Below are 69578 nucleotides of genomic sequence, written 5' to 3'. Positions count from 1 at the left end.
CACCACGTGATACACATGCAGTTTTTTTTAAATACAAAAAGGTTATATTCCACTTTTCTAGGAGAAAAAATAAATATAATACAGGTCAAATTCTACCTTTTTAGAGGTAAAAGTGAATATGGATCAAGTTATTTGTTAACTACAAATGAGATCTAACCATTTTACTCCATAAAAAAAAGACTATGTGTGAGTCACGTGATGGATTTAAAATAAAAAAGGGTAAAAATTTAGGTTGAGACCAAATTTTATCAAATTCATTTTATAAGGGACATAAATTTACTATTTTAAAAGTGAAGGATGACAAATATATTTTAAAAAATGTGAGAGATTTTTTTAACTATTTTTTTATATAGTAACTTGTATAGTGCAATAATAATAATAATAATAATAATAATAACCAGGGTGTCATTTGTAGATTGGAAGTACACTGCCGTATGGATGTCACTCATTGACTTTTGTAAAGGGGCTTTCTTTATCTTTTGTTTTGCTACTGCTCTGCCTCTAACGTGATTCATGTTCCATCTCATCATGTTTTTGAGTCATTTCAGAGAAACGTACTGTTTATTTAGCTAGCTTTCTATTTATTAATGTATTTACTATTTAAACTTCTAAATTAACACGTCTTATTAATTAATGAGGGTATCAATTCAACTTTTTTAGCCGTTCTAGAGAAAAAAAAATATATATCAAGAAAGTCATTTGTGTCGGCAGTGTTCTGCCTAGATTCTGTCCAGGACGTCCAAAAATTTCTTCACTACTCATGACGATTTTGAATCTATCCTGCTTTGGAGGCAGCAAATTTTCTTTCAAGGAGACAAACAAGAATTTTTGGTATCATTTAGTATTTGTTTACTAACCATTTGCGCTAAAGAATTCCAGAAACATGTGGTTTCTGCAGTACAAAAGCTAATAAGAAATTATTGATGATACTGACAATATAAATCTACGAGGTCGGCAGCACATCGAGATACCCTGCATCTGCATGGTTTGCCTGTTTGATTAAAAGAGATCAAGTACGCTGTTTGATGGGTTGACCACAAATTTTTTATCATGAACAGGAAATGGATACACTCCATCAGGGCTCAATTTTAGTGCCCTTTTTCTTTCTTTCACCTTTTTGGTTGATCTTACACCAGGATGCAGACAAGGACTCACCATTAACCAACTCTTTCAGTTCTTTCTGAAAAAGATTGCATAATATTGAATTATTGTATGGTTGAATCAAGTAGCATACACTGTTCCAAGTTCCAACTCCGAAGTTGCAACACTTGCTCCACCTTTGACTTTAAGTGATGTACAACCTCATGCAGAGTTTAGCTTGCATGTGTTCTTTTTTTTTTTTTTTTTTTAATGGATGAGTTGCATTTTGCACCTCCGACTTTACGTCATTCTCATTTTGCATTCTAAATTCAATATTAGACGCTTTACGCTCTAACATTTCGTAATTATTTCACTCAAAATCCTATCCACACAAAATTAGGAAAACTAATGGAATAAAGGACTATGCACAGCTACTTTACTAGATGGTAGTGGATTACCTTCATTTTGGAATCATTATCGGCCATGCAAAAAAAAAAAAAAAAAAAAAAAATTGCATGGGGTGCACTATCATCTCTTTTTTTCAATTTTGCCAACACTGTCATGAATTGGAGTTTAGTGGGATAAATGTGAGAGATTATGGCGTACAGTGTCCAAAGTTTGACGCATAAAATGAGAATTGGGTACAAGTTCAGGGGTGCAAAGTAAGATTATTCTAAATTTTTATTGGTAGAGTTTTTCAGTCGGCAGTTATTCTTGAGTGATGGGCCAATTATACGTCAGTCATGAGTTCATGTTTTTCTGTACATAGTTATCTCAGTTCTGGGATTTTGATCATATGCAAAAGAAAAATCATACGAAGCAGTTCATGCTAAAAGCAGTACCTTAAAGTCTGTGTTTGGTTCTTTGTAGCAGTTGGAATTACAAATGTATTCTAGTAAGGTTGCATTACGTTTTCATGGAGTTGCTTCAAACCAATTTCACTTCTAATCTATAAACCAAAAACAGCCAAACTCTTAAAATATGAGCCAAGCGGTCTCCTTGTTTATTCAGCATCAAGAAGAAGATGAACCTATCAGAAATGATAGTATCAAGCACGTAAAATCAAATCCCAAAGAAAAAAAAAATGGTCCTTGATGCTTGATTGATTACCAAACTATGATTAAATAATCCATAGCCCATTTGCATCGGTTATCATCAACTTGATTTTTATGAATTTACGATTGCTACAAGGTATAATCAGACAGGCAAGTACGTGTTCCTTCTATGATATAGGACGTGTTTTTCCATAGCCATCTGCGATTCTCAATGCAAAATCAGGAGAAACATTGGTCAAACAAACTCATTGGTCAAATAAACCTCTTTTCCAAATATTCTTCATGTTTGGGTTGGTAATGAATACAGATGGTTGATTCACACAATTTGATAATGTGCATAACCGACCGTCAGATTACTGCCCAGGACAAAAAGCAACACATATATTAGTCAACCATTCTTTCTTCCTAAATGTCAACTATACCTTTATGGGTCAAATAAACCTTTTATAAATACTATGTCAGAGGTTGCACAATCCCATTGAAGTTGTACAACATTAATAGCAAGTTGCCCTTCAATACAGTTGCAGACATGAGATCTTACTCAGCCTTCTTGGTTCTCTTCCTCCTTGTTTCGGTAATTCTTCTGATTTCTACTCTGCCTGATTGTTCCCTAGTTGTATTCAGCTGGAAATTTGGCACTTCTTTCCCCACCCCACAAACATAGAGTACATATACAATATCTTGTTAATTCGTATGAATTAACTTTTGTAACTTAGATTATGTTATTTTGCTGCAATTTGTATTACTAATATCTCTTGTTTTGAAATCAGTTCACTTTCGGGATTGATGCAAGAAGATGTCCAGGAGATTATTGGAAGAGTGTCATGAATGAAGAACCGATCCCTGAAGTAATTTCAGATATTTTGCACCAAGACACTGCCTCAGAACCATGTGAGAAGGAAACTGTGGACACAGACCGTTTGGCCAGAGATTTTGACATGAGGCCTAGTGTGATAATTTATCACAGGGATGCTGATTCCAAAAGAGTGAAGACATTTGATGCTGATGGTGTGAAAATGAGGGATAATATTGATAGTGCACAATCTGAGTCAAGACAAAAAGTTCAAGAGCAGAATAATGCATAAAGACAGAATCAAGAAGATTTTCTGCACTAGCCGTAGTTACTGTATTTTATATTTAGAACATAGATAGTTTAGACCTATGTTTAAGATCAGTGTTGATCTTGCTATCTTTGGTGGTATACACAGACAAATCTATCTACAGTTGTATTTGCTCATATTTTTTCTTGTACTCGATTAAGTGCTGAGAATGTTCCTTGGGGATGATATTGATGTTCTCAAAGTGTCCTATGGATCAACACTTATCAATGTCAAGTCATCAGCCCACAGTAGGCTGTCTGGATGTGAGTTTCTGGAATTAATATGGATTAAAGAGATTCGTATAAAATATAACTTTTAAAAGTGTTTTCACAGCATCAATCAATAACAGTTGTTTTGCTTCAACAAAAACATGGCCGATCAAATTCTTGGATATTTAACAAATAGAACTGCACCTCAAACACCCTCTTAGTATGATCTAAAGGGTAATAAACTGTCAGTGGTACTTTGACACTGGAGATGCTGTTTTTGGCATTTGTTTCCTACACTAATATTTATGATTGGTATTTAAACCAATATTTGTTCCAAAATTAACTGGAATACACAGGATATCAACCTGCCAAGAAGTGTTTTTAGATTTAGCAACATTCCTATAAGTTCAATTAACCAAATTGAAATCCAAATAAACAGGGTATTAGAATAAAAGTAAGGGGCCATTGCTGGCATTCGCCCTTTCACTGCCATTTTGCAGCATGCTTGACAGGCCCCAAACTTGAGCCAGCCACGAAATTTGCCTACAATAAGTGCGCAAAAAAGCCCAATGATGAAGCTCAAAATGTGGTTGGAAATATAAGGTATCTTGAGAAGAAAGAAGTTTTTAATGGAGACTGTCTTACTTTTCTGATGCACATTAGACAGTTCAATCAGAAATCGTTAAGCGACCGATGTTGTGCACAAGCAATGACTTTTAGGCCTTATGAGTTGGTTGGTGACAAATTTGCCAAAGTATTCCTTTTCAACAATACTTGTAGGCCTTATCTTTTGATGGTGGGATCGTCCACCTTAGTCAACTTAATGAAATTCATTACTCGTAAGTGATTGCTATGATAATTGTTAGGAACGTAGAGAAATGGGGGGTTGGACTTCTGGATTGATGTTACCTGATTCTTTCCTTAAAGTTTTGAGTATATCCACTGTACCTGATTCTACTGGTTAGTGTTGTCTTGGTGACTAAGTGCTTCCCTTGGTGGTGGTCTTTTCATCCCTATGTCAAGATATTGCTTATTTGTGCTTCTTTTTCTTCATCAGACAAGTCTTTTTGACCTCCTCTTAGTCTCCGTTTTGGACCTGCAACAATTGTGGCTTTTTACCAAGATTCATTCCTTTTGCCTGATATCTATGGCAAATCAATGTCATACACGGAATTCCCTTGTTCAATTCAATGCATGAATAACTTATAATGGGCATAACTGCCGATTATGTGACCTTCATTGCATCTCCACAAATGTTTCTGTGATTGGAAATTCTGCTGAAACCAGATCACGTACTAATGTTAGGTCTACAACCAAAATGCTCCTTTTCTGTTTCTCTGCTTCAGGAATTTTTAATCTTAAATAGACTAACACATAAAACGTATACAAGGTTCATCTCTTTCATCCCCTGGCTAAATGATAATTTTGACTTATTTAAGGTTCAGATTCAAAGGTGTGAAACGAAAACAAAAATGTATCAGTTAAATTATGTCTGTACATGTGAATAATGATATTGTCATCAGAACCAAACTACAAAACAAACACCAGCCCTGTACACTAAGGTACCCCTTTGTAAGTAAAAGAAAAGAAGTTTAACAGTTTCTTATGTAGTATATGCTTTTGTACTCCAAAACCATTTCCCAGAACTAAAAGAAGCAAATTCCAGGGAATGGGATCTCCGCAAAGTCTTCACAATTGCATGACCTCTGAAGTCTTCTTAAATGTTAAGTAGCCACAAGATCACACAGACAGACAAGATCTTTGATGCTTCATCAGTGGCATGATCTTTTCCCCTTATGGTAAGAATTGAATGGTCGCTTTCCCAAGGCTTACAAACAGCATTCTTCAGCCAGCTCATGAAAAATCAGTGGATGAGCTTTGTAAATAAGCTTTTCAGCTCTCCGGAAATTGGAATGACAAAAAAAATCAATGGATATACGACAGAAATCAAAAAGAATTCTGAAAGCACTGCTGGTAGGACCTAAATTTTCTATTGTAGTTACGAATCAGTAGGCTTGTGATAAAAACCGTTAATGACATACGTGCCTAAAATCTGTTATACTCCACAAACAGCATGCATTCACACAAAAGCACCATACAAAACCCTAATTACGATTTTTTCGCCCTTCCCATGTCTGTTTAGTCCGTGTCTTTATTACATATATATATAGCATAGCATAATCTCTTTTGATCATCTGAAACCACAAACGGATGAACCAATCTGAAGGTGCGACAGATGATGGCATCGCAGAAACGGGAAGGGCCTAAGAAGAAGTGGTATAGTTTCGCCTGATATGCACATTATCTCAAGTTAATATAGGCTCCCATAGAACCAGATACTCTAACAAACTTACAAATTAACTAAAAATTTCCATCACAAAAACTTTAACATACTTGCCCCAGAATCTGGTTGAAGATAACGTTTGGAGTAACAACTCATATTAGGCCAACTGGGAAAACAAATACATGCAAACTAAATCTTTAGAATTGATGGTTTGATATGGTGGTGCATGCTGTGGAAGAAACCTAAAGACCTGAAATCCGCTCAGTATAAGCATCTTTTGATTATATTTCTAAATGCCTCCAAATGCAAAAAGTGATAATAGAAAGCAACAAGAAATGGATGATTTAAAAGAGTTAAGAAAAAAAAATAAAGTGCCGACTTACTGATTTTAGTGTCAGTAAAAGTGCAAAGCTTTCCACCAGCCCAATCCAATCAATCCCCACGTTATAAGGTTGATGAGAGCCATGACTATACCCAGCTTAAAAACATCATTGAGTCTGACATAACCAGCTGTCAAACAAAAGAAAACAAATTTAAGATCCTAAGGTTGTCATGTTGAATGAGGAAAATCAGAAGAGAGAGAGAGAGAGAGTGAGAGAGAGGAAAGAGGAAAGAGATTACTAGGTCCTGAATCTCAAAAACAATACGAATCTAGGAATAGTAATTGGTTAACCAGAAGAATAATTCAAGAAGCCAACGCATAATCATGAAGTGATAATTTTATAACATAGAAAACCAACTGAAAAAAAAAGGGAGGAAAATTTGTAATCCCATTTTGATTCTGGAATTCTGATACAAGCAGGAGAAAAGTTGCTTGAAATATTACTAACTTCACACAAGACTAGGCTCAAAATGTATGTTTGCTTACATGTACTTCGACCACTAACCTTTTCATATTCGCAAGGCTTGCATAATCCTTACGTCTAACCAAGATTGTACTACTTCTTACATAATTCTATTCAGTCCATCTTCCACTGTAGAATAGATATTCAGGAGAACAGGGTGATTTTTGTGCATGTTGTAAAGATAATAGAAAGATTACCTCCATAATAGACAGCAGACTGACCACTGCTATAGTGTGTCAATGCACCAAAAAGGTTTGTGTTGTATGCCAGGGCCATAGCAGCTAACTGACCTGGAACTTTAGATGCCAAATGCATTTCAAGAAATGCAGAGTATAAAGCTGCAACATGGGCAGTTTGACTTGCAAATAGATAGTGGACAAAGAAATATGCCAATTGGAGGATAAAAAATGATCCAAACCAGCCTATTGACTGGGATTTAAGAAAATGCGCTACACGACCGGACAACCATTGTATAACACCAAGAGCAGTTAATTGGCTTGCCATGCCCACCAGAACCCCAAACCAAGCCAAGGTATCCCATGCTGACTTTTCACTCAGGCAGTCATTCCAATCAAGCACCCCCAACAGCAGAAGTAATGACAAACCTAGCAATGCTGCTATGACACTTGATATGTTAAGAGCCGTTCTGCACAATCAATAAGAAGATGGATTAGCCAGTCAAAAAGGTACAGTGTAAAGAGATGACAAGATAGCTACAAGTGTTGTTGTGCTGCTATTCAGAACTGTTAAAAACCAAAGAGAGAGATAACCAAGAAAGCGCTGATTGTAAATTTGGAATATATAATTGGATTAAACTGAGTAGAGGTGAATATGTAACAGAGAAAATACTAAGAGGATAACCAAAAGTACAGATAGTTCAATGCTTCTTTGTGAATAGATATAAAATGATACAACTAGATTCAGAAAAATTGAAGCAGAAATAGTCTTGCAGATTTGGCAGATTAAGGAAACCAGCTTTAGAACAGTAGCTTTGTGATTACAAGTTGTGATACCATGGAGTTCCCAAGGGCTCTTACAAATTGAACCTCTTCCACCAACTCATAGTAACACCAAACCAAAATTTGTTCTTTGACAAAAAGGGACCATGACTTTTTTTGGGCCACTATTTTTCAAGATGATAATTTGTCACAGAAACGTTGAAAACTGTAATCAATGTTACCCAACAGGAATACATGTAGCTGTTGTGTTGTAGCACTAATCACGGAGGCATCCTGTTGCAACATTTATTTGATATAATCCGAGATTTGAGCAATCTAATCAATTCAAGCATGATGTTCTATTTAATCAGAAGGGAAAAATATGAAAGCGATTAACTTAAGTTGGCAATCAAATAGACAAACCTAACTGTAGTGGGAAAAATCTGCACATTAAAAGTAAAAGAACAAGTAAATTTTTCAGGTAGGCAATAGTGTATTCCTACGTACCCAGAGATCCAAAGTGCAACAGTTATAAGCATGGTTGCGATCATAAACCATTCTTCCCTCTTCAAAGGACCCATCTGAGCCAATTTCTGCTTAGCTATGACAGCAGCATCAGGTGTACATTTTATTTTAGGAGGAAACATCTTGTATACTAGGAATGGAGTAACTAATAGATTGACAATCGCAGGTACGCAGGACCCCTTAAGCCAGGTAACCCATCCATTTGAAATTTCAACCACAAGAGCTTCAGCTAATTTGAAACACAACATGTTTTGAGCTGCAGCAGTCAGGAAAAGGGCACTTGAGCTGCTTGAAGACTGTCATTCATCAAGAAGAATAAATTATTAAATCCCAAAAAAAAAAATATATTGGCAATGCAATGGCAACATTGTTTAGTCAAGGTCATGGATGCATATGGGACCATCTAGTGGTCAACTAGATTTCAAAAACCAGGTCAACTGACGTCATCTTCAAAACCAATAATGCAATACAAACAAAAGAGCAAGAATCTTCCCTCATTGCAGATATGACAAATTTTCATGTGTTGCTCTGATTTCATGGTTTAATAATCTAAACACTTGGCTCTTTTTCATTGAAATTGAGACTATTTTCCATAGAAGTTTAGCTACTTCCCATTCAATTTCAAATTTTACTGGGAACCAAATGCAACCTTGCATCCTTGCTTTAAATCCTGTAAAGGGCTTTGCTGCTTTTGTATCACTTGTATCCTTATTGTTTATTTGCAATTTCAGAATGTCCCTTGTGACATCAATGACCGCAATAATGATAAGTTTCATGGAAGATTTATAGATGGGGAAAAAGAAAGAGTAGAATCTTAATAGTTGTTGTCAATTTTGTAAGCAGAACAAGACTCAGACTTGGTAAAAAGTCTTCATACACAGAAATTACTTGGGAAGTTATGCGTCTACAGTGATATAAATGTCTTTCGAGCATTGATCTTAAGATACTGCAAAACAATGCAATAAGACCAATACTATCAATAGTAACATAAATGAGAGTAGGACCATGTTCAAGAAAATGACCCCCCTTAATTAAATAAGATCGAAGCTACAGATGAATAACTTCATAACTATAGATATAACTATAGCTATCACAATTACTTACACTCAAGATTCCATAACATATATTTTATAATTATAAGACATATGCTAGGTAAATCACTCAGTTCAAACAATACTAACATCTTCTGTCTTTGGAATTATCCACAAAAATCAAAAGGGGTACAACACATTGATGCATTGTCCAAACAGAAAGCAACAAAAAACAAAAGCAGTTTACCTGTAATTGAGACTGTATCAGATAAGCCCCCAGCTTCCTAGCAGACTCATCTTTGGGAAAACTGTCACTTGCCTCTGCCAATGACTTAATAATGGGCAAAAATATCCCCCCAGCTCTAGCAGTAGTACTCGGCATGGCCGGAGAAATCGCGGCCTCGCTCAAAACCAACCCATAAGACAACCCCAGAGTATTCTTCCCCAGCCACTTCACGAACATCATCGCCACCCTCTCCCCAAGACCCGTCTTCACAAAACCTTTGGAGAAGAAAAAAGAGATAACAATGAGCCAAATGACCTCGTTCGTGAAGGCGGAAAACGCCTGCATGAAAGTTAGTGTTTTAGTTATGACCGTCAGAGTTAGGCAGAACATTGCCCAGGCGCCAACAGGCAGAGGACTCAAGATCAGGCCAGATATTGCTGTGAGGAAGATGGAAAGAAGTTGCCATGATTTTCTTGATAACTGGTGAGGCTTTGGGACTGCAAAGTTGAAGATGATGCCTATGGAGACGGAGATGATGAAGGGAATGAATTTGACGCCTTTCCAGTTGGAAAAAGTGGTCGACAATTTACAACGTTTGGTTTTGAGGGAAGACGGTGGTGATGGCGGAGGAGGTGTGGTGGTGGGGAGGTGGTGGTTGTCATGATGGCCTTCATGGGAGGGTGAATGTGGGGATGACATGGTGGTGGGGTGGCAGCGGAGAGCTGGGGGGAGAGGCGGAGGAAAGGGAAGTTGGGGTGGTGGAGGTGGAAGTTAGTTTTGAGAGGGAATTTGACGGTTGAAATGACAGGAAGGGGTATTTATGGAAGAGAATTGTTTACGGGATTTCGCACAAATTGTTGGGGGGCCATTTACCCATAAACCTATATGCCGAGGAGGACCCATTTTGTGGTCCATCGTTGCCATTTTCCTTTTTCTTTTTTGTCAAAGTCCATTGTTGTCACCAATTCATCATCTACGTGTGACTTCTCAATTGAATAAGCATTACGGGTGAGTTTGACAAAATTTAAGTTTGAAAATTGAAAATTGAAATTGAAATCTAAAATCTAAAATTTGAATCTATTAAATTATTGAATTGTTAAGTACTAATTTTGATACATTTGAGTGTATATCGTATTAAATGATAAGTGAATAGCTTATTATTTATTCGTGGAAGCAAGTTTTGTTTAAAAAATTCAATGTTACTTAATTAATTCAGGTGTTCAATTACACCACTTCTCATGGGGATCTTTTTTTTTTTTTTTTTTTGGGTTAAGAAAAAAGTTCAGGATTGATTAGGACTTAATGATTACTACAATCTAAAAAGATAAAAACTTAATACTACATTTATACTGTCTTAATCGATACAAATATCGTGTTTGAAAATTTTACACGTTATTTATTTTTCAATTGGTGATACATATGCTGATGAAAATAAAATGTATGGTATTTCTTGATTTATTGACAATATAATTTGGGATATGCTTTTTTTTTTTAAAACAGTGTATACATATAATGCAAATTTATAGTTGTAATTACTTGATATTGACAAATATTCTCCTTTTTTCAGGAGCGCACCAGTTGGAAGCTACAGACTTCGTTTGAATGGATGAAAGATTTAAAATTCATTCAAATCACTTTAGTTGTTTGAATGATTTAATAGAACATTTGGATTTGTAATACACTAAGTATTAAATATATTTTAAATGCAAAAACAGTTTATAATTTACAAATCTAAACACTTCCTAAAAAATGTAAACATCACGAGGATTTCAAATCCTTAGACCGATCCTCCAATCCAAACACAGGCAACTTCATGAATTTCGGCTAAAATTTACCATCTTAAACTTTCAGGATGATTCTCTAAGAAACCAACACTTTTCGGATTAAATTCACTTTCGCCTAAATAAATTGGCAATAAAGCATTCGACTTCAATGAGCTAAAGCCCTCTTGAACGTAATAATCAACAGATTCGTCCTTATCACTGTTGACTTGCAAGTGGCTACACGAATTCTTGTATGCTTTTCTGAGTAAGAAATAATTATCTATCAATTCAAAGGTTCTTCACTTCATCTTTTCTGAACTTTTGTAATTTACATGCTGAAGAATAATTTAAGCTCATCTGTTTGTCTTTATCTTTACTAGAATGCTCGCACCGCCGTAATTTTGCTGGCAACGAAATCAATTTTTGATCAATTTTCCTGTTTCTACAAAAGCAAACATGTTCTTGCATTTCTATAAAAAGCAAACAAGGGTTTCAGAGTTTGAAGATCGTACCAACTATCATCAGCTGAACTAGAAAATTCTTCATATACTAAATGAAAGGCAAACTCAAGGGACATCCTGAGAGATAGTTTAGGAAGTGTTTGCCTTGAGGATATATATATATATATATATATATAAAGCACTAGACGCCTATAGGGATAATTTGAGAAACCTCCCTTCAGGTTTCCTTGAGGATTTTTGACAACTTCACTTGGTACCTTCACATTTTAAAAAAATTCTCACTTTTCTCTCATACTTTAAACTTTTATAGCATTTGAAACCCATTTCAAAACATAATATTAAAAAACTCATTTTGGAAGAGAGAATATAATTTTCATTCCTTATTTGCCATTCTCTTGTGATTTCTTAGTTCTCAAAACACACCAAATTTATCTTTTAGTTTTGTAAATTGATCGATGTAGTTCTTTAATAAAAATTTAAAAGTTGATAACAAGATCGAAAAACTCTAATAGTTTTTGTGTCATTGCTTCAGATAAGAAATATTAAATTACTTAAAATTATGAATGATTATAATACTCTTAAAAATAACTTGCAATAGTTTACAACCATGATAAAATTTTTTGCACTAGATTAAAAATAATAAAAACAAGTTTATATATAATATTTAGTGTATTATATCTTTTTAGTTTTCAAGCCATCGATTTGGACAAAAAAAATTAGAAATTTCAAAAAAATGTAAACAATTTATAAGATTTCTTAAATTAACTCAAAACACTTTATTGTGAAGAAAAAATACACTATATTCGTTCCAAACAAAAAAAAAGAATTCATACTTTTTGTTTTTGTTCATCATTTGTTATTAATATACTTAAATTTTTTGTAGTAAAAAGTAAGACAACAGACGGATAAATTTAGAATGAGATTATATTAGGCGGAATGAGATTATATTTACTTCTCAAAATGAATTTTTTAATATCATAGTTACGAACATGCCTAAAGTTTAAAGTAACGGAGGCAAGTGAAATTTTTGAAAATTCAAGAGTGTAAATGAAATTTATAAAGAGTGCTATATGAAGGTTTCGACTGCCTCAGTTCGATGCCACGTACGATTTCCCAAATGCAACCAATAGAATCAAACTCACTCTACCCTTTCTGCACTTGAATTATCCTGAAGGACTAAAATCCATCTTCACCAAGGCTTGCTTCTTTCGCGGGATTTAATTCTTGGTTCCAAAGACCAAATTAGCATTAATGTCAAGCTGAATTAACATTTTTCCAGGACAGGTTTCATTTAACTCAAGTCGGATTTTCAAGAAATGGCTTCATTCCAGCTTTATTGCTCTTCCATGGCTATTTCACGTTTGCAGTTGAGAACTTGAGATCCTTCTAGCAAAAGCTCCTTTTTTTTTTGTCCTAGCTCTGTTATAATCGCAGTGATGATTTTTGTCCTGTTTTCTTTGGTTGCATTTGTTGGGCTTGTAAATTGGGATTTGTTCTTTGATTATTGTTTGATCCAGGACATTCAGTATTTTGCCTGTTAGAAGACAATTTTTGCATTTTTTCTGCCTCTGGTTTGCCAATTCCTAGTTTCGCCATGCATAAACATAACATCAAGTATTTCTGCTGCTAAAGATCAGATTTTTCTGGGCTTAGTCTTTCCCTGATTTATCATTTCTTATGTAAATGTCGATAATTGCTGTTTGGCTTTGCAAACTTCATGTTAACCTAAATGATTTCTATTCTGAGTTGATGAGTGGCCTCAGGATCAAGTTGTAGGTTGTTTTTGTCGTAAACTGGATTTGATGAAAAAGTAAAAGAACTAACTTCAAGCTTATCACAGAGTTCTTTTTATGTTATTCCAGAATCCGAAGCCTTTCATTGTTGTACTTGCAAAGAAAGTTAAACTTTTTGGATTAAATCTGGTGGATTGAAAGAAAGAAAGAAAGATAGATAGATGGAAAGGGAGAATTAAAAAAAAAAAAGATGAGATTGTTTGGACTTTGGAGTAGAAATATTGGATACTTAAGGTGAAAGGTTACGGTAAACAGTATATCCTGGTTTATTGAGGGTGTTACGAGGTGAACATTTGGAGCAAAATGTTACCTTGTTGTAGGCTTACACTACGTTAGTCCTTAAGTTTTGAACCTTGATCATCTAGGTTCCAAATTTTTTTTGATTTAGCATTCTGGGTTTCTGTCTAACTAGGATCTCATTGGTCGCCTGAGGCAGCATTGCATACCATCCCTGCACGATACTTTTGTTTGATGCGCAAAGCATATTTTTAGTTGACCTTTGTCTGTTCTATGAGATGCTTATCTGGCCATCAATACTAAATGGAAATGATGTCCATTGCTTAAATGAACTTGGAAATTAGTTCCTGGATTTGTTAATGCTCAGTCAATGTATGATACGGATTTCTTTTTCCTTGCCACTGATTCTAAATGGATCTAGATGATCAACTGCTTAAATTAGAATTGTACTAGCAACAAGTTTTCACATGGAAATATTGCAGTACTAGCAACAATTTTCCAATAACTCCGGTATATATCCACATTAATCATGGAATTATTTCTTATTAGATCTCTCTCTTTCTCCATGTCTCAGACACCAGGATGGCCTGTATTGCCTAAAACCAGTCACAGGAAGCAAATATACAACTGATTTCATCTCGTTCAGTGTAGCTCAAAGTTTGCACTGGAATTGCAAGACCAATGGCACTAGATCTGCATTATTGTCAGAAGGAAGTGATTTCACATTGCATAATGGAAGCATTACTGATGCAAGTCAAGGTGACCTTGTCAATGAGTGCACACAACCTGATACTGTAGCCTTTGGAACCCTGGCAGAAGAAATAACTCCTAATACAATTGGGTATTTTACTACTGATGATGAATTTGACTTGGATCGTCCAACTGAAGGATTTTCATCCATACCAGAAGCAATTGAAGACATTCGTCAAGGCAGGGTGTGTCCTCTTTTAGCTTCTTTAATGTGTTGCAATGAGTTCACTGTCTAATGAATTGCTAATGTCGGATTAGTTTACAGATGGTAATTGTTGTGGATGATGGAGACAGGGAAAATGAGGGGGATTTGATTATGGCGGCATCAATGGTCACACCTCAAGCTATGGCATTTATTGTAAAGCATGGGACTGGAATAGTTTGTGTGAGCATGAAAGGAGAAGATTTAAAGAGGTTGGAACTTCCACTTATGGTGTCACAGAATGAGAATGATGAGAAACTCAGTACAGCTTTTACTGTCTCAGTGGTATGATTATGATATGCTTAGAACTTTTGGTATGACATGGTAGACATTCCATCCTACTTGTGTGGAAGCTTACTTGCAATAACAAATTTTCTGAATCCCAGCTAAGTAGTGTGATAGTTGTTGCTTCAAATGTATGCTAATTTATAGGTGGCATTCAAGTTAGATACTTAGGCACCTTAAGCCCTTCTGCACGCAGGCTGAAATATAATTCCTCTGTGTAAATGTTTTTGTGTAAGTATGCCAGTGTATATTTCTACTTACCAGGAAAGTTACTATTGTTTGTTGTCATTTGAAAATTTCCCTCACTAATTAACATTCATCAGTTGGATCTGGTAGGATGCAAAACATGGTACGACAACAGGTGTCTCAGCTCAGGATAGAGCAACAACGGTACTAGCTCTGGCATCCATAGTTTCGAAACCTAAGGATTTCAATCGCCCAGGACATATCTTTCCGCTCAAGTACAGGGAAGGAGGGGTGCTCAAAAGAGCTGGTCATACAGAAGCTTCCGTGGATCTTGCTGTATTAGCTGGCTTAGACCCTTGTGCTGTTCTCTGTGAGATAGTGGATGACGATGGTTCCATGGCCAGGTTACCAAAGCTTCGCCAGTTTGCACAAGAAGAAAATTTGAAGATTATCTCTATTGCTGATCTGATAAGGTCAGTCAGTTAAAGCAAAGGCATACTATTATTGGCTAGACTGAATTGCTAAGCCACATGAATCACAAAAGAAGTTGGAAAAAATGGATATTGTCTCTTTTCTTTGGTTCATCCTGGCATGCAGGGAGTAAGCAAAGCAGAAGAGAAAATGGTAATATGTAATATGAAGAGAAAGGAACAAAAAATGTACAATATATTACCCTGTAGGTTTTTGTCTTGATCAAACTTGGATGGTCTCTAGGAAGTTCATTTGGATAATTCTAGAAACTTATTTTGATGGTATTGATGGTGGTTGCAACTTGATGTTGTGCCATTGGTGTTAAAGTGGGTAAACACTTTTTTTCTTATCTTGGGAATCTTCTTGTGATTGAACTTCAGTCTGCTAGACTGCCATATATTAACAATATAGTTGGGGTAGGGAATTTTCTAACATGAAAGGATAAGTATACACACGAAAAAACTATGATCTTGATGGATGTTGGTTCAAATCCTCTACAAATTGTTTTGGTCATTGTTGAAAACCAAGTAACACAACATGTTATCCGATTGTGAGGAGCCAATTCATCATATATAAAATAAACCAGAAAGTTGCTCGATTTTGGTGCTGAAGCTCTTATAATATGCTTTTACAGCGTGTCTTATTAGGCAATACTTCCTCTTGTTCTCATGCCACTTAATTTGGGTATCTTCTCTCTTAAGACCGTGACAAAACCAATAGTAAGACAAAACAGATATCACTTTATCATTTTTAAGTCAGCAAATGCATGGGCTTAAAGCTTACTCTTCAACATCTGATTTGAAACTCCAGCATTACGTTTATTCATGATCTCTCAATCTTTTGCGATGCTTGAAAATAATTCTACAAATAAAATATACGTTCAATTTGGTACCCCTTGGTAAATTGGTCAAAATACTTGAGGTCTGCAGCACTAAGAATTTCCTTGTATGTACCATGTCATATTTCTTCATCAAACAGATTAATTACTCCCAGATAATTTGTATTTGAAATTATGTGCTTCTTCATTTTTGTTTTTCTTTTCTTTTGTCCCTTTCTTTCTTACAGCCCCTTTATTGTAGTAGTTGTTGTTCTTCTTTATCTGGGTGAGAAAGGGATGCGAAAAAGTTTTGCAAGTAAAAACCTTTTCATCCTGAATCATCAATATTCAATGCTTTGACAGGTTTCGCAGGAAACGGGACAAACTGGTCGAGAGGGCTGCTGTAGCATCAATACCAACAATATGGGGACCTTTTAATGCATATTGCTTTAAGTCTCTCTTGGATGGGATTGAGCATATTGCCATGGTCAAAGTAAGAAAGCATAACAAAAGACTTAAGAAAGACACTCATTTTATCTTCAGGATATGCTTTGCAAGACCTATTTTTGTTGCATGTGTCGTATCTTTATTATATTTTTGGCTTCCATCATTAGTTGGTCAAGAGTTTCAACCTTCAAGGCCAATGTTTTGGTGTTTGACTGAGGATTTTTTTAATTTATCTCTTTGGGAAAAAATTTTACTCGAAAGATAATGTTTGTATTTGGACCATTTAATCTGTAGTGCTGTTATGATTTAGGAAAGTTAATGACATTCAGCAGATTTCATGGTCATGTAGATCTGTAGGAAGAAACATATCATTTCCAATTTGTATTACACATGAAAATAGTATAAATCAGCTTTTGATTTTGACGAACTCAGGAATGACAGTAATTTGAACAGGGTGAAATCAGAGATGGGCAAAATATTCTTGTGAGAGTACATTCGGAGTGCCTTACTGGTGACATATTTGGCTCTGCCAGATGTGACTGTGGTAACCAGCTTGCTCGTGCAATGGAGCAAATTGAAGCAGCCGGTAGGGGTGTGTTAGTGTATCTCCGTGGCCATGAAGGAAGGGGAATCGGTTTGGGGCACAAGCTTCGTGCTTACAACCTGCAAGATGATGGGCGTGATACAGTAGAAGCAAATGAGGAGCTCGGTTTACCTGTTGATTCCAGGGAGTATGGTATTGGTGCTCAGGTATAAACTTGATGCACGCTTTTTAATTTGATGGTGAATTGATTGTTTAATCAGTTTTTATTCAGGTATCAGATTTGAATCATGTGTTTGGGAAGCTAATGGTTAATCCTCTTTGCAAGAGGCATGCTCTCATGGTTCCCAAGTGAAAGAATAGCATTTTTATGTCTCTATAAGTATTCTTAGAACTTGATATAGCTTGATTTAGCCAGGACTTTTCTCTATCAATTGATAGTATTTGCCTCGAATAAGCATTTGGAAAGGTTTTCAGCTTTAACAAAGATCCTCTGCTTCTTATGCAGTTACCTTAGTTCATTCATTTCACATTAAATTTGATGGTGATACATCTTCTTGTTCTTTGGATACATGGAACATCTTAACACTTTCTTGGTTACAGGGGATTTTTGTTTCTGTCATTTTGTTCCCATTTCTTTCTCAACATAATCCAACTTTTCAGTGCATATTGTATGACAAAATTTGCAGATATTGCGAGATCTTGGTGTTCGAACAATGAAGCTGATGACAAACAACCCTGCAAAATATGGTGGTCTCAAAGGCTATGGTCTTTCAATTGCTGGAAGAGTCCCACTATTAACTCCAATAACTAGAGAAAATAGTAGATATCTGGAGACCAAGCGTGCAAAGCTGGGGCATGTTTTTGGAACGGATTCAAATAGTCATGGCAATGGTAGTACCAGCGAGACAGCTTAAGGTAGCGTTTATTGTATTTGTATGGTATGGTTTGGACTCGAAGAAAACGTTACAAGTAATGCATCTTTGTTTGAGCATTTTAGTGGTTAGATATCATATCAGGAGAGCGTTTGTACCGTGGAATTGGGTTGAAATTTTGATCATTTTTAGGCTTCGAGATTTTCAATTAGTATTATTCATGGAACCCACGTAAACAGTAATAATTGAATGTCCCACCTCTATTGTTGAATTGTACAAGCAATTAAAAATGAATTATAAATTGCACCTCCATGCATCCAGTTTTTGACTTGAATATCAAACTGAGAGTGGTTTTCACTTTTCGGAAAGTTGAGAATGTAGTCAATTTTCTTGACCTAATAGCCATTTATAACAAGAGGAACGAGTGGTTCCAATACTTGCCATATTGTAGTTGTAGCGATTTTTTCCAATACATGATATGATTGCGGCTGAGATAATGGGGGGAGGATTACAAGCACACACTACAATATGGACAATTGAAACACCTAAAAGAGTAAAAGCAACTAAGGTCCGAAATGACATATGAAGCTTCCTTGAAGACATACAAATTTGGATGGATATACCTACCCTACTACCCTAGAGCAGATGTCAAAGTATCTAATATAAATTAAAATAAATAATGAAACTTTTGTCCCTAAGGAGCCTCCCATGTTTATGTCACTAGAGCAGATGTTCGAGTATCTAATAGAAATTAAAATAAATAATGGGATCTACTTCTAATGAATCCAACAATGATAATATATATACTGTCGGTGTATATATAAAATTTACTCCTTTTGTTTCTCAATAGTGTATATACTGTCGATGTATATATAAAATTTACTCCTTTTGTTTTTCAAGCAACTTCTGATGTCTAAGTCAGTGTTTCTTAAACTTGGAGAGAATAATTCAAATACTAAATTAGTAAATAGTACTAGGAGAGTGTGGAATGAATTAACTAACCTTGCACTTTAACTACACATACTGGCGAGTGAACGAGCTTTTTATAGATACGACATAATAGCTCAATGGATTTGTAATAATTACGTTTCGATTGTGATTTTTTATAGGAAAATTTTTATGTTTTCTATAAATACATTTTATAATCATATTTTTAACTCACATATATTAAATCACTTCAGTATATTCTTCTACAAAAGCTCCTGAAAATAACAATCCAGACGGGAAAGCCTAGTTAAAGGAGCAAATTGCATTTTAGCCCCTTCGATTGATGGTACCTATATTCTTCTAGTATTCATCTCAAATGAGCGATCCATCTTGTTTTAATCTTTTCTTATAGCTCTTGGTATTCAACTACAGAACAAGTATAAAACCATTTCATGGTAAATGAGCTGTAAGCACCTAATATTTTCTTCTTCTGCAAGGCTCAAATTAGGGGTGTGAATCGAAATCGAAATCGGTAATTCGGAACTTTAAAATTGGAATTTTTTTGAAATTTTGGTATCAGAATTTTCGACCGATTTCGATTTCAAATTTACCAATTCCGAATTCGAATTCGTTCCGAATTCAATTCGGAATTCGGTAAATTCCGATTTCACCGAATTCATGAATATAAAAACTATTATTATAATATAAATGTTATATAATATATTATATATATATACGAAAAACAGGTTTAAAATCGAAATAGGAATTCAGAATTCCGATTTCGAAATCGGAATTTCCGATTTGAAAAATCTCATTACCGAATTCGACCCGAATTCGACCAAGGATATTCTGATTTCCATTCCGAATTACCGAATTCGAATTCGGTCGGTAAATCGAAATTTTTCGATTTTGCACACCCCTAGCTCAAATAATCAAGGGAATATTTTGCTTGTTTGAATTGCATATTGTTTATACCTTATTTATAGTTTATAACATTGACTTACTTGTATCATTAACATATTTTTTAATTACACTTTTATTTCATATATATCACTAAAAAAAGTATTACAATAGTTTTTTCAAAAAATTATCTCAAATATCGAAACACACTTATTGGTTTCCTGTCTAAAACAAAAAAGGACTAGTTAAATTCCTGTCCTAATTAATTTATCATTCCAAAAAAAAAGGAAAAAAAAGAATGAAATGTGGGAGCCACTGATTCATGAGCTGCTGGAATACGCCAGAGTTGATCATAGAGGTTGCAGAAATAGCATGCTTGACAGCTACCTAAGCTAACCACTGGGCCAATGGCGCAGTGGCCGCGAGGGAGGGGCTTAAGTCCCTCCTTGGACTGTAGTTTGAGAGTTCAAACCTCACCTGCAACGAAAAAAATCTATGGGTTGTGCCATAACATTCCTTTGATCTAGTCAGGTCTGTATACCCACTAGCTCCCTACCACAGCCTCCTTAGGCTCCCCCTTCTCCTTAGATTATGATAGAGTAGGTTATACAAATGTATCGTTGCTGACAACAAAAAGACAGCTTTTTTTTTTTTGTCAATTGTCATCCCTATTCCTACTCCTACTCTATCTACGGGGGGAGGCTCAACTGAGCCTATGGGGACCGATGGGGACAGAATCACCACCGGACCAGACGGATGCACTACGCACCCGTCTGAATTTGAAGCAGAGCCACAAGAGTGGCATTTTGGTGGGAGGCAAACCTTGCCTCCCAGCCCACCAAAGTCTTAAGGGCTTGGTGGTGGCCACCAGCCCAAGAACTGGTGGTTTCAAAAAAAAAAAAAAGACAGCTACCTAAGCTGATTTTATCATTTTACAGCAAGGCTAATGCCTGAAGTGAAGGCCCTGAACTTTACTGGCCGGTCACCTGCATCTGGCTTGTCGAGTCTTCGTCTTTCCAGGACATCTTTTTCCACGAGGGGTAATAATTTGCCTGTTGATATTAATACTTGCTATTTAGTGTTTACAATTGTCCTCCATCATCCATTGTACGGTGTAATTATCATGAGTAAACCTGAAGTACTTATTCATGGCTGGCTGCTCTGCAAGATCTCATTTTCTGAAATATATAGAGAATTCTTCTCCTTTTTCTATCTGCCCTTTTGTTTGCTTAGGTTATATTACATAACAGTAGTTTTTTTCCTTTTTTAGCAGAAGATAGGCATTCGAATTTTGTAGAGGAAATCTGATGTTATTATATTAACTTTTCATGAGGTCTTAACTCCTAAGAACGTTTCTAGTGAGTAGGGATGCAATTGAATCGAATCGAATTTAAATTAAAAAATTTGGACTCAAATTTGGACTCATCGAGCTCTTGAAAGTCGACTTTGAACTTGAATTTGTTTTGTATTACTCGAATTCGACCTTGCAGTACTCGAAGTCGAACTCGCATTTGAACTTGAGTTCATGTTAATCGAGTTTAATCAACCCTAAAAATATAAATATATATTTTATATGATTTTAATAAGGGAGAAAATAGATATTTCATATTTATAAATAAAAGATTAAAATACATATTACGTGAAATTCATATGAGTTCAACTAAGTTCAACGAGTTTCAAGTTTTACATATTAAAGTTCAAACTCGACCTACCAAATAGTTCGAACTATTTGAATTCGGTCAATGCAAGTTCAAACTACAATTTTGAACAAGCAAACTCACGAATTACTTAGATTTATGTTTGGATTGTTATTTTTATGATTTTTTATAAAAAATATATATATTATAATGATTTAATGTATATGAGACAAAAAGTGATTGAAAAATGTTCCCAAAACATAATTATTATTATTTTTGGATAGAAAATCTACGTGGGGTTAGACCGGTCCTATCAGAGGGAGAAATCTAGAAAGGTGACCCTTACAAGTTACCATTGCTGATTTCAGAAAATGGCGTCACCTTGCAAGCTACAGTCAAACCCCGCGAACACGAGAGGGAGGGCCCATTGGTATTAGTTGAGTAACCAGTAAGTTTGCATTACGGAAGGAAGAGTCGAGACTTTTCTTTTTCTTTTCAGGGATTTTTAGTTGGGAAATAAATGGAGAAAAATACAAGGATGAAAACGTAATAAATCTTCTTTTCTTATTTAAAGTAGAGAAAATAAGGAAAGCAAATATACTTTTATATTTACCCATCAAAAGAAACCCTAATAATTCTGAATTCATGATAAATGAGTAATATACATGTGTAATAAGCATATAGTCTTTTTCTTCTTTTCAATGCTCGCGACTAATATATAGAAGGAAATTATATCATCTTTTCTCTTCTTTTTTTTTTCTTTTTTTCTTTTTAAATTAAGTCTTCTTCTTTATTCTTTATACACCAGGCATTTCATACGAAATTTTTTTTCATGATGGGATTATTGCAATGACCACATATCCATAGCCTTGAGGCTCAAAATCGATGGAATATGGCAATATAAAATTCAAGAAACCAAAGCAATATTAACCTTCAACTTTTTTAAGCAAAGGTTAGGCCTTTCACTTTTTCTTTGGCTAACCTTTTCCCACCCTTTGTTGCACGTCGGTTCCCTGTCGCATCTGCTTTTTGAATTACGTAGCAGTTAAGGCATTGAAATAATACTAAAGACATTTCAGTCTTAATTAATTCAGAATACAAAATACGTAGTAGTAAATAGTAACTGATTAAAAAGCAAAATCCAATCCATTAGTGTGCAATCTAAAGGGGCGTTTTATTTGAGATTTGCTGATACAGACATCTTTAATTGCATGCTCCATATAAATAATTTACTATGTGGGATATTTAGAAACGACAACAGTATTTAATTTATGAACTTCAATTATATACATTGTCAGTGTCTTACACCTCTGTAGGAGTGAGTTTGAATTACACATGTATATGTTACTTGCGAAACGTACTTTTGTAAGCGTAAGTGAGAGGAGGCATCAAATTTGAAATTTCTCACTTGCACCTTCTCCTTTCCTTCCATAATTTATGTAATTTATGTATGGGAAATGACGAGCAAATAGAGGCTATTATTTGAAATAATTACTGTACCATATTTTGTAATGTGAATGCATGTGAGATAAAAAGATAATTGAAAATATAAAAAGATGGATTGAAAAATGTGTTTATGACACAAACGAAATATAATGTGAAATAATTCAGCTATCCAGACACTCTCGATTCATTCTTTTTAATGGGCATGCATTAGATATTTATTAATATATCAAAAATCATACTTAACTTGTCATGCGGGTGCATATATTTTCAATTATTGTCCTCTCTTATATGTATATATTTTCTTAAATTAAATTTATTTTCTTATAAAATTAACACCTAAACATCATGTTAATTAGGTACTCATTAGACAGAAACCAACATTTTTTCCCCCACCAAAAGCTATCTGACATGATATTTTTTTTAATAGAAGAAGATGTACATTAGCTCCAAATCTGAAGAGAAATCCCATTCTAAGCTCATTCCAGTATACAATTAACCTCGATAACAATACGAAGCACCTAATTAGTTGGGTCCATTCTTCTATAAATTGTCCTTAGAAGTCACGTCAGTTAATGATTTAATTCAAGTTATGTGGAGTTACCATATGTATTTGACAGAAAAATAATAATGCATGGAGGTGATTTGAAAGAAAATAATCCATACACGTCATATATTAACTTAAATTAATAATCCAATCTTATTATACTCTTAAGCTACATATATTCTAAAACGATTCGTCTATTAGTCTGCAGAAGTAATATACTATCATAATACAACTTTTTTTTTTTTTGCCCCATGTGTTATTACTTCGTTGTATATGGGAGGAATCTTGATAAATGGAAGCCTGAAAAGAAAGCCTCTTTCTTGTCATACAATCCATTCAGATCTTGTCATGTCACACTCACAATTTGTTTTAGTTGAAATAACAATTACCTTTAAAAAAAAAATTGTTTCCTATTTTAGTTTAGACAAGCAATATTATATTGGTGTTAGAAAATGATTAAATAATCCTATTAACACTACCCTATTTTTTTTTTTTTGTCAAGATTTATAATCCTCTTAATTTTCTTATTCGAGCAAAAAACGTAGCATCAAATGAAGAGGATTCCTAGAATTTGTTGTTAGTAGAATTTTGGTTAACCATTAAATAAATGATTATCATAAACTTTCACCATTGAAGTTTGCCATGCGATCGTTAATCTAGTCATATGAATAATTAAAACCTATATTTAGTGAAAATAATTATATGGCTGCTTGTTACTAGTTAGTATTTCAGCACTAATTTGTTTGGTAAGGGCTAGTTCGTCCAATTATTGAATTCTACTAGATTAAAAAAACAAAAAAAAATGTGTCTACAAAAAAAAATCCAATGTAATATGAAGGAAAACAAGTATTTAAATTTTAAACTAAAATATTTATGAATTACTTGAAATCCTAAGGAAACTAACATGACAATTTCATTGTTAAAAAGAAAATCTTAACCAAATTAGGAAAGGAAATAGAGAGAGTATTAGGTGCAGTTCCACTTCCACATAGAGAATTTCGAAATCAACAACAATATTATATTAGTAATATAAATATTCCCATAATTCGATTTTTCCTCGTACCAAATACCTCTGCTTCATGCTTTTTTGTCCTTTTCGCTTCTTCTTCACTCTCGCTCGCTACCCAAGCTACTTTCTCTCAGTCCCAAACTCTTTTCTAGGGTTTTTGTCATTTTTCCAATACCCTTTTTTTTTTTTAATTTACCCGTACAATGCAACGTCCATCGTCTGCTTCGTCTTGTGGGCACCGGTGTTACCCGCCGGCGAGTTACGACCGCTGCGGCCAAGTTCCGTTCAATCATCACCAAGTCCGGCAGCCATGGAAGCCTCAATTGTCCCCGAATTACCGCCGTGATCGCCCTCCCGGACCTCCGATGGTGCCTTCCTTCCGCCACCACAACTTCGTCATCCAGCTCAGGTTGAATTCCACCGAAAAACGCCCAGAAAAGCTCGAAACTGAGGGCTTAGTTTCGAAATTGACCTGCAAGCCGGAGAGTTATCGGGTTTCCAATACTGGGCCCGTCATAGGAAGCTTATATTATCAGCAGTGGGTTGAAGCCCTTGAAACTATGGTTCAGTTGTGGGAAATTCGGTTGAACAATGGGCATTCTTTGACTCCAAGGTTGATTCAGAACGTGGTGGTGTCATCTGATAAAGATGAGTTGAAAGATCAGTTAAAGACACTGTTTTTGTCTAGATTGAGAGCGTTAATGGAGGATGAGTCGGTGAACAAGTGGGAGAAGAAGTTAGAGATGGTGTTGAATGAGAGAAAGGAAGTTAATTTAAACTTAAAAAAGCGAAAACAATTGAGGGAATTTCATGAGTTGAAGAAAAAGAGGGATGGTTTGGAGAAGGAAGGGGATTTGATTGCTAAGAGGATTGAGGAGTTTAAACGTGGGATCCAGTGCATGGTGGACTATTTGGAGGGAAAAGGGGTAGATGAAGTGGAAGCAGTTGGGGTCAAAGTTGGGTTGTTTATGTTTGGAAGAGAGTTTGATTGGGGGAAGCTTCATTGCTTGATGATGAGGGAATGTCGTCGGCTTGATGAAGGATTACCCCTTTTCGCATTTCGTGGTGAGATTTTTCAGCAAATTCATTGCCAGCAGGTAACCTGTTTTTTCCTTGTCCCTTGCTTGTCTTGTGTAACGTTTTGTTCATTTGGTTATACTGTGTCGTTTTCAGTACTCTTTGCACGTAAATTTTAGTTGCAATCTCGATTTCCTGAGAAGAAAATAAGAAACTGATGGGATGGAAGGAGATAGAGGTGTAGTTAAAGAGTACGTTTATAAGTGATTCATCAACGCTTTGTTTTTACTTTTGCTGTTTTAGTTTGAAGAGTCTGTTGTGCGTCCTTTCTTTGCGAAATCATCCCTGTTGTTGTGCGTCTAGTTGTCTTTTTAGATTTATGATACACCAGCCAAGAACATATAATCTTTTCTGTCAGACATGAACTGTGGTGAATGCTTAAACATCTATTCATATTTCGCTCTTTAGGATTGGAAGCATGATAGCCTGTAAGATATGCTTTTTTTTCTGGTATTATTATTTTTTTAAGGACATTTTGAGCCGCTAGATGACCATAGGGGATTGGAAGTAGAGAGAAGGAATCAGCAGGAGAGAGGACATGGTGGTATATTTTTTTTGTGTTTCCTTGTGGCTTTATTTGTGTCGCATTTTCCTTTTCTCATGTTGTGGTCTTTTTGTTTTTGGGTGGCACGGGGGTGGAAGGTGTATATGGTGTATTTGTAAAGTTCTTGTACTCAGCTCTAATTTTTTATGGTAGTCAGGAATGGTATTGTTAACCGTGTGATGATTCATGGTATTTACCCCCTCCTCTCTCCCTCTCTCTGTGCTTCAGGTGGTATATAGCTGCCTCTCTCATTCTATTCATTTTTGTGTCTTTTCTCTTGTCCAATGTTTCAGATTACAGTTTTGATTGGGGAGACTGGTTCTGGAAAGAGTACGCAATTGGTTCAGTTTCTTGCTGATTCTGGCGTGGCTGGTAAGGGATCCATTGTTTGCACTCAGCCTCGTAAACTTGCTGCAGTTTCATTGGCACAGAGGGTTAAGGAGGAAAGTCGTGGTTGTTATGAAGATCATTCAGTCATCTCTTATCCATCTTATTCATCTAGTCAGAACTACAATTCCAAGGTAATATTTACGACAGATCACTCCTTACTGCAGCACTACATGCGTGATAAGAATTTATCCCGGATTTCATGCATTATAATTGATGAGGCACATGAAAGAAGCTTAAATACTGATCTTCTTTTAGCGATGATTAAGAAATTACTACATCAGAGGCTTGATCTGAGGCTTGTCATTATGTCTGCGACAGCTGATGCAGAACAGCTTGCGAATTACTTTTTTGGTTGTGGAACCTTTCATGTTGCTGGCAGAAACTTTCCTGTTGATATCCGCTATGTACCTTGTGAATCTGAGGGCAAATCTGATTCTAGCATGGTTGCACCTTACATTTCTGATGTTGTGAAGATGGTTTACGAGATCCATAAAATGGATAAAGAAGGAACTGTTCTTGCCTTCTTAACTTCACAAATGGAGGTTGAGTGGGCTTGTGAGAATTTCCGATCTCCTTCAGCTATTGCATTACCTCTACATGGGAAACTGACTTTTGAAGAGCAAAATCAAGTTTTTGCGAACTATCCAGGAAAAAGAAAAGTAATATTTGCAACAAATGTTGCTGAGACTTCTTTAACCATTCCAGGCGTTAAATACGTTGTTGACTCGGGCATGGTGAAGGAGAGTAAATTTGAGCCTGGTACTGGCACGAATGTTCTCAGGGTTTGCAGGGTCAGCCAGAGTTCTGCTAATCAACGGGCTGGCCGTGCTGGGAGGACTGAACCTGGGACATGCTACAGGCTTTACTCTGAGAGTGATTTTGAGATAATGCCTCCTCACCAGGAACCTGAAATTCGCAGGGTGCACCTTGGTGTTGCAGTTCTGAGAATTCTTGCTTTGGGTATCAAGAATGTGCAGGATTTTGATTTTGTTGATGCACCTAGTCCAAAGGCAATTGAGATGGCCCTCAGAAATCTTATTCAACTTGGAGCTGTCACCCAAAGGAATATTCTTTATGAATTGACTCCGGAAGGGTATGACTTGGTTAGGTTGGGAATTGAACCTCGGCTTGGGAAAATAATTCTGAAATGCTTCCATAACCGCCTTGGTAGGGAGGGCATTGTTCTTGCTGCTGTCATGGCAAATTCCAGCAGCATATTTTGTAGAGTTGGTTCTGAAGAAAGCAAACTAAAATCTGACCGCCTTAAGGTCCAATTCTGTCATCAGAGCGGTGATCTCTTCACTTTGCTTGCTGTTTACAAAGATTGGGACGCTGTGCCTCCTGTGAGGAAGAATATCTGGTGTTGGGAGAACAGCATCAATGCAAAATCCATGCGAAGATGCCAAGAGGCAGTTCAAGAACTGGAATCTTGCCTTCAAAATGAACTAAGCATTATTATCCCAAGTTATTGGCGCTGGAATCCACAGATTCATACTGAGCATGATGAGACTCTTAAAAGCATTATACTTTCTGCTTTTGTGGAAAATGTAGCTATGTACTCTGGTTATGATCACCTTGGATATGAAGTGGCGCTTACAAGGAAACATATCCCACTACATCCATCATGTTCTTTACTTGTTTTTGATCAAAGACCTAGTTGGGTTGTTTTTGGTGAAATTCTTTCAGCATCTTACCAATATTTGGTATGTGTTACTGCATTTGATTTCAAATCTTTGGCTGCTGTTTGTCCACCTCCTTCGTTTGATTTCTCCAAGATGGAAAGCGAGAAGCTTCACATTAGGGTTTTGACAGGGTTTGGCAGTTTGCTATTGAAAAGGTTCTGTGGAAAAGCTAATAGTTGTCTGCATCGTCTTGTTTCATGTATCAGAACAGAATGTGTGGATGAACGAATCGGTGTTGAAGTAAAGGTTAATGAGAATGAAGTTTGGTTGCATGCTTCTTCTAAGGACATGGACAAAGTTTCTGGCTTTGTGAATGATGCATTGCAGTATGAAGGGAGATTATTGCAAAATGAGTGTTTGGAGAAACGCTTGTACAGTGGAAGGCCCGCTGTCTCACCTTCTGTAGCTTTGTTTGGAGCTGGTGGTGAGATCAAGCATCTAGAGCTTGAAAAGAGCTGTTTGACCGTTGACATATTTCATTCAGATATGAATTGTGTTAATGACAAGGAGCTATTGATGTTTCTGGAGAAATCCACGTCGGGCACTATTTGTGCTGTCCATAAGTTTTCAGCTATCGGCCAAGAAAGTGAGGAGCAGGAGAAATGGGGAAGGATTACATTTCTCTCACCTGATACTGCAAAGAGGGCTACTCAACTTAATCTGGTTGAGTTATGTGGCGGCTTGCTGAAGGTCATTCCTTCACGGAGCACATATGGTAGTGACAAAAAATTGCCCTTTCCTGATCTCAGAGCAAAAGTTTGTTGGCCTCGTAGATACAGTAAAGGCATAGCAATTGTTAAGTGTGAGCAAGAGGATATTGAAGCCCTGGTAAATGATTTCTCTGACATTATAATTGGAGGAAGGTATGCTCGTTGTGAACCAAGCGCAAAGTACATGGACAGTGTTGTGATTACAGGACTTGATAGAGAAATTTCTGAAGATGAAATTTTTGAAGTATTATATACTGTAACAAATAGGAAAATACGTGATATTTTCTTGTTGAGGGGAAACACTGTGGAAGGTCCTTCGCCTGCTGCTTGTGAAGAAGCACTTCTGAGAGAAATATCTGTCTTTATGCCTAAAACGAACCCTCTTGGCAGCTGCGTCCGTGTCCAGGTATCCCAGCCAGAACCAAAGGACACTTACATGAGAGCCACAATTATGTTTAATGGGAGTCTGCATCTGGAGGCTGCAAGAGCTTTGGATGAAATTGATGGAAAAGCATTGCCGGGATGTTTTTCATGGCAGAAGATGAAATGCCAGCATATGTTTCATAGCTCCATTTGGTGTCCTGCATCTGTTTACTTGGTTATAAGGAGTCAGCTGGATCATTTAGTCAAGAGCTTCCGTTGCCGAAAAGGTTTGAATCTTTTGATTTTCCTTCTTGGGAACAAGAATTGATTCATTATGTGTGCATTCTCATTTTCAATGCTCTAATAATACAGCTTGAACCATAAATTTTCTGAGGCACATAAAAGTAATTATGCTACTGATTCAACATGAGAAAAGATGACACTTTCTTATATTATCTCACAGTAATTATGCGACTGATTCAACTAATAATTATGTTTTTTCTTTGTTTGCCTTTGGATCTTATAGTGGTTTTTCCTTCATATTCTGGCTTTATAGATTTTTTGGTTTCAATTTTTAGTTGTTCCCAAGATATCTCACAATTTACTGATGCTTTAAATTCATTCTTCTATACCTTTCTGGTAAATGACTTGAATTTATAAAATCTCACAGTTGTGCTTTTGTCTGAATATCTAAGTGGCTGAATATAACAAATTCCTTCTAAACAGCTGAAGATTGTAATGCATTTTGCATTTTGCCTAGTGGAGTTGGCATATTTGACTTTCATGGACAAGTACTGACCAACAGGCTGAAATTTTATGGCTTCTCATTTTCAGCTGAACTGTGGCAGTGTCTATGGGTGATCCCCCCCCCCCCCCCCCCCCCTTCCTTTGGGGCTTTAAATAATTAAATCTCTTTTGCTTCTTTAAAGAGAAAGGGATTGTCTGTTTGTAAAATACTTTTCTCTTTAGCCACTGCAGTACTGACACGGGATGGGTAATTCTGTGGTGAAAAGCTTTTCTTCAGATGAAATTGGCCTGAATTTTTCTTTGAAATTTGATAGAGAAGTGGTTTTCCACCATTTTCCCTCTTGAATATGTCAAACTTAGTGATATTTGTTTGATATATATGCCCACATACCCATGTTAGGGTGTCCTTTTTAGACTCCCTTTCTTTTTCAGTACTAAGGAGGTGCCGTAGGTGGTTTAGACTTTGTGCTTTTTTGTACTTGTATTGGTGCTGTTTAATGTAAAGTGCAACTCTAAATACAGCACATCCTGATGAGTAACTTGATGCAAAACAACAGCTTTGAAGAAAATTTTGATCCAGAATATGTGATGGAATTTGCAGGGAAGTACAACACATATGGCCATCTTTTTTTTTTTTTCATCAATTGCAACACCATTTGTTGGTGTAGCACTCCTGTATTAGCCATGTTGCCATGTTGTCTTTGCTGTGGCAACCTCTTTTTAGACCCTTGTTTTTAAAAATTTTTTTTTTGAGCTCTTTTTAGACATTTAAGCTGCTGTAACTGCATATGGTTGGCATATGAAGCAACCTTGAAATTATCAGCATGTTTGTGTGCTTATGGTTTTAGAAGTGCCCTAGTTAAAATTCTTAAAAAGGTTATAAATGAACCAATCCACTGTGATAATTGAATATTGGTTTTGATTGTTTCCAGGTGTTGAATGCAATATGGAAGTAAATGAGAATGGTTCATGTCGAGTAAAGATATCTGCAACTGCTACCAAAACAGTGGCAGAATTGAGAAGACCATTGGAGGGGCTCATGAAAGGCAACAATATAGACGATGCAGCAATCACTCCAACAGTTTTGCAGTTGCTTTTCTCTCGTGATGGTCTCAATGTTTTGAATACGATTCAGCGGGAGACAGGAACCTATATTCTTTTTGACAAGCAAGCCCTCAGTTTGAGGGTTTTTGGCACAACAGCCAAGATTGAGGTTGCCAAAAAGAGACTTGTTAAATCCCTTCTCAGACTGCATGAGAACAAGCAACTGGAAGTCCATCTTCGTGGTGCAGTTTTACCTCCTGATCTGATGAAAAGGGTTGTTCAGAAGTTTGGTCCGGATCTGCATTCGCTTAAAGAAATGTTTCCAGGGGCAGAGTTTTCCTTGAATACGAAGCGCCATTGCATCTGTCTTAAAGGAGTAGAAGACCTGAAGGAAGGGCAAGGTCTTGGGGGCACAAAAGACCTGAAGCAAAAAGTTGAAGAGAGAATCTATCAGATTGCACGGACTAGCGGTTCACCGAATCAAAATGGAAACGAGGAGGCTACCTGTCCCATTTGCTTGTGTGAAGTGGAGGATAGCTACAAGCTTGAACTGTGCAGACATGAGTTCTGCAGATCATGTTTAGTGGAGCAGTGCGACTCTGCAATTAAAAGCCAGGACAGCTTTCCAATACGTTGTGCACGGAAAGGTTGTGGGGCTTCTGTGTTGCTAACGGATTTAAGGTCTCTATTGCTGGGTGAGAAGTTCGAAGAACTTTTCAGGGCTTCTCTGGCTGCATTTGTGGTGGGAAGTGGTGGAGTTTACAGGTTTTGCCCCTCTCCCGACTGCCCTTCAGTTTATCGAGTAACTGAGTCCGGTGCTCCGTTTGTCTGCGATGCATGTTACGTGGAGACGTGTACTAGGTGCCACCTGGAGTATCATCCATTCTTGTCATGTGAGAAGTACAAGGAGTTTAAAGTTGACCCTGATTCATCTTTGAAGGAATGGTGCGCTGGGAAAGAAAATGTGAAAAAGTGCCCTGTGTGCAGGTTTACAATTGAGAAAGTGGACGGATGCAACCATATTGAGTGTAGGTGCGGGAAGCATGTTTGTTGGGTCTGTCTGGAATTCTTCGGAAGTGCTGATGATTGCTATAATCATTTGAGGTCTATACACCTTGCCATTATTTAATATGGAATCTAACAATTTCATTCCCCATCTGTACATATACCGCCTTACCTGTGTTAATGTAGTAGCCTGATGTACAAGAGTATGATCTGTACTTATTGCAGACCTGCATTAGACTGTAGAAGTCGCACAAAAACATTGCCTTGTAAATATGCTTAGAGAATCTGTAAATTTTCTCTCCTCGACCGGTATTGGTCTGATTAAGAAGGATATGAGTTTTCATTTAACATCTCAACTCTCAGCTTGGTAATGTCACATGAATATGCGTGTAATTCTGTTTTATGAAGCAGAAAACTGAACTGTGAAAAACTAGCCTGTAATTATGTACAATTAATATTTGGGAGGATAATAAAAATATCAATAGTAACTTGAAAAGAAACTGTAAAATCCAAACCCAGCAATGCCCACACAGATTGCCACGGTCACTAGCCATGTCATGCCTTTTTCTCCATTGTTTTCGCCTTCCTCCTTAGGCATATTTCCCTCCCAATTGGTTGCAGCAGAACTAAGCTCTCTTTTTTCTTGGTGCTTATTCAGTTTAGGCAACTGGAGTTCCATCATTCTCACCCATTGCTTATAAGCAAATAAATGCATTGATTGTTGCAGCAACAGGTTAGAAAGATCATCCCTCTCCCTGGACAAAACAGCAGCTTTCCTCTCTGCCTCTCTTGCTCGTGTTTGAGATAATCTCAAGGCCTTAAGAAGCTCCAATTTTTCAGTCTCAGAAGTTTTGTCGTAAGCCATTTCCACCCCAACATCCTCATCTTTCTGCCCGGCAATCATGCTGTAAACGTTATTCATCGGTGACACAATCGTCTTATCATGACCAGCAAAAATCTTCACTGGTGGTGGTAAATCACAGTTCTGCATGAGATCAAATCCGGGTTTCTGAGAAAACAATAGACCAGCAACCATTTCTTGATGATCACCTCGTCCATACGAGCCTCCTCTAGGATTTTCTTTCTTATTAGCCATTTACCAGCAGTGTTCTTTCTTGGCCGGCAGCCCTATCTCAAACCCTGCAAGGATTCTTGTTATCAACTCAAAATCTGTTTTGGTTGGTGGGCTTTGGGTGGTTTTTCAATTACAGATAGCAGAGCAGGTGAATGATCTTATCAGCAGATGAGGGAGAATGATGGATTGGAGAGTAAACAATGGTGCAAGAAATCGAATGAGGTTTCATGGGACTAATGGGACCCAGAAAAGGTGTAGATAAGAGCTGGTGGGCAATCTTTTGATATATTTCTGAAGTTTTTGTTTTCTGAAAAAGGAAGTTCTTTTCTTGCGGGCAGAAGCAAAGTAGTAACTCGTTGCCTAAAAGTCACAGTCAATGGATTCCATGACTTATCCATGCGTAAAAGTCACAAGTTGTGTAGTTTAATAGTTACCGACAGGTCTCGTGATTAATTTTTATGGGCTATTTTATTTTGTATTGGCAAAGCTCTACATAATCTTAGGGGATTAATCTAATAGAAATAATGGAATACCCTAAGTGAAAAAAAAAAAAAGGGATTCCATGAAATGGCAAAACTTGCCTCTTCAGGTAAAAATGAATTTTGCATATTACTAAAAGTTCTTGACCTTAAACAAATGATCTTGACACTTAAAATAGAATTATATGTGGAGGGCCAGGGTCACTTATAGAGTTTAAATTAGATTCTTTTTTTTAATACAAAAATACGTGTTTGGATAGTAGAATATTTTGAAAAAAGAAAACTGATAGAATGATGGTTGAAAGATATATGGATGATATAAGCAAATGAATTTATACAAATAATTCGCTGTATAAATGCTTTTCACTTACTAATCGTAATCTAGATTACTCCTTGATACCATCCACTTTAATTGCGTTTAAAACATGCCATATACTCTACCTTGCCATCCACGATGCCTTTGCCCTGCTTTAACACCTGAGACATTAAGCAAGAACCAAGGACCATTATGCATATTTCCCGGAAGCACTTTTTGATTTTAACCCTTACTCTTATCCTAATAGCAAGAGACATCGAAATTAACAAATTTGCTCGGTAGAATCAATTAATTAATTCTTAAAGTATATTTTATTAATGGTGGCTGCAGTTTGATCCCTGATTTCTCTGGTACTTTTTAATGTTTACAAGTCCATCAGAGGTTTGTGAAGCAAAATAGATTGATGCATATGGCAATCAAGGAAAAGATTAGCTATGCCTAAGGTATTTTGGAGATGAACAAAGGATTAGATTCTTAGGTATCATGATCCAATAGGAAAATCATCCTGTCCTATTGCTAACGCATGGGATAACTCCCGATTGGACTTCAAGTTGCTAGAGACAAGGGTTTCAAGAAGTTGATTTTTTCTTTTGTCTTTTTGAAAGAAGAAGTTGACTTTTTCTTTTGTCTTTTTGAAAGAAGAAGTTGATTGTTAAAATTTAATAAAATATGTAGCTGAAGAAAAGTAAATAAGACTGGATTTTGCACCATATAATAATTAAGCAAATAGATATCACTGTTGTATGCATAGTTATTAAACTCGACCACGTAAGGAACTTGGCAAAAGGATCGAATCAATGAATCATTGGTTCAATTGGTGAACCACTAAAACAATATTTATAAATACAAATAATAATTTTAGTATACATAATATGTATAATAAAATATTTTTAGATACTAATTATAGTACTTAAAAGGATATATTATGAACATATAAACATTAATAGAAGATCTCATTATATTTTATCGTACTTATACACAAATAAATTATGTAGTCAAATATGAAGCAAAATTACTTCACTTATCTTCAAGGAAATAACATCATTTTTTATTATTTTGCTTTTGGTTAAAAACAAAATAATTTTCTAACTAGTCCAATAGTATTATATAATGATAACATTTTTAGTTTGGAAGCTAAAAGGATTAATTGTACAATAAAAAAAGTGAACAAATTTATTTAAGGGAATATTTAGTTATCAAATAAAAACTAAGAAAGTCTTACACACATAGAAAAGGAGATCCAATGTCCAAAAATCTTTTCAAAACCACATATACAATTTGGTTAAAAAAAAGATCCAAAATTGTAAAAAAAAAGAAAAGAAAAAAAAGAAGAAAAATCAACTAGAAACCAAGTAGGTTTCAGTTGAATCCACGGATCAAACTATTTTGACTGGATCAATTCTTTATCTAGTCAAACCAGGAATCCGCTCAAGTTTAATGATCGGTTTATTAGGTTGAACGGTTCGATTTTTGGATCGAACCTGATTTTATAACCATGTTTGTGTGGTGTAATGTACACGAAGTTTTACTTCACCTATATATATATATATATATTTTTTTTTGTTTTGCGCTGCTGAATACAAAATTCTCACCATTTTGCAGTCATCCTATGAAGGAGCCCAGAAATATGCTATTGGAATTTATACTAGTGGCATCTTTTAGAGCCACCAAGGCCTACTTGATGATACGAGTACAACCGGTTTTCCCAGAAAGGAACTACTCGGCTTTTCTCTTGCACGCATCAATGCCTCGAAAGGTTCTTCTTAGAAGACAGGAATTCTCGCCTTCTTTTTGCATTTGTTTTCTCTTTTTCCCCATACTTTGATTTGATCTGTTGTGGTTGTTATTGGATTCACCTTCCAAATTTAGCAAGCGGTCTTTTACTAGTTTCTAGCAATACAGCTTTTGCACCAAACTGACAAGAGTTTAACTCTACATTAAAAGACTTTCAAATAAAACAAATGTGAGTCTTGTAGTAAACGAAAGACTATGCTCTTATCATTCAGATGAATCATCATCTAGTCAGTAAGATCATAGGCAAGAAATTAATTAGCATATGTTTTGATAATAATAATAATAATAATAAAAGTCACTAAACAAGCTACCAAAGTTAAAACTCACCTTGAAACTAAATAATTTTGTTGTCATCTTCCTGACAGAAAGCAACCAAACAATCCAGTCTAACACAAAATTTCTTATTTATGTTTTAATTTTCATTTCTTTTCTGAATGCATTTCTTTTCCCATGTCCCAATTTCTTTCACCGGATTGAGTAGGAATAACAGACACCAAGCTTTCTACATAATCCATTAAGAAGAAGTGCTTTTGAAAGTCATCTTTCGTGACCTTAATCTGCAAACTTTCTTCAGCTTGTTGAGTTTCTGGATCATATAGGATAATATGACCTTTCTTAACAGCTAAAAGCTTTCCATGTGCTGTAATAAATCTAGTTCCCCTGCGAGGAATGGTATCAAAATCCCGGGATATGAGAACCTGTATTAACCACCAACCTTTGGGCTGGTGGCCACCACCAAAGCATTTAAGCTTGGTGGGGTGGGAGGCAAGTTTTTGCTACAATTAAATGTGACCTTCTTTTAAAAATCCAGGAAGGTACTTAGTGCACTCGTCTGATTTGATGGTGGTTCAGTCCCCTCCGAGTTACCTTTGGATCTCTTCAGGTCCTCCCCTCTCCCATAGTATAGGAAGCTATCGTATCGACAAAAAAAAAAAAAAAAAAGAGAACGTGTATTGCTTGGTCTAGGAATTATGTACACCATATTCCTTCATCATCCAGATTTCACATTCATCGCCTGATGAAAAATCAAATATAGAAAGCCACCCTTCGAATATCCAAAAATCACTTGTACCTGCAAATAGAATAGAGACATCAAAAGGAAGAAAGAATTCTTCAAAATGTTGTAAACGTGGGTCAAACATGTCCAGCATCATTCTTGATTTGTTCGAGTTGTAACTTGTAACCAGTCCAGTGGAGACAGCCTTTATGTTCTATAGCCATCCTGTCATCCCATTTCCATGCACAATCGATCAAGTTGATCAGTTTCCAAGAATTGCTTCTCAAACTATACATCTCATATTTGAGGCTTTGCATCTCATAGAAAACTTTCACAACTTTATAGTCATCAGCCAATTCCTCAATAAGAAGCCTACGACCAGACAGAAAAATAAATATTGACTGCTTTGATAATAGCTCTGTGGAACAGTCCAGAATTGGTGCAAAGCTGGATTCCATAGATATAAATTAGAATGTCGATAATGACCCGGAAAATAACAAGATGTTGTAACGCAAAACACCCCGTTAATGGAGCCTGACATGTTTATATCAGTTCCCAGAAACAATGGTGGATCACTATTTGAGAATGCTTTCCCCAGAATCTCCTATTTGCTTCTTCTACTCCTGATGTTTTGTTTCTGTGCCGCAATAACAGCCCGAGCGACGGTTGGCCTCTGATGTTGTCAGGCTTTGCCAGAACTTACAGAGGCAACGAAATCGAACCAGCGATTTCACGCGGAGTCTATGCAAGATTTCCATCATGATTTCGTTGGCGAGAATGGGATTCAGGTGTTTGAATTCTCTCCCGTCTCCATCTTATGCAGCTGAAGCTCTGGCAAATATTACTTGAAGCTGCTTATTGGGGCTGCAACTTGCAAGAAAGTATTTGTTGGAGGGCCAAAAGTTTAGGGACAACACCAAAGCAAAAACAATGCCAATATTGAGCAAATAGCCATGTTACCACCTTTTGTGTATAGATAAAGTATGTTATTGTAGGGCTAGTAATTTTTGTATTCCTGATTCGATTAGAATGCTGAAGTAGAAGGGGAAAAGGAAAGAAAGGAATTTTTGTGTTGTTGGTAGAATTTCTTTCTTAATTTTTGATATAGAATGAAGATTACTTTTCTCCTAACGGAATCTTGTGTATGTTGAACATAGAACTGGAAAGAGAGAGAAGAAAAAGAAACTCAATTGTAAGGGTGAGGCTCTGCCTCAAGTGCAAGCGTGCTTTCCTTCAAATATTGCTTGGCGTTCATATCCTGACTTTATGCATTTTTCATGCAAAGGCGTCTACCTCATTCTGTCTTCTTGTTCACGCCTTTTGATGGTAGAACTAGTTACAACTCCCAACTCATTAGAGCCTTAAGAGGTTGTCTAATCTAATGGCTTGGGCACTCATCACTAGAGGCTGAATTTATTTGAAACTAGTTTTGTACCCGTTCGTTGAACGGGAACCATCGAAAAATAATAAACTATTTAGTTAATTTTATAAAAATGTCGATATAAAATACAAATTTAATGTATAATCTATTATAACTTGTCTTAAGTATATTACTATGTGCGCATTGTAATATAAAATATTCTTATAATATAAATTTGAACATCTAATTCAGTGAATAATAATTCAAAAATGGAAAAATATAGCATTCAACAATACCATAGCATTCAAAAACTTGAAAATAAATAAAAAGTGCAGTAAATAGTATCAAATAATATTCTACTCTTCGGAAACTTGTTTTTATTTTTCTTTTGTTTGAACATTCTTCTTGATTTGTCCGTGTAAATCAGCATTTATTGATTTTCCATTATCACTACATGATAGCAAAGCAAGATAACTAAGTATAAAAAAATAAATGATTATCGCATTCGAGATTGTGTATAACAATACGTAAAGATTATAATTTAAGAAAGTAAAATAGTATATTAAATTTACCTTCTCATGCAAATCTTGTTATGAGGATTCCCTTCCTCTGTGGTTTTTATTGAACCCTCTGATGAATGATTCATATGAAGTGTATTGAAATGTTGTTGATTAGAATCATCTGTTATACTAATTGGGATCTGGGAAGAAGATGCTTCAGGTTGGTATTGGTTGTCGGTTCCACTAATCTGATAATGATTTATCAAAATTAAAGGCAAAAATATTATGTGAGATATAATATGTGAAATATAAGAGAAATTTATTGCACGTTACCTGTGAAAGCATGAAATGCGTTTCCTCCCGAAATCACAGTGGAACCATCTAGTCACTATAAATCTATTACTACCTTGTTCCAGATTGTAATTGTTCAACTTGATTTGGAACACAAAAGGTTTTCACGTGATCTTATTTATTATTGATGACACGATTTCATTGCTAAATCCTTCCTGAAAATGAAATGCATAATAGATTTTTTTTGTTAGAATATTCAACGGCTAAGATAAGTGTCGGATTGTCTACTATTATTAAAAATATTTTAAACATTAGATATAAGTTTATCTTGTTAAATTCTTCACGAACAAAAGAAAGTTTCTATTCTATTATTCTTTCAGCCTCTTGATCAAATATAACAAACCAAGCACTACCGGTTATATCACTTACCAAGACTTTTAACATATACCTGTATAAATACACATATTCTAAAAGTTATGTTTATGTAGATATTGTAGCAATTAAAATGATAAAAAAGTTAACACCTACGACATACCTTAATTTAGGATACTCCACATTTTGATTGCAAGCATTGCACACAAAATTAGATCCTTCTAATGTTACTTTTCTCTGACATTTTGGACATGCTTTGTAGTGCAGTTGACTATTGAAATCATCTTTCAGAATTGTCACTTTGGAAGTGTAAACCAATTCCTAGAGAAATGACCAATTTAAGCAGTCAATTTAAATAATTAATATTTTTAATTGTGAAAACTAATGTGCTATAATTGTAACTTGTAACTTTAATTGTACCTCTGTTTGAACACTGGCCATTATCTGATATATCTCTGATAATAATTTTCGATTCTTGAACATTAGTTGTTGTATAGCTTCTCGCATTTTTGAGGATGTAAAACCTCAATAGTTTGAGGAGCAGTGCTATGAATGCTAATAACAATCTTATTTTAATTACTTATATGCAATATATATGAAAATATTAAACAAACATTTAATAAAGATATATAGCTTTACCAATTCAAATAATCTGCAACTTCAGAAATATTTAGATTCATATATACTCGTGTGGCAGTTGTTGATGACAGATAGTATGAACCTGAGTAACAATTTATTGTGAGATCCATTAAGAATGCTACTGAAAAGAAATAACAATATGTTTATTAAGAGAAATTCACTGATGTTTATGTCATCACCTCTGAATTGTTTAACTGTCAGTGAAGAGATCACCAACACTAATGGTTGATCAGACACAAAAATAGTCTCATCATCGAACTAATTCGATGTTGTTCCCCATAACGTGACATTAATGCTTTCACCACATCAATATAAAGCACTCAAAATTAATACTTGAATAGAAATTACTCAAAACTAATTGTTCAAATAAGAATATGAGCTGATCTTCATATTATAACTAATTTATTTAGCAAACTAAATTAAAAAAAATGAAGCAAGTACCTTTTATTAGTAATTGCAATATCTCGTTTTTTTTTACAGTTCCATTACTTTTCAAACTTCATAAATTGGTCCCACTTTAGAAAGTCTTCCAAACACATCTATATTACACACAAATGAATAAGTATAACACATATAGTTATCTAGGAATCACTACTTTCAAATAAATAAAATTAAAAGTAGTATTTATAAAAGTAGTATTTACCCTATTAACTTATTACATCATACCTGATAAGAATGTAAAAACTTGACATCGTGAAGAGAGGTCATTGAAATCGATGAATTCAAATTTGTGAAAATTTATTGGATTCAATTAACTTTTTCTTTTCCATAAATTTCGTGCTATGCACTATGTTTTGATAACGCACTTAATAATAAAATTTATTAAGAATCCTATTAGGAAACTACTTGCCGTCTCGTTAAACCACGTAGGTAAGAGAAAACATGAAGGGATAAGAATGAGAATACGACTTTATTATATAAAATTTATTAAGAATCCTATTAGGAAACTATTTGCCGTATCGTTAAGCCACGTAGGAAAGAGAAAACATAAAAGGATAAGAATGAGGATACGACTTTATTATATATATATATGATTGAAAATTTGAAATTAAAGGCCGGTCTTAATTAGCGAACAAAGGTGAAGGACGTAATTAGCTTCGCGCTAAACTCTTAACATAATCACTCCTAGTCCTACCATCTCCTTCTTTTGTTTCTTGTTTGAATGAACATACAATTTTCGAGCTGGAACAGAGCAGACACCAGGCTTTCTGCATATATATTCAACTTGGAAGAAGAAATCAGGAGGTGAAGGTACATCAAGAGCATGGTTTGCAAAGGTACATCGAGTCGTAACCGAAATGGAGAGAGCTGGTACGATACCGATCTCCGAATCGCGAGTATTACCATATCGGTGACGACTCGCTCTGACTAGGCTGATATTGACCGATTTGAATCTGTGATGCATGATATTGGCCGATATATTCGAAATAACTCGGAATCGACTCGAATATTTTTTTAAATTGTGCATTTTTTTTGGTATTTTCTAATTTTAGTAATTTGTTCAAAATTTTTGGAAACTTTCATGTGTTATAATGTGCATATCATCTAATATTCAACCGATATGCCGTGACGGATGTGGAACAACTGAAACTGCGACGTGACCGGGACCCGCGATGGCAAATCATGATCAAGAGAGGATTTTCCAACTCTTTGATCAGTCTCTGGATCCTATAGAACTAAATAACCATCCTTCCGGGCAAAAAGCGGCCCATGTACTGTGATTAGAGCTGTTAATCGAACCGGGTAGCTCGCGAGCCGAGCTCGACCCGGCTCGATAAGAGCTCGACTCGGCTCGTTTACAGAGAGAAACGAGCCGAGCTCGAGCTCTACTCAATACTCGTTTATTAAACGAGCCGAGCTATGCTCGGCTCGTTGAAGCTCGTGAGGCTCGAAGAGTAGGGGTATTGTCGTCATTTCATCATATATGTGGTACTAAACCTAAGTCATCTCCCGTCTGTACTCTGTAGCCCTAATTTTTCTTTCCTCTTTTACTAACCTTTTCCCGCATAGCAGCCATGTGCCGTCACCCTCCATTCTCAGTCACACGCCGCACGCTGCACGGACCCTCCATTCTCACCGCCAGGCGCCATCCCTAACCTCCCCTGTTTCCTTTTTTTGTCAACTCTTTTCCAGTTCCACACCCGCAGCCGCACCTCCATTCTCACCACTGTCACCGACTCACCATACGGAGCAGCCGCACCCTCCTTCTCGTGACTCCATGAGCAGCACCATACGGAGCCACCTCGGTAGAGCCAGGGGCTATGCTCGGAGCACTGGGATGCATCACCTCAGAAGTCCTTGAGAAATATCTTAAAGTGGACTTTAAGGAGCCAGTGTGGTTCAAAGCCGGAGCACAGATCTTCTCAGAAGGTGGGCTTGACTACTTGGGAAACCCCAACCTTGTCCATGCTCAGAGCATTCTGGCAGTGCTTGGCTTCCAAGTTGTTCTCATGGGTCTTGTTGAAGGATATAGAATCAATGGTCTTGAAGGCGTCGAAGAGGGCAATGATCTCTACGGTGGCCAGTACTTTGATCCTCTTGGTCTAGCCGATGACCCTGTTACCTTTGCTGAGCATAAGGTGAAGGAAATCAAGAATGGAAGGCTTGCAATGTTCTCCATGTTCGGCTTCTTTGTCCAAGCTATTGTCACTGGCAAAGGCCCTATTGAAAATCTCTTGGACCATCTTGACAACCCAGTTGCTAACAATGCCTGGTCTATGCCACCAAGTTTGTCCCCGGATCGTAAAGTTTTCTTGCTTTGTCTGGACTAAAATTTGTGAATGGAAACTTTTTTATTAATTTATATTTATTTTGCCCAAGTATATAAAGCGATTGAGTTCATGTACCGTCACGGATCTGCAATAGATAATCTGTTTTGGACATTTTGGTCACTGATGTGCTGTGGAAATGTTGAATTGAAGATGATAAATCAGGGAAAGTTTATCTTCTTTTATTAGGCTAAATACGAGTGTGGCGGGACCTGATGTGGTGTCTCCCGTAAACGAGCTCGAGCTCGAGCTACGAGCTCGATGAGCTCGGCTCGATCTCAAACTCGAGTTCGAGCCCGAGCTCGAATTTTCTACCAGTACATCGAGTCGATCTCGAGCACCTTGTGAAGCTCGAATTACTAATCGAGCGAGCTCGAGCTAGCTCGATTAGAGGTTCGAGTCGAGCTCGATTGTCGTATGCTCGAGCTCGACTCGCCTCGTTTAACAGCTCTAACTGTGATCACCTTAGTCTTAAAACTGGAGAGTCCAAAGATTACTAGAAAACAAATATTTTTTTCGTCCAAGAATTATCTTCATTCATCATCCACATGTCCCATCCAATCCAAAGTCGATACCCTTTGAAAGGCCAGAGTAGATTGCAACGGCCAAAGAAGTCGGAATTCGATCAATAAGAAGCAAAGTTTCTCAATAGATTTCTGAATTCATTGAGATACAGTGCACCTGATCCACTCCTAGGCTACAGGGAAGGAATATTTACAGACCCGAATGAATATTTACAGGTGAACAAGGAAGGAATCAGTCCACATCCAATCAAGACTAGTGCAACTAATTAAACATTAGGGACTTGATCGATCCCCTGCCTGGCCGTCAAATCAGCTACACATTAGGGATTGGTTTTCTTCCCTTGTAGTCCATACAGATTTCCGTCATAGAATAGCCTTCGGATAAGAATGACAATGATTGATACTTCAGCTTTGCGAGGCCGATGGTTCAATTTTAACTATTCCATTTAATTTTTGGATTTAACTCGAATGAAGACCCTTAATTAAACAGGCTACGCTCAAAATCCGATAGTTTCCGGTTATGTGAAACTTATGGCCACACAATATGGACAATAGAATACCACTTCGAAACTTTTTTCTTTGGAGGTTTTTCAGCAGCTGCTTTCTCTTAAAAGTTGAAGGAGTGTGTCAAACAAAAAGGGATAAAAAAAAGTTAATATCTCAAAGTAGACTATTCCACTATTAAAGTTTGTGGTAATCTAAAAGTAATAAAACAAAAGTTCCTAAAAATAGAAATCCAAACGAACTAAGAACTAAGGTTGAGATTTCGGGAATTCAAGGTCTTAAAATTAAAAATTTTCTTTCCCCTTCGGCTTTTTTAATACTACTCCTCTCTTGTCGAAAAACGAAAATTTCTTTTTTTTTTTTTAAATAACTTATTTTTAAAAATCTTTAACTCTTTCCTGTATTATTTAGTTACAATTAGATTGAGTATTTTAAACCGAAGTTACAAATCTATATATTCCATCAAAAATCTAGAACACAAAATACTCACCATTTATCCTCACTAATGAAGACACGACTAATGAACCAAAACGACATTAAGTGAAGCCAACTTTGCACAATTATGCCTTGACGGACCGATCCACGTCTTTGTTGCTTGGTTCTTTTTCTGCTTCATTGCGTTCAGGTCCATTAAGCGATTCCATAAATTTATCCTCAACATCCTTTATCTGCAAAATTTTCGAGAATCATCATCTTCATCAGATTTCTTGTTGAATTTTCATTTTCTGAGATTTCGTTAAATATATCAGCATCGTTTAATGATTAGCTGCAGTACATCAAACTAGAGAACCCACAAAACAAACTTGCAAACCAAAAAAGTTACCTGGTCAAGAAGCTCATCAGCTTGTTTTGCTTTATCAACGGCTTTTTCAGCTAGATCCTTGATCATATGAACCTCATCCCTGAGCTTTGAATCTTCAGGAAGCTTCTCCTCTACTGTTTCTACAACATCTACTGCTGCTTCAGCTATGTCTTCCACCACCTCTGTCACTTCGTCCACTTTTTCTATGACCATATCCACCTTGCCTAGAACCATCCACCAGCTAAATAAAAATGGATCTACAGTATATTAAAATGATTCTAGTACTATTATAGTAGTTCTGTAACTAAACCTTTACAAGGCCCAGAAAAGCTTACTGACTTTTGAGAAGCATTAAAGGTCCCATTTTGTGTCCAACCGCAGGTAGAATTATGGAAAACACAATCCCAACAGTCCATTTTTTCCTGCACGAATTAAATTGGCATCGGAAAAACAGATCCCTTGTTGTTTTCATGCTGAAAATGTTGATTTAAAGGTTGATTAATCCATATATGATACTGAAATTAAAAGGTGGCGTACCAATCGGGCATATCAGATTTTTGAGGAGTTGGAGCTTTGGGTTCTTGATGATCATTGCTAGATGAGCACATAACCCTATAATAGAGTCAATTAATAGTGATGTTCTTAGTATTATAAAGAACTTACTATTGGGAATCTGAAATGTGCTGATGAGAAAACGGATGAGATCCTTACCTTTTGACTCCATATTTAGCGCTCAAATTGCAGAATTTGAGCTTTGTTTGCTCAAATGAATGCTTTCTTAGGCTGAAAAAGTATGAACTACTACTAGACTTTGGGATATGGAAATAACGAGTTATAGAATTGTGACCACAAACATTTAAGGTGGAAAATGAGTGAGAAGATATCATGTTTGACGACAATAGAATGAGTGATCAAACACAGCTGGATCGGAAAGAACTTAAACTGTGGAACCCTTCTGCCTTTTTGGTGGGGATATTAGATGGTGCAAGTAAAATCGACATGCCAAGGACTTTCTCACTTTTTATGTTCCCTCTTCTGATTAGATCAAATGAGTGGTGTTTATTATCAGTGAAGTAGACTGCTCAACTGATTCTTTAATCATACGAGGATATTGCAAAATAATTACAAACGTTTCTTTCAGATCGATCATGAATCACGTGTAAATTATCAAGGAGAAAATTCTCAACTACTCTTCTACAAAAGAGTTAGAGGGGAAATTATTATTTTTTTTAGCCTGCATGACCCACAGATGCTTGAATATTACGAACACTAGCCAATCACAGAAGCAACCAAAAGCTGAAATTGACAATTTGTCTCATTGGCAAAATGACCTTAATTTCTAGCAAGATCTTTTCTAGGTGAGATTTAATTTCGACTTCAACCTCATCATCCCAATACAATTGCAATTCCAGGTTGAAGAAAATGCAAGGCTTAAAGACTTGGTTTGACAACTTTGGGACTTTACATATTCTGAATTCTGATCCGAGTTATTTACTCCCATGAACGTAAAGAAAGAGACATTCAAAAGAAACAATCTTCCAAAAACAAACACGGTTCACATTCAAAAGAAACAAAATAACAAATGGCCCAACTCTTTCATTTTATGATAAAAATTTTATCACGTATAAAATAAGACGTTACTGCAAAAAAAGGAAAATTCCTAAAAGAAGCTTGTTTGAACTCTAGGGTAATTTACCAAGAGTACAAGTTTAGACCTTTAATGTAAAGAACTCTTGACTCTTATACGAAACAATAATATTCTTTTAGCGTCCATTTAGTAAATCATACTATACAGAAAATTGTAAAACGTTTTAAATAACACATAGCCTCAAATTGTTTGCAATGAATTGCAGGTGCATCATTGAAAGTGTAAACCAATTTAAAATGGTACTACATTAGTACGTAAAGTAATAAAAAATGGCGATATACCATTCAAACTATGAAAAATTCAGGGTCCGTTTGTTTCGGGTGAAAATGTTTTCCAGGAAAATATTTTCCTAATTTCCCGTGTTTGGTTGCATAAAAGTTACTGAAAACATTTTCCTATGTAAAATATTTTCACCCATCTTATGGAAAACAACTTCCCTTCCAAACTTACTGAAGTTGTTTTCCGAAATGCATGCATCCCGCCTGTAGTATGTTCCAAACTTACTGAAAACATCTTGTAGTATGTTCTTTTTTTTTTTTAGTGTAAACAGGAGGATTCGAACCCAAGACCTCTTCATTACACTCCCTCCCCCGTACCACCAAACCCTCCCCCTAGTATATTCAAAATAAAAAAAAAACCTCATCCTGCTCATCCTATGCTAGTAATTAATTATGTATAATAGGGACATTCTTTTCTAGAGAAACTTTCAGGAGTGAGAGTGCAAGATATATGTCACAATAAGCATTGCATGTAATTGATATTTGACACTAAATGGCCAGCAATTTGTTTATTGCTTAAGGAGATATTTTTTATTCATATATACATTTCTCCAAGATTTTTTAAAGTTAAACAATGAGATAAATTTTCTTATTTTGCATGGGAAGAAGTATGTAGTTATAATGTGTAGAAAGTAAAGATAGATATAAAAGTGAAAATATTTCAAAAGTTAAACAAACACCAGAAAAATGAAGTAAGAAAATATTTTCAATAAGCTAACCAAACACCTGAAAATGATGAAAAGGAAATGATTTTCATGAAAAATTACTTCCACGGAAAATTTTTTCCCAAGGAAAACATTTTATTTCCAACCAAACAGACCCTCAGCAGTGAATTTTTTTACTAATAACACATAAGTAACTACTAATAAACCACTGAAGTTGATCCAATAGAGCTTTATTCACTGTCAGATTTAAAATTCGAGTCCTAGCTTGGCAGTAGTGGATAGAAAGGATATATGGAGGTAAAAAAAAAGGTAACTAATAATAAAGGTAGAATATATAAATATTTGAGGAAAAAATCTGGGGAGCCCTTAAACTATTGCCGTTGTCAACTTTTGGCCCCTCATCTAAAATTTGTTTCCGATTGATCCTTAAACAATTAAAAATGCATACTTTGAGGACTTCCGATGACTTTAAGCACAAATCTGACCGGAATTAAAGGAGAACTGAAGATGAAAAGAAACCATCCAAAACTACAGTAGCCATCAGCAGCAGCAGCACGAGTGCAAGTCCAGGAAAGTAGCTATTCAGGTGGGGGTGGAAGTTCAACGGGAAGTGGCAGCTATTACAGCACCATGGCGAGTTGCAGCGCTGCAGGAGGAGGAAGCCAAAGCAAAGGGAAGATGTGGGTTGATGAGTCTGACCGGCAAGATGATGAGCACACTATCAAACTTATCACTACACAAACCCCATCGTTATGCACATTGCGCGTGAACAGCAAACCATCCGTCTTGAGGCGGTTATGCCGCACCAGCCACAGGGTAAAGGAGGCACGTGTTGGTCCTTTGAATCTCCAAAATGCTTTCCAACCTTTGTCCACAGCAAACCCTGCTCCTTGCAGAAGCTGAGAGTAGACTGAGTTAATGGAAAACTCCCCTTTAGACGAGTGCTTCCACAGAAGTTTGTCTTGAATTTCGCTGTGGCCTAAGGCCAAAATGCCGCTAAGCTTCGACAGGATTGCGTCTGGCAAAAATTGCCGTAGCACCCCCCAGTCCCAGTCATTGGTCTGAAGCCAGTAGTCGTGAATGCTTTTCCCCAGTTCCGCTTGATCCAAAGGATGGACCACACAGGAAGCCAAAGGAGCATCTTCGAGCCATTTATCCTTCCAAAAGGAAGCTATCTTCCATCCCTGATTCTTCTGCAATTTCCGATGAATTTAAGCACAAATCTGCAAAACATGAACAGACAAAAATGCCCTTTGATTCTGGTCAGATTTGTGTTCAAAGTCATCGGAAGTCCTCAAAGTATGCATTTTTAATTGTTTAAGGATCAATCAGAAACAAATTTTAGATGATGGGCCAAAAGTTGATAACGATAATAGTTTAAGAGCTCCCCAGATTTTTTCCTCTAAATATTATAGATATCTTTCAATTTTGTAAGAATCATATATATACCAAGTTGATAACCAAGATTGGAATTGGGTATCATTGCACTACAGAGGTTAATTAACATTTTATAGTTGTGGCAAGACTTAATTAAAAGGAAAGAACTTGTGGCAAAGCTTGTGGCCCATAAAACTTAGAAAATAGAAATTGACAAGGGTCTGTAGAACAACTAATTAATCAGCCCAGTAATGATGTCCAATGGGCTTCTACACTTTGACCATCAATTTGCAATTCCACGCCATCCTCTTCTACTTTCGGGTTCAAACGAAAATAGACTCGACCCGGTTCGTATTTTGGAGCTAACGCTTCCCGGTGGCCATGGCGCCGCCGCTGAGAACAACTAGCGCTATTGCGACTGCGCTCTCCATAGCGCTTCTCTCGTACCTCCTCTGCAAAAAGACTCGATCAAAGGCTTCATCCAAGAAAACCCCCAAAACCCTTTCAGTTAAAAAAGCTAGAAATGGGCTGGTGGCCGCTATTGGCAACACCCCTTTGATCAGAATCAATAGCCTTTCTGATGCCACTGGCTGTGAGGTAATCTTTTTCTCAACAAGCATATTATTTTCCATAGTTATATTCAGCTTATTATTTGCTTGAATTGATTGACAATTATTGGATTTGTTTACTATGCTAGATTTTAGGCAAAGCTGAATTCTTGAATCCTGGAGGGAGTGTTAAGGATAGGGTGGCAGTGAAGATTATTGAAGAGGTGACTTAATTGTTTTTCTTAAATTTGCTGCTTTTAATTGAAGGGTGTTAAAGTATTCTGACTTTACTTCGAAAGTTTTGAAGTTTGGATCCTTTATTACAGAAATTTGTGCTCTCTGAGTTTGGGATACCTTGTTTGAAATATTGAACTAACTTGAGTTTTTGTGTGATAAGATGGTTTTATTGAGCTAACATGTTTGAGCATGAGTTTCTTGAGCTGGGGTAGTGATAAGTTTTCTAACTGTTTTGATATCAAAGCTCAATATTTGGCGGTAGACCAGCTAAAAAATGTGGCGCAAAATTTGTCTTTGGAAGTGAAAGATTAGTTAGTCGGAAGTTTTTTCCTTTTTCATTTTTTGCCAACTCATCTGATATATCCACAATTGGTCATACTAGTAGCCATTTTTTGCTCCTTCTTTCTGCGTTTCCCAAAATATTAAACCAATGACTTGTGTTATCCGAGCATTCCTTTGCAATAATTTCCCCTGTTTTTTCCCTTCTGAATCCCCATTTTTCCTCCATGTAGGTGTGTTAATACGTTTGTTAAATTGTTCTCCCCATGTCCAAGAACCAGATCTAAGTAGTCAGAATATTTGTTACCATTCACATGGTGGTACACTGAGGGACTAGTTTACGTTGTTTGCAATATGTTTTGATACTTTCTTGTTCATATGCTCGAAGTTGTCTATGATTTGTTCCGAGACTCTTTTTGCCATAGTTGCAATGTTCCTTTTTCCTATGCTTGACCTTTCTTGTCATTATCTGCCTTCTGATATCATTGGCCTAATCCATGATTCCATGGCAATACTGATATTGTATGCTGGAAAAATGCCATACTCTTTAACTTATTGGTATGTTACACCCAGCAGGCCTTGGAATCTGGAGCACTAGCTCAAGGTGGCATAATTACAGAAGGAAGTGCTGGAAGCACAGCTATTAGTCTTGCAACAGTAGCTCCTGCTTTTGGATGCAAATGCCACGTAGTCATCCCTGATGACGCTGCCATTGAGAAGGTAAATGCATATGGCAATTTGGCACTGAACTTTGCTAGTTTATTATTGCAAATGGTTATGAATCAGCTCAGCTGGGGTAGGATTCTACATGCAAGGTCAATTAGCTGATTTGAGTAATACTACTGGTCCAGAATTACAGACTGTTGATCAGTTCCTTAATATTCTATTGGAAATTCGAGTCAATTAGGCCATTCTTGCATTGTCTGTCTGCTGGGCATTAATCCCCAAAAGTTGGAGAACTGAATGCTCAGTGTCTGCTGGAGAACGTGTATATATCGCAGCAATAAAGGCGTTGAAAGTTATTTGTTCAACCAAATTTGGAATGGTTGATTACATTTCAATTATTACGTTGCAAGTATGGTGTCAGTGCATACTGAATTAAATTGTACTGGTTTTAACTTTGTTGCTCTATATTCAGTCTCAGATATTGGAGGCCTTGGGTGCTACATTTGAAAGGGTTAGACCAGTGTCAATTACACACAAGGACCACTTTGTCAATATTGCTAGGAGGAGGGCATTGGAAGCAAATCAAGTAGCATTAAAGCATGGGAAAGGCAACCAAAATGAATATCTAGATGTCAAACAGATCAATGGCTACACATCAGATTCAGGAAAGCAAGACCCAATATTCTACAGTGACTGCAAAGGTGGCTTTTTTGCAGATCAATTTGAGAACCTTGCTAATTTCAGGGCTCACTATGAAGGTACTGGGCCTGAGATATGGGATCAGACAGGTGGCAAATTGGATGCTTTTATTGCAGCTGCTGGCACAGGAGGGACTGTAGCTGGTGTCTCACGCTTTCTCAAGGTTAATTCCTCCTGAAATCCTGTAGTTTTAATTAAGTCCTGCAGTGGCCATGATCTGATGTTCGTGCATTTAACAGGAGAAGAATGCCAATGTCAGGTGTTTTCTCATAGATCCGCCTGGTTCTGGTTTGTTCAATAAGGTGACCAGAGGAGTAATGTACACAAGAGAGGAGGCTGAAGGACGGAGGTTGAAAAACCCATTTGATACCATAACTGAAGGAATTGGAATTAATAGATTAACAGAAAATTTCAAACTGGCAGAATTAGATGGGGCTTTCCGAGGCACAGATTTGGAGGCTGTTGAAATGTCCAGGTTCGCACTCTTTCATCAAGTGCCATTTTCTTTTTAAACAGCAGGATTTGTTTGCACAATGATCACAAATACCCTTGTAATTATCTGCCAATAATGAAGATAAAATAGTACTGGTTGAGTATTTTATGTTTGTTCTCTCAGTTACTTGTCTTCCTCTAGAAAACCTGCTTACAGAGGCTAGAGTGGTTTACTTTTAAGTCAAATTGGTCTTTCAATAATATTGACAGAACCCTGAAAGTATGAACTATACTGTCAACGATGCAATCAGAAAATTTTTGGAAATGTGTTCAAAATATGGTACTTATCTGCAATATTGATCTATCACTATTAATCAGGTACCTCTTGAAGAATGACGGCCTCTTTCTCGGGAGTTCTTCCGCTATGAACTGTGTGGGGGCTGTTAGAGTGGCGCAAGCACTTGGTCCAGGTCACACCATTGTGACAATTCTTTGTGACAGTGGGATGAGGCATCTTAGTAAGTTTTATGATGTTGGATATCTCTCTAAATATGGTTTGATGCCTTCAGCTGTAGGATTGGAGTTTCTTGGTCTCAAATAAGATTTTATAGTGCCATCAATCCCTACTTTATATGTATAATTTTTTTTTTTTAACCTGCAAAGGAGGTGAGAACATTAGGCTTGTCAGCAACGGCTTAAGTGCATAGGCTGCAGCGTCAGCCTTTGTGATCAAAGTAGTTTTGAGGTGGAGGTTTTGGTTTTGAGGTTTTTTGTCCCCTGCGGGGGCCCGGGGGGGGGGGGAGAGAGAGAGAGGAGGGGAGGAGGGACACCCGAGACATTTTTGTATGGCTAATTTCTCAATATATTGCTAAAAAAAATGTCTCCAAGACTGACTTTGTTTTAAGCAATATACTGAGAAATGAGCCTTTTTGTACGTCCATGAAGATGTAAATGGGATTAGGATTCTTTTTGGATTTTCCGGAGAAGAGAAAATGCAATTAAAAGAATATTATTTGTAGATCATTATTCCTGTTTCGCGGGAGCATTATTGGCTTTGCTGTGTATACTTTCAAACACTCGTTCAAGTTTCAGCAGAAAGTAACTCAGAATCTTTGTGAGAAGGAAATGAGACTTGACATTTTCAGTCAGCTTTTTCTCATCCCATAAGAGGCCTTTTTCCCCAGAAAAAGAGAAGTGTCCAAAGGTTAATATGAAAGCTCAACTTAGCTCATGTTATGAGGGCTTATTGATGCTAGAAATGCTTGCGTTCGTGCCATCTATCAAACATACGAATAAGCTTTCTTCTTCGACAAAAAAAAAAAAGGGAAATAAAATAAAATAAAAGAGAATAAGCAACCTTCCTATATAATTAATTGATAGAGGAATACGATATCTATATGTCATAAACGCATGGTAGCAGTTTCCAGTTTATATTTACTATCTCTTTCCCATTTTGGATACTTTTTTTTTATTTGACTTCAGTTTTAGAAAAAATTAAGGCCTGAGGATCCTGTTAACCAGAATGTATTGTCCACCGGTCAGAAAAACTTTGAAACTATACTCTCAGTTTCATTTTAGCTTCTAAATTGAGCCCTTCTTGAATCAATTTCTCATTTTATATTTAATTTTCACAACATGTTGTATTTGGCCCTTGGAGACACTTCTGACTAGAGGTGGCAATTTGGATTGAGATTAATTTATCCATCCATATAATCCATAATTAAATGGATTTGGATTATCCATTTATAGTATTGGTTTTAAATGGTTAATCAAAGTAAAACCATTAAATTAAATGGATTTATATGGATTATCCACAAAAACCATATATATCCATTTACTTAAAAACCAAATAAAAGAAACAGAAAGGAAATGAACTTCTGAAACGGCTCGCCAGCCAATGGGGCATCGCTCTCGCCATTGCGGTCAGTTGATGTTGGGTGTTGGCCTCGGAGGCTCAGAAAAAGATGTCCGAGGACTTGGGGAGTCTTCGTAAGTTTGGACTAATCAGCTACTACATTTCCATGGGCTGTCTTCTAAACTAGAAAAATGTGGAATAAGGGAATTAGTAAAATATTTAAATGAATTATAAATGGATAATTGGTTTTTATTTAATCCATTTAGATCCATTTATTAAATGGATTTAAATGGATTGGATAAATTTTATCCACCATCCATTAAGTCAAAACCAATTATGAACCATTTATCCATTTTGCCACCTCTACTTCTGACCATCTTTCATTGATTAATTTTCTTTATTGATTAATCACTGTCTTTAACAGTACCTTCTATTTTAATTACCATCAAATTGATCATGTGTAAATATTTAGTTGTAAATCTGACCCCACCACATGGTGGGTTAGTTGTAATCTTTTTTTTTTTTTAAAAAAATGAAATTAGAAGGTTAATAATGTGGTTGAGATGTAATCTGTAAGTATTAATACCAACATATTGGATAAATTATAATTTTATCATTTAAACATGTGAAATTGAGAAGATTAATGAAGGCCTCAAATGATCCAACCCTTTTAGGGCTAAATTACATACACCTAGAAGTGCATAACGAAATATAGTAGTGCATGAGCTAAAGTTATTATCTTCACAAGAAAATTTTGAAATTCATAAATCATGAGAATCAGTGGAGAGAAGAATTTTTTTGCATTCATCATCCCAAGTAGACATGCCAATGGATTGGATCTTATCCAGATCCAACCTAGATCCAATGTACTTAGGTAGGGTTGGATTTCATTTCTCAAAACTAGATCCCACCCTGTAAAAGAGTTGTGGGTTTGGATAGGGTCTGATTTTCTATAATTCATATCCAAATCCAAACTCATACCAGAGTCTATCCATACCCATGTACACATAATTAAATTATATATATATATATCATCATCCCAAGTAGACATGCCAATGGATTGGATCTTATCCAGATCCAACCTAGATCCAATGTACTTAGGTAGGGTTGGATTTCATTTCTCAAAACTAGATCCCACCCTGTAAAAGAGTTGTGGGTTTGGATAGGGTCTGATTTTCTATAATTCATATCCAAATCCAAACTCATACCAGAGTCTATCCATACCCATGTACACATAATTAAATTATATATATATATTAGTAAATTTATAAAAATATTCTAATATTTTTATGGTCATTGGATCGAATACAGTAAGATTTCATGATTGCTTTCTTTTTTGAAGCTAATTCTAGTTGTTATCGTAGTTAGTACAAACTTTTTCAGAAAAAGAAGAAAAAGTAAAGACAAATAAATGAAAGATTGGACATAAATATAATTGAAGTTTTAAAAGTAAATAGAAGCAATCAATAATAGTTATTTTTTTGAATTCATAATATTGCATTCAACTTCTCAAATATTAATTTTATTATTTGAAAATAAAAATTGGATGGTGTTTATATATTTTTTGAAATCTATATATTTTTACTTTAGTGTATTTAGAAAAATACAATGGATACCTAATAGATATCGAGTCTGGGTTTTGATTTATTTTTTTAGACCCATAAAGATCTTGATTTAATTAAATTTAATGAATTTAGATCTTGAGCAAAGGATCCAACTCAGACCTTGCCAATTGACATAGCTAATCCCAAGCACAACCACCCCACCGCCGACCCAAAAATTGAAAAGAAAAGAAAGGCAAGAAGAATTGGTCCACAGTCCACTTTTTGAAAGGGGTTAAGAATGATTGAAATTGCCAAGAATGACAATGCTCTATTTAACCATTCTACCGCAATGGACCTTTTCAATTTAGATGCCCTCAGATTCGTCATACAATGAGGAGATTTCATAATGTTCTACACTAATTTGATAGCCACTTGAGCAAGGGATCAATAATGGAGTTCCTATGATCTAGTGGAGTGTGGACAGCAAAGCATGTGGAAAAAACAAATAAGAGCAAAGGAACAAGTGTGTACATTTAGAACCAATAGAAATATATGAAAAATGAAGTGGTTGCCTGGTTGGTTAAAGATGATGATAGTATAATCTATTTATGCTGGCAACTGCATTTATGGTTGCTGATGTGATCAGCATTGAAATAATTGAGTTCTTGATACTTTGCCAAAATTGTGAAGAAATTTTTTTTTTTTTTTTTTGGTATATGAAAAGATTGAGCTCCTCAGCATGGTGAAAGTTCCAATCTACTCAAATCAATTAAATTAATTTAGATATTACAGGTAGCCATCTGTGGAAATTTTCACACGTTGCATTTGTTTTTTGATTTATCTATCTAAGATAATCTTACATTGAAAAAAAAAATAGAATCCAACTCATTCATTTGTTCCGTTTTCTTTGGAGTGAAGAGATCATTTTTTTTTTATTTTTTTAAGCAGGGGAGGGATGGAATTTAAAAACGATGAGAAGGTAAGAGAATTAGAATCTAAAACCTTTAATATTATCTGGGATCTCAACTTTAGTCACAGGGCCTCCTCGGTAGTAAATGAACTACTTAATATAATAGAATTGTATCTTAAATTGTGAATTTCGGCTATTTTTGAGAATTTTATTTTTTCCGGTGAAATAATCTATTTTGCTTAAAAATCAAACTTTACAACTTAGGAAGCGTAGTGCCCTTAAACCTGGGAAGAATTGTATGTTTGATTTAAAATCTTTCCTTAATAATCAAAGAGAGTAAGAGCATCTAATGTTGCTAACAAATGCTAGTTTTTTTTTTTCCCTTGCAAAGGATTATAGTAGAGAAAACATGAGATTCACCTTTTTACTGGTGGCTGGACGAAATAACAAATTTGGTTAATTGTTGGAATAATTTACGTGCAAGCACATTGAAGTGGATATTAACACAAGCAAAATGTTGAACGTGAGTGCCAATATGACAGTATCCCTTAAACTTCCCATCATAATAAAAGCCAGTTAACTATTAACAACCAAACACATAATGGCTTAACTTTTGTTTATTCAATGTGGTACACAATATTGGCTTTGTTTGGATAATAAGTTTTATTTGCCTACAAAAAAAATGCTTGCATCACAAACAATAATATCTCCGACCACCTTTTTATATTTTCAATAACAATTTCATCTCATCTTAAAAAATGTATCACAGTATTATTCTAAATAACATTTTCAAATAATCTCCTGTGTCCAAACATAGGATAATGAGTTATTTATTAAAATTTATTTGTTTATATTATCATTACATTTTTTAACTATCTATTGATCTCATATATATTATATCAAAATAGTGCTATAATTTTTTTTTAAAAAAAAATTATCTCAAATAATCTACTATTCAAATGCAGTCATAAATTTTCAAATCGACGAAGGTCTTAAAAGATTGCATGTAATTTCTGAGTTTCTGGATATTAATGATGATCACAACGTAATCCCTCGATTCTCAGAAATCAGTGGGGATCTTTTAACGTCAAAAGTCCCACAAAATTACGTTAACGCGTGAAAAAAGTATTCAAGTCCATTGACTTCTATAAACCGGTAAAAGAATGAGACAAACAGCATTGACAAGTAAACTCCCCCAGCCTTCAACTGAAAGTGAAATGCCCCCACATATCCTACCAAAGTCTTAGCATATTGGGTCCTCAGTTTTATTTGTCGCAATCAAAATTATGGCCTGGCCAAAGAGGAGTTGTAGAACCATATAATTTTATGATTAAGAACTTTATCACCATAGTCATAAATCATTCATTTTGTTTCATATCTAAGGTACTTTGTTGAATCCCTTGTTGAATCTTCCTCTGATCTTTGATAATTATTCATGATGTTTTTTGATCATAGGAAACTGTTAGTTTCAGATAAGAATACTAGAGTTCTTCTTGTGAAGGAGGCTGTTACATCTTCATGTTTTATGCTTTGTCCATCTCCTCCTCACAGGAATGATGGTTCAGAAGTTCATGAATTATTTCCACCTCCTCCACCAAGCCAGAAGAATAGTATGCCTACATTCTTGGTTCTCATGCTTTGTATTCTCGGAGCTGTATTTGTTTTTATTTGCTATCTTGCTTTCCGTAGAAGATACCAGACGAATTTGAGGAATTCTATAAGGATTTCATCATCAGCTGATGGTGCTCGTGACGAATTTCTTGATGAAAATCACGGCCCCAGGGTGCATCATCCCGTATGGTATATTCGCACAGTTGGTTTAGAGCAATCGGTGATTGACTCCATAGCTGTTTTCAAGTATAAGAAAGGTGACGGCCTGATTGAAGGAACTGATTGTTCTGTTTGCTTGAGTGAGTTTGAAGATGATGAATCTCTTAGGCTTTTGCCAAAATGTAGTCATGCTTTTCATATTACTTGTGTTGATACATGGTTGAGATCCCACAAAAATTGTCCACTGTGTCGTGCCCCAGTGGTTTGCGATACTGATGTCAATACTAGTACAGATGTACCTCAGATGAATACATCACAGCCAGTTTTGGATAACAGATTGGATACATCAGGTCCCAGGGAAGATGATAGATTGGATAATCAACAAGAAAGTGATGCAGTTGCAGAAGCCATGACTAGTGAGTTGAGAATCGGAGTTGAAAATATCGGTCCAATATCGCATGAAGAAGGCAAGGTTTTGGAACTGCTGAGGAAGAATTGTAATAATTTTGCTGCAGGGAAGAACAGGGTTCGAGTATTGAGTGATTTGGCTGATCATCGCGTAAGGATTGGGGAAGAAATGCAACCAGTAAGGAGGTCACTTTCAATGGACTTGCCTTCTGCTTCAGTGATTTATGCTGCAGTGGCTAAGATTCATCCAGTAATAGACGAAGGGTCTTCTAGTATTCAGGATCTGGAAGTGAAGAAACAGAATTTAGAAATAGTTGCAGCAAAGCAAGGGGATAAGAATTCAAGCAGACATAGATCAAGAAAGAGTTTTTCATTTGGGCGTTCGCTGCAGAGTGTGCCTATGCGTATGAAGAGGTCCTTCTCATCCAGTGGCAAGGTCTCGATACCCAGACATGGCAGAAGCCAGGAGTTAGTCCGTTCATTTTGAACCTTCCCACACACTCAGTTCAGGTCCTCTGAATTCTAGCTGAGGATAAAAATTGGTGTATGATGGTCCTAAACAGTTGAGGAATTACCACTAAAACTATTACTTTGCAGAACTGAAGTTGTAAGTGGGCTGATTCCAAATTTCATCGATCTTTGGATGGATCATTCTCAAGGGATGGCAAATGGACTCATTAAGATGATAGTTATCTCAAAAAGCAATAGATTGCTATTCATTTTTACTTTTCTGATGAGCAATGATGATGTATTTTATTACTCTGAATCAGGAAGAAATTCAGGAATATCAGCTTTTGCATAGAGCAATGGATTGCTATTAGCGTGATAAATTGTAGGTCATCTGTCCAGCTTCTAGTTGCAGGTTATCTCCTTGTAATTCATGCTTAGTTCCCTCTTTTTCTTGTTCCTCAATTTTGTCTGTAGCATCTTCATATGCATCTTCTTAAATGTGGAAATCCCGGTCTAAGATAATAAACAAGATACGTAATTTCTTGCTGCAAGATCGTCACTTCAGCACATAGAAGTGGGGAAATCGTTTGAATTGGTATATTGTATCAGCTAAGTAAATACTAAGCCCAAAAATTTTCCAAATGTAACAATTAATCTGATCAAGAAATGATCTTTTAAAAAAATCTGACAACAAACACGCTGATCCCCTACGTGGAGATTCAATCTATTTTAGCAAAACATATTAGGATCATTAGATCCATAATGATTCATATCCACTACTTTCAACATTCTATTAAGCATCTAGATTGAGTTTTCTACAAGTTGGCTCTCGTCAAAGATTTCTAGTCCATGTCCATTGCATCAGACTTGGTTTCAAGTTTATAATCATCTTGGTTTCTCCCCGGGGGAGGTGTCAACTGTCCGGAAATCTAAAAAATGCTAGAAGATGAAGTTAATGAAAGAATTTATTATGATTCCAGCAGTCGACCTTGACCTTATAGATAGTGCAATTTGCCGTATTACACATGCTGCTTCACCTAGTTACTACTACTACTAAAATCTCTTGACCTTAGTAAACAAATTCATTGGCCTCGGACATCCAACTTCAAGCCAATTAACTAAATAGAACAACTTGTTTCCCTTTCTTTTCTTAGCAGTGTCTTCATTTATTTCTGATATAAAAAAAATTCTCCATGACAACTAACTAAAAGATTCGTCCCTTCAGCCAAACTGCTGATGCAGAAGAAACCAGGACTCATAGAGCCACAAGCAATTAATTCATACCAAAAGGTCCATTAATCAACGAAACTTATATTTGAGAGCCAACAGTCCCTTGATTGACAAAACTTGTAACTAAGAGCTTTGTGATGCTGCCTCATTTCCAGGAAGCAAGAATTTGTCATGCTGTAAAGAAAGTAGGCTCAAGCTGAATGGCTAGAATGTTAAGATGCATGCCGATCCAACTCTATCCTGACTAAAATTGCAGAGAATTTTTAAGGGATTGTGGATATTCAGAACTAGGAGGGGCCTGAAACTAAAGAATCATTAATAAATTGAACACTGATGCTTCTGTCAAGACCAAAGAAAAGGTAAAACAGGTTTAGTGGTGGCAGCTAGAGAAAGCGCTGTGCTTAATTAAAGTTGCAAGGAGCTCTTATTACCTCTATAATTTGCCTATAGTAATTACACGGGGTTTCTGCTGTTAGAGATCCAAATTTGACAACTCTGATAGAGACCATTTTGTTCTTAGCTGTGCCTTTTTCCCCCCTTCTTGCAAGGCAATCATGTTAGTCATAGGTCTTAAGTAAGTCACCATTGCATAATCCAGTAGCGGAATATATCCTTCCCACTGAGGCCCATATTGATAATTTGATCTAGGCCAGGCCAGTTGGTCATATCTAATTAAGTTAATGAAAATTTCTTTGTTTCATTGTCTAACACCTCCCCCGCCCACAATTTAGCAAGATATCCAAAGAGAAAAAAAAAAGGAAAGAAAACGTACGAGCTTGAGAAGTTTTTTACATGAAGAAAGAAATCCAACTGAGTTAGCGTCCAGATTCATCCTGATTTATCTTGAACTTGTAAAGGGTAACTTTTCTCAAGCCAATGGGGTGGTAAACTGTGGTAAGACTATCAGACTGATAACATGTGTGTCTTCCCTGATTGATTAGGCCTGCAAGGAAAGATCCAGGAGCAAGATTACAACTCGTCTGTCATCAACCTTTTTTTTTTTTTTTTTTTAATTACTGATATAGGAAGTCTACGGGCACATGAGCTCAGAATGTAAAAGCTTTTTAAGGGGACCAAGATTCTATGCTTTTTACGTCCAGGGGAAGAAGGGTTTGCAGGTTTTAGTGTACCTTCAAGATCCTACTTCATAGATAGGTAGCTTTCTTCCGGGATGTGGGGATAGCGTTTTGAACATCTAGTGGGAACAGAATTTCTCAGTGTTGACTTCGCTTTGCAGGTTATACCAAGGCCTCTGGACTTTTCTGCTTGTCATGTTATGTTACTTTTGAGTAAACTTAAACAAAATAATTTTAGGGGGATAAATCCATATGATAGATCAAATATGATAAAAGTGAAACACAAGGGACTAAATTAATAAGATAAAACACAAAAAAAAAAAAAAATCAGATGGAATTTGTGATCAACTTATTTGATAGCTATAGAAATTTGATGATTGTGCTGAATTCTTGACAATTGACAAAAATAGTGAACATCAACCTAGCAGGGAGAGAGCTTGGCTCCACCTCCACAGCAGCTCTAAAGTCTGACCATTAAATTAATATCTTGAAACTCTAGGGGCTTTTTCAGCATTTTCGTGATAATAACATTATAGTACTCATTAAAGAAATGATTAATTTTTTGTATATTAACGGTATATATACTTTTACTATTAAATGCATGATATATATAATTCGAATTTGAATTTGAAACATAAATTTTACGTATATATCGTATATCCAATCGTAATAATACATACATCATCGTCAGTATATATAAAATTTATTCTTAAAGAAATCATAATAGCTCTTCTTCTTTAGTTAAAAAGGAGAAAAAAGAAAAAAAAATAGAGTGACTTTCCTCTCGACCGGTCAACTTGGAACTCATGAGTCATGACTTTGCCTTATCAGCTGCCAATTTAGTTCATAATTATCTGACGTGATGCAGATATTGCTTTGGAAATAAAACCCTTTTCTAACCGTAACTGGTTGGCAGTTCTGCAATCATATTGGTATTTTCATTTTGCAGCAAACGACGAATTATTTGCAAACTTTCAACCTTTTAGAGACCCACAGCCACCATCCCGAGAAGTACCAAATTTGGGGAAGGCAACGACTCAGTTTCCTCATACAATCCAAAACCAAAAAAAAAAAGGTCGTGGGTCCATATGCTTGTGATTTTTTGGTACACAAGATCTTTCCCATTCGTGATCATATTGAAAGATTCCCCCACAAAATTGACAGATATACCTTAATGAAAAACTCCCCACAAAATTAACAAATACATACTTCATTGCTGGTATAAGGTACTTGGGTAATTTTGGACCTTTTGAAGCCTTGTTTGGATTGGAGTTTTTCCAAATTTTTTTTTAAAAGTTTTTCATAATCACGTTTTTGAATCTTTTTTTTTTTAATCACACATTCATCAAATTGCGTGATTTAGGTGAATTTTGGGCCTTTTAAAGCCTTGTTTGGATTGGTGTTTTGCAAAGAAAAATTTTACGCTTTTCATAATGACATTTTTGAATCATTTTTTTAAATCTCACATTCATCAAATCACGCGATTTGGGTAAAATCTGGACCTTCCGAAGCCTTGTTTGGATTGGAGTTTTCTAAAAAAAAATTTTACTTTTTTCATAATCACAATTTTTAATTATTTTTTTTATCTCACATTCCTCATAAGCCTTGTTTGATATTTACCTCTTTTGTAATCTTTTACACAAGAACGTAAGAATATCGTTAATGAAAATGAAACGCTAGAATATTAGACTCTAGAAAATTATTAGGGTGCTACCAGGATTCGGAGGCGTAAACTTTGGGTCATGTCTCAATCAAGTAGGCCCACCTTGAGTGGCCCATGTTTTCAATTGATGTGACATTCAGTTGGCTTTTGATGGCACAGAATTTTGAGAAGTTTTCAACTTTTCACAATTATTAGTGTTCTAGTTGGCAAAACAAATTAGGAATTAGCCATTGCATGGAACGGGAACAGAATATTCCTCTGAAAAACATAGAATTAAAAATTAACAATTGCAAATCTATTTACTTCAAATTTTATATATATAAAAATATTGCAAAGGACAGAATGGTTGTGACAATAATGAAGATAACAGCTAGTTTTCAAGAATAATGGAAGATGAAAGGCTGGGGTGATGGATGGCATGGCATGGCACGGCACCATATTTAAGCTTTCTTCTCAGCTGGACGCCGCCTCCTCATGTATCATGCCCACCAAATCATGCACAGCAGTGGCTATTTCATTCACTGAAGTTAGCTGACAATCATCTTCAACCTATTTTGTACCAAAAATGTTCAATGCGTCTAAAACTTATTCTTGTAGAAAACAAAATAAACTACAGACTAAGTTGAACTTACCTTGACACTAAAAGAATAAAGTACCAAATGGTCTCTCGTAGTAATGTTCAAGTGAAGGATGGCAAGGCTCAAAGAGTGAAACCCTGTGATTAGTGTCAATAGCTGTTTTGGTCTTCTTCTCGTCAGTAGCTTAATATTGGCATGGTTTTCTGCCATGGTCACTTCAACATCAGCTATTGTAGAGTGCTTCTCAGCCATGGCATCGTCAGCGGCCATGGAATTATCCATGTTTTGCCGACTTGGACAAGTTGAGTACTGAGGAAAAGTGAAGAAATTGTCGAAGAGTTTGGAGTGGATGGTGGACGATTGCTGCCTCACTTGTTTGTGTGATTGAAGGAATTGGAGGAGTTGTTCAAGCTCCTTCACAAAATTAATGGCTCCCCCTACGATTGATGCTTGGTCCCCCTGCTTACATTAATAAGTTAAAAGAGCAAAGGTTAATTAATTAAGCAACTGTCGTACTATTATTAATCATTTCAATTACGCAAAAACAGTGCCGATATTGTCAGTTTCTGCATTCATCATCATTCAAGATTTGTGATTCTTAACTTTGGGAATTGTGTTAATCGTTATTATTTTACGTGCACCTGAACCTATACATGGCCAACCCACCTAAATTATGCAAAAAATATTAGTGTGTGTTGTGTGTGTAAAATATACCCTTTGAGCGTAGGAAGGTGGCATCATCGATCGGAGGACGGCGAGATAATCATTCATTTGTCGCCGGCGATTTCTTTCCACCGCAATGTGAGTCATCCGCTGGTTCTCCATTTCTTCCTTATTCTTGAAGCTTTTGGTCCGCCTTCTTCTCTTCCTGCCAGGCATAACAACCGGAGCTAGATTACTTCCGGCTATCGATCCCTCAACAGTGCTTGTATCCGATGAAGAATTGATGCTGCTCTCCCAAGCCCCACTTATCAAGCCTTGCTCAAAAATTTCAGAGTTGATTTTTCCTTGATTTTCATGGATTCCAAGGCCCCATAGGTCACAAAATTCTTGGTTACAACCATAACTAAAAGGATCTTGTTGAAAAACTATGGTTTCTAAGGCCATTCTCTTAACTATTGTTCTCTTCTTTCTTTTTTCTTGGCCAGCTAATGCATGTGAAAGGGAAAACTGTCTTTGTCCTCCTTATATAGGCCTCATCAAGTCCTAGAATTGAAGGACGAAGAATTGATAAATGCAAGTTGAACCAATCAATTGTTTATGTTTAAGAAAGAATTACAGCAGTTACACACGTGAGGCCGTGTCTTGACATGTATGTGTCCTCAAGGGGGAGAGAGGGGGCAAGAGAGAAGACATTTCTCTTTTTCAATTGACAAGTTGAGATGAATCATCTAAGACCTTTGAATGATGTTCTTGCTAAACTTACTAATAAGGTAAAAGAAGTATATTATAACAATTTTTATGCTTGTTATATTTGGAAACATTAAGCGTGTGGGCTAGACACACACACCCACGCTTTTACCAAAAGAAATTCGAGGCTAACTTTCTTCCCAAATAGTGTACGTAATTGCCATTTTTATAAATGCTGCTGCTACTTCATTTTTTTTTATCTTTAGGTGAGAAGGTTCGAATCCACACTCTCTCATTTACACTCTCTTTTCTTGTAGTTTCGTATCACTCAATCCATTCATTCCCTTTATCTTGCTATTTGACAAGGGAGAAAACTGAGCAATTGCATAACCAAGGACTGTGATTAGATAGTATCCAAATATATGGACACGGGGTGATTCAGTTGAGTCCTGTCTGATTACTTTTAATTGGTCTAAATTTATACGGTTTCGGTCAGTGAAAAATATATTAATCTTGCAAGAATTACATTAATTGAATATAAATGGTCAATATTCTAGAGGACTTGCCGAGTTGACTATGTGAAGTATCTCAAGAAATCATTCGCCAAGAAACTCTGAAAACGTGAGGATATTGACATCGAATACTGTTACTGGCAGTCCGACTACTTAGTAGTTTTTTGTAAAAAAAAAAAAAAAATGTAAAGAAAAAGGTGTCAATAAACATTAGCTACTCTAAAATAGTGTAAACATTTATCTACTGTACATCTGCTGCATTAGAAAATTACTGTTAAAAATGCTAGTACATGGGTCCAATATATAGGACGTCAAGGAATAATTACTTGATAATTCCATAATGAACTATCTCACAGTTTTCATCACGACAATTATTAGTGTCATGACAACTTCAAATGGCATAAAAATCCCAAATGGAAAAGGTCATCCAAACAAGAAGCAATGCTAGATTGCAATCAAAATTCTTGCAAGTCTCCAACAATCTGTGGAGCCTAAAAGATCAAATAAGACACCTCAATCAACTCATGGTAGTCAATCCTTTCTTTCATCACCTACCATAGTTTCGACCCTTTTCGTTCCTCAAGCAAAGAAGTTAGTAGTACTAAAAACCAAATTGATGCATTAGCAACTTTCTTTCTTGGTCAAGCACCATCAAGATTTGATATCGCATTTTTGTAAGGTCCTGGCTTGTCTTCACTCGGTCACCATCTATGTTTGTGCATGCCGGAAAGAAGACTTGAGAGAGAGAGAGAGAGAATATAAATACAGTAATTTTGAGGACAGACATGGGACGTTTAACAGAGATAAGTCAGTAGGGTTGTCGTTCGCATTGAAGAAAAAAGAATCCATGTGAGTCCTGACCCCTCAAAACCAAAGCCAATCTGCAATCATCAATGACAAAGACCATGAATTTAGATAGGGCGCCAATTCCAAAGATTTTCTGCTTTTGTATTCGAACCAACATGTACCTTTTAGCTTGTGGTCTTCCAGTAATCAACCTTTTCGTGCTAAACAAATTTCAAACAAACATTTCTTCTTCCTCACTCATGCACATGTAATAAAGAACGGGTGCATAATTTTGGGTGTGGGTGAAAACTGCTTTCTGACTCATCAGACTGCAATATATACTCTAGTTGTTTCGGCTCCTAAAACTCAATTGTAGCTTTTGGTTGGAATTTTGTGCTTCGAGCAATGATATTCAGGCCCTATCTTCTGTCTGAATGATTAGTCTTGCAACTTTTCTTGTTTCCCCTTAGGCATTGAACATTTATTAATTATGGTGCCGAGCCAAGTCTCCCCAAAAGAAAAGGAACATTACAATCATAGCCATACTCTTTTATCTATATTTGGATATCCACTTTTACAGTTCAACAGATAAAAAACTGCAATATTAATGACAAAAAGAAAAAAGTGACTGTTCTTTAGGGCATTAATACTAGCTAGATTGACTCGCCATTAATAGATGGTCTCGAACTTACATTTACTGTACCACCTTTTGGCATTAGCCTCAATTTCAAATATTCTGATCATTGCTAAGCAAATTGAAAATGGTCGAACGTTCTCCTGTACATGTAGCATGACTCCCTCTTGCAAGGCCCGTAATTCATGCATGGTGGAAATAGATATATTCATTGCTTTTGTCTCGACCTCTCTCTATATATTAATTAACACGTCCTATTTTAAATAGTAAAAAAATTGTAGTTGGGACCATAATAGAAAATCGGTATAGCAAAGCTTGATTTACGGTATACCACTAAATGGGATCCATTTGGAGAAAAGATTCGCAACAGTATATTCCAGCAATTTATCAATATTGAATCCTATAACTTAATAGTGTAAGATTTGTTAATGAAATGCATCGATGTTTCTTTTTTTTTTTTTTCCATCCTAAGTTGTTATTGAACATGAGCAAGGATCACTTAAAACTTTTCTGCTCTTGTCAAACTATGAAATTGTGGCTTAGAAAGAAGGACTCTTAGCTTGTTCAGAAGACAGAAAAAAGTTGGTATGCATAATTACCAAGGTCCACTTTTTAGCCTAATAATTTCCGAATATGAGCAAGGGCCACTTAATTTGTGAATTTTCAGTGTGTTGAAACGGAATATTGTTCAAAGATATGCATGGTCTGGTTGACGATATGGTAGGATGTGCAAATCTTAGTCAATGCCCATTGGAGGACTCAGTTTTTATATCTTTAGGTGCAGTTTTAGTTTGATATAAGATTCAACAGCTAGCTAGTAAACTTAATCCTGTTTGTCATGGGAGGTATAAACTGGTCAGTTTGGCATGGGACATATAAAATGGCCATCCAACTCAGTTCCAGTGCTAAAGTAGATATATAACGTGTTCAATTTTTTTTTTTTTTTTGGTTAAAATGCATAATATGTAATAGATATATTGCAAATCAAACTCTGAAGGTTTTTTTTTTTTGTTGATAGCATGTGCTTATAAATTAGCACGTACATATTTCTTGATCTAGCCAACTGTATACACTAAACCGGAAGTGCAAGCAAATACAAAATTGAGAAGCGAATAAGATACTAATTTGTCTTGTTACCCGTTTCAACGACTAAGCAAAAAGGGATAGCACAGTCAAAATTATCCGGAAAAAATTAACAAAAATCGAAGAATGTGAGACAAAGATGGCAAAGCCATCATTTTCTCTCCTTGAGCAAGCAAGAACACTCGAACCTTTGATGTTAGGTTATTAATTCCAAGCTTTGGCGGTCTCCATCAGAAGGGGTTTAAACAATTAAAGATGATATCTCATCTAACTGGCAACATTTTGAATGTATCAGAAAAAACATTGTTTAAAAGATTTGATACCGACTGAGTATTTATGAATTAAGGATATACAATTCGATTATTATGTCCATTCTTTGCACAAGTTGGTGATTGCTAGTGTTCATCCCCATCAAAACCTTTTGTCTAGTACGTAATCAGCATTATTAATAAGTATTATAATTATTCTCTCAAACAAAACTCCAAGTGCACGTACTGTGGCAAAATGACATGACAATTAGAAACTCCCTTTGGAATAATAAACGTTGCAAAATGGATTTAAGAAACGCAGAAATCAGCTTTAGCTTGACCATGCAATATATGCATATATACGTCTGCCTCATTTGACCCTCGAATGCATGCATGAGATTACGAGGAGATTGATTCTTCGTTGGTTTTTTGTGCCTTTTTTTTTTTCATAACTTTTCTTGGTATTCTCAACTTTATGAGAGAGTGAAGATCTGATTCATTCTTCCTTAGGAGTGAAAAACTGATAGCTCCCCGACATATTAATTCTAGGCTTGTTCAAGCTTTTAGTAAAAAAAAATCTATGCTGTAATTTGTAAACCATCTCTTACTTATTTGAATCAACAGAGGGGAGGGAGGGTTGGTGGGGGAAGAACCCAAAAACATTGATGAGAAATTCATCTTGCTGGTTCATCAAAATAGAGGTGTAAGAAATCATATTGAAGCCAGTAAATTAGAACCTTCCTTTGTGTTTAGTGCCAGATTTTTTAACAGACAACAGTGTTATAAGAGTTGCTGCCATGACGTCCACTTTAGTCTCTAAACAAAGTTATCCATAAATAAATCCTAATTTTTTTTCCAGAAAAATTGAAAAGATCAATGGATACAAATTCTTGATTAGCAATATGACGACTTTAAGCATCGCCTAATTTCTAACTTTTCAGCTATATCATACTTTTGTGGCAATATGGAACAAGCCAGCAATATTCTATCAATATCTGGTATGGTGAATTTGAAGAATCATCACAAAACTAAATGTAGAGAATCTACCTTATTTTCTGTCTCACCCTCAGCCACCTCTTTTCTTGATGAAAGTCCTTAGAATATATGTATATAATCTTCTGGGCTTATCTAGAAAATAAATATATGCACCTCTAAAGATGAGATTGATTTTTCAAATCAAAATAAATAGTAGACAACGAAACTTAACTCGTGAAATTGATTAGTTATACTAGAATCCCGTGAAGAGATATTATTGTTTCAGCCCCAGTGTTACTGCAAATAAGCTTTTCTTTAGTTTTGTGCTAAATGTTTGTTCCTTATTTCGATTAGTAGCTAATTTAGATACTAATTTATATTTTTGGTCAAAGATTGCCAAAGAATAGTAGTTGTGATAGATATCCTATCACATTTTAGATCTAGCATTACGGGTTTTATTCTATCATAAACCCAAGCGTTGATTGCGGACCTAAGATTCCGGCATCTACAGTCTTGTTTTCTAGTTTTCCTTTTCTTAACATTATTTTTTTTCTTTTGTCAATCATTTTCTGAACATTATTGTGATGCTAACTTTTTTGCTTTTTCTGTGAGAGTTATAGTATTTTGATTGCTCAGTTTGCACCTTCTAGGAACATGAGATAGGAGGAGTACATTATCGTCACAACTTGCATGTCAATGGATGGGGTTTGGATTGAATCCTGATATAAATTCATTAAATTTAGTGAAATATAGACTCAGACTCGGATCCAAATCCTTATGGGTCTAACAAAGTAAATCTAGACCCGGACTTTTATGGGTTTGAGTATCCAATGAGTATCTATGGATAGTTTTCTAAATATACAATGAAGAACTAAAGTAAGACTATTTTAAAAATATATAAAGTTCAAAAATAACATAAATACCATTGACCTTTTGTTTCCAAATAATAAAATTAACATTTAAGAAATTGAATCCAATATTATGAAATTAAAGAAAGAAGTATTATCAACTACTTCTATTTATTTTCAAAGTTTCATTTGCATCCACATCTAGTATTTCATTTAAATACCTTTACTTGTTCTCATTTTTCTGAAAAATGTTTGTATCAAT

At 35.9% G+C, this 69578-nt stretch overlaps 9 protein-coding genes and 2 long non-coding RNA genes across 14 annotated transcripts; 6 read left to right on the top strand and 5 right to left on the bottom strand.

The window, feature by feature from the left end:
* The first annotated feature begins 2576 nt into the window (after positions 1-2576).
* On the top strand, positions 2577-3502 carry LOC140011436 (uncharacterized). Its single transcript, XR_011818591.1, has 2 exons — positions 2577-2709; positions 2906-3502. It is a non-coding gene; the product is annotated as an uncharacterized lncRNA (long non-coding RNA).
* A 1398-nt stretch (positions 3503-4900) lies between these two features.
* On the bottom strand, positions 4901-10168 carry LOC113699042 (dicarboxylate transporter 2.1, chloroplastic). 2 transcript variants are annotated; one of them, XM_072059933.1, is made up of 5 exons: positions 9315-10168; positions 8019-8332; positions 6771-7219; positions 6112-6238; positions 4901-5343 (listed from the first exon to the last, which is right to left on the bottom strand). In XM_072059933.1, the coding sequence occupies exons 1-4, from the start codon at positions 9990-9992 to the stop codon at positions 6123-6125; spliced, it is 1557 nt and encodes a 518-aa protein (XP_071916034.1). In that variant the 5' UTR covers positions 9993-10168; the 3' UTR covers positions 4901-5343; positions 6112-6122. The 2 variants fall into 2 exon arrangements, with proteins under 2 accessions (XP_071916034.1, XP_027074883.2); XM_027219082.2 differs by having other exon boundaries at positions 4901-5287.
* A 2413-nt stretch (positions 10169-12581) lies between these two features.
* On the top strand, positions 12582-18317 carry LOC140011175 (bifunctional riboflavin biosynthesis protein RIBA 1, chloroplastic-like). Of its 2 annotated transcripts, none has more exons than XM_072059763.1 (7): positions 12582-12883; positions 14122-14482; positions 14556-14784; positions 15121-15443; positions 16622-16751; positions 17159-17455; positions 17936-18317. In XM_072059763.1, exons 2-7 carry the CDS (start codon positions 14403-14405, stop codon positions 18161-18163), a joined length of 1287 nt encoding a protein of 428 aa, XP_071915864.1. In that variant the 5' UTR covers positions 12582-12883; positions 14122-14402; the 3' UTR covers positions 18164-18317. The 2 variants fall into 2 exon arrangements, with proteins under 2 accessions (XP_071915864.1, XP_071915863.1); XM_072059762.1 differs by having other exon boundaries at positions 12583-12883; positions 14563-14784.
* Positions 18318-24642: 6325 nt separating this feature from the next.
* Positions 24643-32494, top strand: LOC113698465 (ATP-dependent RNA helicase DEAH11, chloroplastic). The gene is made up of 3 exons (XM_027218291.2): positions 24643-25681; positions 26499-29637; positions 31030-32494. The coding sequence occupies exons 1-3, from the start codon at positions 24788-24790 to the stop codon at positions 32268-32270; spliced, it is 5274 nt and encodes a 1757-aa protein (XP_027074092.2). The 5' UTR covers positions 24643-24787; the 3' UTR covers positions 32271-32494.
* Positions 32495-32624: 130 nt separating this feature from the next.
* LOC113699519 (uncharacterized) lies at positions 32625-33242 on the bottom strand. Its single transcript, XM_027219886.2, has one exon. It carries the CDS (start codon positions 33240-33242, stop codon positions 32625-32627), a length of 618 nt encoding a protein of 205 aa, XP_027075687.2.
* A 3583-nt stretch (positions 33243-36825) lies between these two features.
* LOC140011415 (uncharacterized) lies at positions 36826-39172 on the bottom strand. The gene is made up of 3 exons (XR_011818568.1): positions 39001-39172; positions 38740-38915; positions 36826-37671 (listed from the first exon to the last, which is right to left on the bottom strand). It is a non-coding gene; the product is annotated as an uncharacterized lncRNA (long non-coding RNA).
* A 2992-nt stretch (positions 39173-42164) lies between these two features.
* On the top strand, positions 42165-42778 carry LOC113689019 (chlorophyll a-b binding protein 3, chloroplastic-like). The gene has a single exon (XM_072060223.1). It carries the CDS (start codon positions 42231-42233, stop codon positions 42738-42740), a length of 510 nt encoding a protein of 169 aa, XP_071916324.1. The 5' UTR covers positions 42165-42230; the 3' UTR covers positions 42741-42778.
* A 579-nt stretch (positions 42779-43357) lies between these two features.
* LOC113699072 (uncharacterized) lies at positions 43358-45606 on the bottom strand. The gene is made up of 5 exons (XM_027219137.2): positions 45279-45606; positions 45105-45179; positions 44907-44989; positions 44589-44791; positions 43358-44433 (listed from the first exon to the last, which is right to left on the bottom strand). The coding sequence occupies exons 1-5, from the start codon at positions 45452-45454 to the stop codon at positions 44326-44328; spliced, it is 645 nt and encodes a 214-aa protein (XP_027074938.2). The 5' UTR covers positions 45455-45606; the 3' UTR covers positions 43358-44325.
* Positions 45607-48820: 3214 nt separating this feature from the next.
* LOC140011180 (cysteine synthase 2-like) lies at positions 48821-52419 on the top strand. 2 transcript variants are annotated; one of them, XM_072059791.1, is made up of 6 exons: positions 48823-49132; positions 49233-49307; positions 50176-50319; positions 50738-51127; positions 51204-51439; positions 51775-52419. In XM_072059791.1, the coding sequence occupies exons 1-6, from the start codon at positions 48917-48919 to the stop codon at positions 51995-51997; spliced, it is 1284 nt and encodes a 427-aa protein (XP_071915892.1). In that variant the 5' UTR covers positions 48823-48916; the 3' UTR covers positions 51998-52419. The 2 variants fall into 2 exon arrangements, with proteins under 2 accessions (XP_071915893.1, XP_071915892.1); XM_072059792.1 differs by lacking the exon at positions 49233-49307 and having other exon boundaries at positions 48821-49132.
* A 4580-nt stretch (positions 52420-56999) lies between these two features.
* Positions 57000-58795, top strand: LOC113701048 (RING-H2 finger protein ATL1-like). Its single transcript, XM_027221506.2, has one exon. It carries the CDS (start codon positions 57141-57143, stop codon positions 58368-58370), a length of 1230 nt encoding a protein of 409 aa, XP_027077307.2. The 5' UTR covers positions 57000-57140; the 3' UTR covers positions 58371-58795.
* Positions 58796-62600: 3805 nt separating this feature from the next.
* LOC113701486 (transcription factor bHLH94-like) lies at positions 62601-64229 on the bottom strand. Its single transcript, XM_027222174.2, has 3 exons — positions 63595-64229; positions 62935-63339; positions 62601-62851 (listed from the first exon to the last, which is right to left on the bottom strand). The coding sequence occupies exons 1-3, from the start codon at positions 63985-63987 to the stop codon at positions 62756-62758; spliced, it is 894 nt and encodes a 297-aa protein (XP_027077975.1). The 5' UTR covers positions 63988-64229; the 3' UTR covers positions 62601-62755.
* Positions 64230-69578: the final 5349 nt, after the last annotated feature.

This window comes from Coffea arabica, chromosome 7e, assembly GCF_036785885.1.
Source record: "Coffea arabica cultivar ET-39 chromosome 7e, Coffea Arabica ET-39 HiFi, whole genome shotgun sequence".
Taxonomy (NCBI): domain Eukaryota; kingdom Viridiplantae; phylum Streptophyta; class Magnoliopsida; order Gentianales; family Rubiaceae; genus Coffea; species Coffea arabica.
The sequence above is the reverse complement of the archived record's forward strand: the minus strand, read 5'-3'. Positions and strand labels throughout refer to the sequence as shown.

Coding starts and splice junctions, on each gene's coding strand:
- LOC140011180 (XM_072059791.1), top strand. CDS start 48,917: ATGGCGCCGCCGCTGAGAACAACTAGCGCTATTGCGACTGCGCTCTCC. Junction 49,308..50,175: donor CAGTGAAGATTATTGAAGAG/GTGACTTAATTG, acceptor TACACCCAGCAG/GCCTTGGAATCTGGAGCACT. Junction 50,320..50,737: donor ATGACGCTGCCATTGAGAAG/GTAAATGCATAT, acceptor CTCTATATTCAG/TCTCAGATATTGGAGGCCTT.
- LOC140011175 (XM_072059762.1), top strand. CDS start 12,834: ATGGCTTCATTCCAGCTTTATTGCTCTTCCATGGCTATTTCACGTTTG. Junction 16,752..17,158: donor AGCATATTGCCATGGTCAAA/GTAAGAAAGCAT, acceptor TAATTTGAACAG/GGTGAAATCAGAGATGGGCA. Junction 17,456..17,935: donor AGTATGGTATTGGTGCTCAG/GTATAAACTTGA, acceptor CAAAATTTGCAG/ATATTGCGAGATCTTGGTGT.
- LOC113699519 (XM_027219886.2), bottom strand. CDS start 33,242: ATGGCTAATAAGAAAGAAAATCCTAGAGGAGGCTCGTATGGACGAGGT.
- LOC113701048 (XM_027221506.2), top strand. CDS start 57,141: ATGATGTTTTTTGATCATAGGAAACTGTTAGTTTCAGATAAGAATACT.
- LOC113701486 (XM_027222174.2), bottom strand. CDS start 63,987: ATGGCCTTAGAAACCATAGTTTTTCAACAAGATCCTTTTAGTTATGGT. Junction 63,340..63,594: donor CACCTTCCTACGCTCAAAGG/GTATATTTTACA, acceptor TAATGTAAGCAG/GGGGACCAAGCATCAATCGT. Junction 62,852..62,934: donor TTTATTCTTTTAGTGTCAAG/GTAAGTTCAACT, acceptor GGTACAAAATAG/GTTGAAGATGATTGTCAGCT.
- LOC113689019 (XM_072060223.1), top strand. CDS start 42,231: ATGCTCGGAGCACTGGGATGCATCACCTCAGAAGTCCTTGAGAAATAT.
- LOC113698465 (XM_027218291.2), top strand. CDS start 24,788: ATGCAACGTCCATCGTCTGCTTCGTCTTGTGGGCACCGGTGTTACCCG. Junction 25,682..26,498: donor AGCAAATTCATTGCCAGCAG/GTAACCTGTTTT, acceptor CCAATGTTTCAG/ATTACAGTTTTGATTGGGGA. Junction 29,638..31,029: donor GAGCTTCCGTTGCCGAAAAG/GTTTGAATCTTT, acceptor GATTGTTTCCAG/GTGTTGAATGCAATATGGAA.
- LOC113699072 (XM_027219137.2), bottom strand. CDS start 45,454: ATGATATCTTCTCACTCATTTTCCACCTTAAATGTTTGTGGTCACAAT. Junction 44,990..45,104: donor AAATCTGATATGCCCGATTG/GTACGCCACCTT, acceptor TAATTCGTGCAG/GAAAAAATGGACTGTTGGGA. Junction 44,434..44,588: donor CTGATGAGCTTCTTGACCAG/GTAACTTTTTTG, acceptor AAAATTTTGCAG/ATAAAGGATGTTGAGGATAA.
- LOC113699042 (XM_072059933.1), bottom strand. CDS start 9,992: ATGTCATCCCCACATTCACCCTCCCATGAAGGCCATCATGACAACCAC. Junction 7,220..8,018: donor GTTGCACTTTGGATCTCTGG/GTACGTAGGAAT, acceptor TTGATTGTGCAG/AACGGCTCTTAACATATCAA. Junction 6,239..6,770: donor GTCTGCTGTCTATTATGGAG/GTAATCTTTCTA, acceptor TTTGTTTGACAG/CTGGTTATGTCAGACTCAAT.